The sequence below is a fragment of the Phragmites australis genome, chromosome 3 (genome assembly GCF_958298935.1).
Source record: "Phragmites australis chromosome 3, lpPhrAust1.1, whole genome shotgun sequence".
NCBI classification, from domain to species: Eukaryota; Viridiplantae; Streptophyta; class Magnoliopsida; order Poales; family Poaceae; genus Phragmites; species Phragmites australis.
The window spans coordinates 31221445-31293533 of record NC_084923.1 but is presented as its reverse complement, the minus strand read 5'-3'; the positions used below and the strand labels follow the sequence as shown (position 1 = coordinate 31293533).

General features: G+C 45.9%; 2 protein-coding genes and 1 long non-coding RNA gene across 3 annotated transcripts; 2 read left to right on the top strand and 1 right to left on the bottom strand.

Moving 5' to 3' along the window:
• The first annotated feature begins 25647 nt into the window (after positions 1-25647).
• Positions 25648-26706, top strand: LOC133910652 (uncharacterized). The gene has a single exon (XM_062352973.1). It carries the CDS (start codon positions 25648-25650, stop codon positions 26704-26706), a length of 1059 nt encoding a protein of 352 aa, XP_062208957.1.
• A 15312-nt stretch (positions 26707-42018) lies between these two features.
• Positions 42019-48334, top strand: LOC133912808 (potassium transporter 27-like). Its single transcript, XM_062355721.1, has 10 exons — positions 42019-42393; positions 42779-43001; positions 43582-43830; positions 43949-43999; positions 45875-46135; positions 46263-46315; positions 46434-46548; positions 46646-46900; positions 47020-47825; positions 47961-48334. Exons 1-10 carry the CDS (start codon positions 42247-42249, stop codon positions 48213-48215), a joined length of 2415 nt encoding a protein of 804 aa, XP_062211705.1. The 5' UTR covers positions 42019-42246; the 3' UTR covers positions 48216-48334.
• A 2541-nt stretch (positions 48335-50875) lies between these two features.
• Positions 50876-53765, bottom strand: LOC133912806 (uncharacterized). The gene is made up of 2 exons (XR_009908907.1): positions 53345-53765; positions 50876-51116 (listed from the first exon to the last, which is right to left on the bottom strand). It is a non-coding gene; the product is annotated as an uncharacterized LOC133912806 (long non-coding RNA).
• Positions 53766-72089: the final 18324 nt, after the last annotated feature.

The following is a 72089-nucleotide window of genomic DNA, read 5'->3' as shown; positions in this document are numbered from 1 at the left end:
TGAACAATACGTTGCCTGTGCAACACGTCTTTTACCTCGAATTCGTAGAACCACATGCTATAATGGACAAATCCATTTGACCATCCAGGAGTGAATTAATTGCTCCTTCAACTCTCAGCGGGACAACAAGAACAATTGACAGTATGTTCCAATTCTCTATCTAGTTTTTGGTTTGCAAGAGGCTAAACCCTAGATGAGAACAAGAGCAATTGCTATGAGTTGTTCTATAGAATAAATATGGTATAGCCTGAAAGGTTGTGTACATGAGTTTATATAGCCCCTAGGATAGTTAGGACCTACTTGAACTCGAATACGAAACAAAACAGAAAATCTAAGTTACAACCGATTTATTGTTGTGATAATTGTGACCAGCTCACAACGAATCTGACAAGGGAGCCAGATCCATTGGAAAGGTTATAAAATGATTAAGCTTTCCAACATGTTCTTATTGAGCCCAAACCGTCTCTATATGAGGGACCTATGCTAGTATTGTGCGTCGCTCAAGAAAGCTTAGGCTGTTTCCATCCAAATATGCATAACTCCTCATAAAATGATCCAAATCATGCATTGTTTGACTTGTTGGATACTGTATTGTTTACGAATATGTATCCTTTGTGTGTTGGAATCTTCTGTGTTGAAGCAAAATTCATGTAGAACTTGAAGGATAGAATTGCACCCATTATTCTGCTTGTGTGCTCTACCACCCTCACCTCACGCTGGGTCAAAAACATATATTTGCACATCCAAGCTTCTTTGCTTTCAAATCTGAGCATAATAGAAAAACAAATATTAGCCTTCCTCCTATTCTTATCAAGATAGTACCTTAAAGTACATAGGAAAAGAGTCACCTTATTCTAAAGTTTCCATGCACAAGCTCGTGTCATTAGTTCTTTATATGTATTGAAGATGCTTTCAACTTTTTCTGTGAGTTCATGTTGTTCAAATGTACTTGTAACATTCTTAATAATTGGCAGAACATCTAGCGTATGATTATTAGGTGATCCGCTTCCTCTCTACACTACTACAGAAACCCTTATATATGCTACCTCATCACTGCTAGTTCCTTATGAGCCGACAGTGATAGAGTATCATTGCTAGTTCGTATCAAGAACTGACATTAAAAGTCCATTCGAAAAGAATCGGTAGTGATACTTAACTATCACTACCGGTTCTAGCCACGAACAGGCAATAATACAATCACTTTCGGTCCTTCTTATGAACTTGCAGTAAAACTTAACTATCACTGCCAATTCTAGCCACGAACGGGTATTGATAATTTATCAAGTATTACTGCCAGTGATAATAGATGATAACTTATCTTAAAAAATTCATAATTTTTTCATACAAAGTCGGATGAGGACAAACTTTATATGAAAATTATAACTCTTGACGAGATCAACAACTTTGTAGTTGAAAACTTTTTAATTTAAGATCATTTAAATGCACAAATAAATATAACAACACTTCTTGTAATTCTGTTGTAACTGTTTGCTCCTCATTTCCTTGACTGGATGGCCTGCTTTCTTCATTAGCTCCAGTTGAAGGGTTTTCTCAGCTCCCTTCATTATCTCCCATAGAAGAAATGTTTCCTTGAGGTGCTCCTATTTGTTGTTGTAAAAAAAATACTCCACTCTACTATATAGTATTGCCGTCAGTATATCTGAAAACAAAAGAAAGTAGCTTTAAGGCATCTTACAAGAATAAAATTTCAAATCATTCCATACATGGGATTGCAAAAGTTAAACACAAAAATCATTCTATTAACTATTTAACATATTTACAATTGATGATAGTTTTATTTCTTGGTGTTGTGCTACTGGAAATATTTGAATCACTAAAAGTTATTATACTTTTTCATACAAAGTCGGATGGGGACAAACTTTATATTAAAATTATAGCTCTTGACGAGATCTATAACTTTGTAGTTAAAAACTTTTTAATTTGACGTCACTTAAATGCCCAAATAATTATTGTTGGGGGTTGTTATCAAGGACCTTCGACGATCCCTTGGTTTAATCAGCTCAGCCTCCCAAAGGCGCGGCCTCTCAAAGCCTCCGCCTTTCGAAGCCCCGGCCTCCTAGAGCTCAGCCTCCTGAAGGCTTGGTCTTCGGGGCCTTGGCCTCTCGATGCCCAGGCCGACTTCCCAGAGGTTACTGGGTGAGTCATTAGGTCTAAAGAAAGATCTGCCACAAGGGAAGAACCGATCGTACTTTACCTGCGAGGAGGTGATTGGCATTAAATGCCTAGGCTAGTGGATACCGCTCTGACACCCCGGCAAGATGGTACCTGCCCTGACGCCCCTGACAGTGCAGCGCCGGGCCACAGTTGACAACCAGCCCGCCCCCCTTTAGGGGCAGGCACCACGGTAATTACCATGGTGGATATTTATCTCCCCGATAGGACAGAAAGTAGTTATCCGGGATAAGCCCCAGTAATTTGGTCAGATCTCGGATGTTTGTACACTATGATAACTTGTACGCCAAGCTAGGCATGGACCTATAAATAGGAGGCCATGGTCCTCTGGGCGACAGACATAGAACACGCATCCCAACGAACGCTGTGATACTCCTCCCAGAGTGATATATTTTCCTATTATCAATATATTCGTGGTGTTCCTTCTTCCTCTGAAACTTCATCTTCAAGCTTGAGTCTCCTCCTTAGAAGAAACTCTCACCGTACTTGCTGGGGCAAGACAAACTCTTGCTCCAACAGCGCACCGTCCGTGGGGACTCGAACACAGAAGTGCTAAGAGAGGTAGGATGCCACCTAAGAAAAAGATCACCAAGGCTGTATCGGCAGTGGCCGATCCCCCAGTCACGCTTCGCGGCAGTCCAGCCAGCTATGCGTGACCGGCACCGACAACGGCCACCTAGCCGGGGGGAACGGGAACCTTACGGCCACAATCGACCCAGCCATAACTACAGCTACGGGTGACACCGAAGGGTTCTCTACCCCGGAAACCCAGCAGCAGCAGCAAGGCAAGGCCCCTGCTGCGCCCCTAGTGGCTGCGGCTGGCACTGCCGCCAGAAACACTGCTCCGCCTCAGCGGCAATCACGCTTGGTGGCACAACTAACGCAGATGGAGGAGCTACGGATGGCCCTACGGGTCGAGCAGGAAGCTGCCCACACCTTCGTCGTCGCTCCCAGGACGATCGGCGCATTTTCGACCCAAGCTCCACGAACAGGTGAGCCCCTCAGCGCAAGGACACGACCCGTTCGGTCCCCGGAGCCCTGCGGCTGGCGTCGTGAGGACCCCTTGCAGGACCACGACTCTCCCCTGTGGGCCGACCTGCAGGCCATGCCCTTCCCAGAGGGTTTCAAACCACAAATTTGCCCAAGTTTAAAGGCGATTTAGACCCCGACGAGTTCGCCCGATCCTACGCCCTAGCCATAGAGGCCAGCGGGGGCGGACTGGCCACTATGGCTAAATGCTTCCCCCTCGCCCTAGAAGGGGTGGCCATACGCTGGTTCTAGGCGCTGGACCTCGGCACCATTCACACCTGGTCCTAACTCCGAGACCTCTTCTGCAGCAACTTCTAAGGCACCTTCATCGAACCAATAACCTCCGACAGCCTGTTCACTATCAGGCAGGGGCCAGACAAAACCCTCCGGGACTACTTTTGAAGGTTCTCCCAGACCAAAGCCTAGTTTAGGAGCATATTGGGCTCTTCGGTCATCGATGCCGCAACCCAGGGGCTGGCCGAAGGCCCCTTGTATGATCGACTAAATTGGCACCCAATACGCACAGTAGAAGTCCTCATGAGCAAGTTTGAGGAATATGCGCAGGCAGAGGAGGAAAAACTCCGCCGGAGGTGCTCACAAGCTAGCAAGGCTTCCCGTGCTAATTCTGAAAGACCACACTTGCAGGCCGGGTCGTCACACACCCCTGCTCCCTCGACAAAAACGAGCTTCGAGGAGGCCCTTACTGCCGGGTCCCAAAGGGGGTGGCAACGACAACGCCGAAATGTCAACAATATCAGCCCAAGCCACAAGGCTCCGAACCAAGGCCACCCCAGGGGACATGGCCGAGGACGCTCCGGAGGCCTCCCGGAGTGAAGCACTGTGAGGAACCGTCCAAATAGTATTCTAATTAATCATCAGGAGGATCATTATTCATAATCACAACCTCGACGATTAACCAGAATACCATTCCGGTAGTCCCGGCACGTGTTTTGTGCCCAGGATCGGAACACATGCCTTCCAACTCAAATATCACAACACAGTTTAATAGAGAGCAAATAATTAAACTGGATTACCATTATTAAACATGCAACTGCTTCCACAATTTACAACAAAAGAGGAACAACAACAACTATGCAGCGGAAGAAAAACCTATACAACAAAAGAGTATGGAGCCGTATGCCCTTAGGCTCCATACCAAAAGCGCCGGAGTTCGGAGTAGAAGGTGCTACTCCTGCCCGCCACCCTGATCAGCAGGCACAAAGTAGCCGAACACCGCCTCTTCCTCGCCAACCTGCGGACCTGAAAACAACTTAAGGGTAGCACCCCTTAGTACGAAGGTACTAGCAAGACTTACACAGTATGAGTATATATATTCTCGACTCCAAGGATCATGCATTTAAAGCTGTAGCAAGGATTAAGACATGTTTAAGTTCATTAAGCGGTAAGCAACCTAGACTCTAAGTGCAAGCAACTGACTTAACCAACCACCGACTCAAACCCTGCCAACCAACTGATCAGAACAGATATATGAACAACAAGTGTATAAAAGCAAACCCTTCCCACCAAACCACCAACCACATACCGACCAAACCACCCCAAACCAACCATGCCACAACCCACATCGAAACTCTACGACCAAAACATGGTCGCTCGGTGGAGATAAGCGATAGCGATGCTCATGACCGAGAGCGTGGCAGTTCGAACTGATTATACACCCTGCAGGGGATACTCCTGGACCCACACGACACAGGGACCATACGGATTGTGCCACCCGCTAAGATGCGCACAAGGGGGTACCCGTGACAACCTTTCCCAACCAGGCCCAACCATGTGGATCAACCATAGCTCGGCACGGCGGTATTAGAACTACTCCCCGAGCAAACTAATACCGCTAAAAGCCCGGACTCAAACCGGACTCACACCGTCTATGACGAGGCCCACATGACCACGTCTGCGAAGGTAATCGGCTCGCCTACCATTATATCAGCATGTGGTGAGTAAGGTATGTGCTAAAGCCGACTACACCGACGATCGGTGCTTAACCGGTGCAAGCGGTCTACGGTGTCCGGGTTCCCTCCCCGAACTGCCTGAGGACTCCTCGTGAGCAGATGACACCCCTAACACCGCCCACACCTCGTCTCAACTCACCATTCACCAAACCGACTCATCATCAACACAACCACAAATGTGAACAGGTAATAAGTCCTAGGCTCGCGACAACGGTGGACGCCGTCGTCGACTTCTACCGGAAAGCCTAAGTACCACTAAGCATAGCAAACTAAAATTAGACCGCGACGACACCACTAGGCTCCTAGGAACAACACATGACACGTGACTGAAATGGGATAATGCATCGGCATAGGTTCTACCCAACTCGGTACCCGACACATGCAATGTATACATAAGTGTAGATAACATATTAAATTTTCAAGTAGACACGGTGCAATATGAACGATGCTTGCCTTGCTGCCCTGGATCAGAAAGGTGGGACGCCTCACGATCGCCCACGGCCTCCGGGATCGACGGATCGGCGTTCACTACAGAAAGCAACGCGTGCAATGTAATGAGCATGTATGAAATGCGACCATGTAAGAAAAATATGCTCCACAATACATGACAACATTATTCCAAGATCGTACTGTCCAAACCAGAATTTTCCAAGTGGTCCCAAAAAGTTTGGAGTCCCTACGAATTAACTACGAATTTTACAAGCTATCAGCTATCAGGAAAGCCTGATAAACCGTGCTCGGGGTGCACGGGATGAACAGTACTCGCGGGGTGCCCGGGATAAACAGCACCGGGGTGCTCGGGTGAACAGTACCGGGGGGTGAACAGTACCCGGGGTCCTCGGGATCGACCGTGCCCGGGTGCTCGGGTGAACAGTATTCCGGGTGCTCGGTGAACAGTACCAGGGTGCTCGGATGAACAGTACTCGGCGCTAAAGTAAAATCAGCCTCGCGCAGCTCCAGAACAGCAGCCATTATGAAGGGAAAAACTGGGCTAAACTAACCTGAGAGTCTCTCTAAATCAAAAGTAAAAATGCCTAGAAGGGTGTACAGGGTCTAGACTTTGCTCAACCGCCTAGCAACATGATTCCTAACTCAAATCCACATAAATCCTAATTTGTTCCCAGACTGCAGAACTTTAAGAACTTTGCAACCCTAGTTCCAGATTCAAGATCTATCCAACCAAAAATGAGCATACTTGCCATGGGAGCCTAGCAGACTCACCCAAGGTCCTTTGCTGAGGTTGGTGACCGCCAGTTGAAGGAGGAAACGACGGAAAATGGCTTGGAGAAGAGAGGAAAAACTGCTGCTTCCTTGCTTCTCCCAAAGAACACCAAACAAGTTCAGAACCAGCTCGAATTCTTTCGGGGAAACTGAAAATGAATTGGATGGATGAGTAGTCCTTGAGCTGGTGGTCACGTGAGTACCACATACGTACCTTGATCTTGCTCCCAGAGGTAGGGATCCAAAAGGGGAAAAAGGGAGCCTAAGAGAGAGAGTGAGAGACAGCCAACTCCAACTTGCTTCCTCAAAAAGCCTTATCTGGTGGAGTGGGTGAGTAGTACGTATGGGCAAGCTTTTTAGGGGGAGAGAGAGTGTTGTTGCCCACCTATAGAGAGATATTTTCCACCCAAGTGGGCCCCATTTACCTAGAGGAAAGTCCAGACTTGCTTCTAGCTCTTTTATTTCTCTTAGTTTTTCCTTCTCCCACCTCATTGATTCAAAGTGAGGTGCTCCAGTGACCCAAACTGGAACATGAAGCTGAAATTGCATGTTTTTAGGATTAAAACACACAATTACGGATTTTAGGACGTGACAAGCACGGCCCAAACAAGCGTTTCAAAGAAGAGTCCTGGTGCACTCTACATAGCGCAAGACAAGGGCATAATATAATTGCCAAACCCTCTCCACCTTCCGAGAGGAGTACCTCGGGAGGCAGGCGGCTTTCGCCTCCAACGGTGGGGCCCCCAAGGGGCAGTCCGAAGATCGCAGGCCATCGGCCAACTGACGGGTCGACCACCTGGTCCTACAGAATCCTCCGCAGCTGGCCCTACCTTCACCCCCCCAGTCATCCCTAGAATGGTACAGTGACAAAGGAGCACAGGGCAAACACATCGTCCTCGCCATTACCGGCAGAGGGAGCTACAGTGCCACTTCGAAACAATAGCGGCGAGACTACACCCGCGGGGTACACCACACTGGAGCAACTAGCATCCATTGATAGGCCCCCGGCTGGGCCGACGCCTCTGTAACATTCACCATCGACAACTCCATAGGGGTAAAATTTCCCCACTCCGATGCCCTGGTCATCTCAGCCAATATTGCAGAAGTTGAGGTCCGAAGAATACTGGTCGATGGAGGCAACTCGGCGGACCTAATTCATGCATGCCTTCGACTAGCTCCGAATTCCGTGAAGCCGGCTCTCACCGAGCAGCAGACCCCTACAAAGATTCAATGGGCCCCCCTCAACGCCCTAGGACAGATAGAACTCCCAGTCATCTTTGGCGAGGGCTCTGAATCACGGTCCGAGGTTATCACCTTCGACGTCGTGGACGAACCGTACGCCTACAACGCCATCCTGGGACAGGGGACGCTGAACAGATTCGGAGTTGTACCCCATCACAATTACCTCTGCCTGAAAATAGCTAGACCCAGGGGCTAATAACCATCCACGCCGACCAAGACCTGGCTAGACGCATCGAGGATGGGCACCCTGCTCCACTCCCTAGTCGCCATATCCACACTATGACACAGGAGGACTCGAAAGATCCTTCGTCAACGGACGCCAGGCTCCGAGGCCACAGTTAGAAGGGGACATAAAGTTGGTCCCCATACACCAAGACCAACCCAACCGGACCTTCCGAATAGGGGAGGACCTCACCTCCGGGTAAGAAGCCCAACTTCTGGCTGTCTTACGGAGTAACCTCGACATCTTCGCATGGTCCCCGCAGGACCTCCCAGGAGTCGACCATAGCATCATCGAGCACTCGCTCCAGGTCGACCCGAAGGCAAGGCCTGTACGCCAGGGGCTTCGCAAGCTCTCTCTGGAGCGGGCAGAAGCTGCAAAAGAAGAAGTCCAAAAGCTGCTAAAAGCCGATGTTTATCCGAGAGGTCATCCACTCCGATTGGCTCTCCAACACCATACTAGTCAAGAAACATAGCAGAAAATGGCGTATGTGCATCGATTTCATGTCATTAAACAAAGTATGCCACCAGGATCCGTACCCTCTCCCCCGCATCGACCAGCTGGTGGATTCCACAGCCAGCTGCGAAATGCTAAGCTTCCTCGATGCCTAGTTCGGATACCTATAGGTGTGGATGGCAACAAAGGATTAGAACAAGACCAGCTTCATTATCCCCTTCGGAGTATACTGATACGTCCGGATGCCCTTTGGTCTTCGAAACGCCAGGGCCACCTTACACAAGGTGCTGCAATAGCAGTTGAACCACAACATCGAGGCCTATGTAGACGATATTGTGGTGAAAAAATAACTAGAAGTCACCCACGTTGCCGACCTACAAGAAACATTCAATAGCCTCTGACCCACTGGCGTACGGCTGAACCCAGAAAAATGCGTATTTGGCGCTAGAGGTGGAAAAATGCTAGGATATCTGGTCTCCTGAAGAGGCATCGAGGCCAACCCTGGCAAGATTCGTGCTATCACAGAAATGTCGCCTCCCACCAATCCTAAAGAAGTACAACACCTAGCCAGCCGCCTCGCGGCCCTCACATGCTTCCTTGCAAAATCCGCTGAGCACAACCTCCTTTTCTTTAAAACACTAAGGGGCTCCGAGCCATTTAGCTGGACACCGGACTACCAGGTAGCATTCGAGGCCCTAAAGGCACACCTTTCCCACCTCAAAACACTCGCGATGCCCCTCCCCGGTGAAGGACTACTGATGTACCTATCTGTCTCCGCATCGGTCATCAGCACCGCCCTGGTATGAGAGGAAAAAAGTAACTGTCGCCCCACTCAAAGGGTTGTATACTACGTCTCGGAGGCCATAGCTAGGGCCAAGACACACTACACTGAGCTCGAAAAAATAGCCTATGCCCTACTGATGGCCTCGCGCAAGCTCCGGCACTACTTCCTTGCCTACGACATCACTGTCCCAACTTCGTATCCGCTTGGTGACAGGTTTCGCAACCGGAAGGTGATGGGACGCATTGGCAAGTGGGCGGTAGAGTTATCCCCATTCGTGATAAGGTTTGTAGCCCGCACCATCGTAAACTCCCAAATCTTGGCATACTTCATCGCTGAATGGACCCCGGCACCCACCGAACCCACCACTACACCCACCCAAGACATCTGGACCATCTACACTGACAGAGCATACTGCTCCACGGGCGCTAAAGCTAGCGCGGTCCTCATCTCCCCCACAGGCCAGCAGGTTCAGTACGCTGCTCGCATAGGTCTCAAGACGACCAACAACATAACCGAATACGAGGTCATCCTCTTAGGCCTTCGAAAGACCCGGGCCTGAGGAGTAGCCAGACTCATCATCCAAACCGACTCTCAAATCATCGCCGGTCACGTCAACAAGGACTTCCAAGTCCGGCATCCAGACATGATAACATACCTCGAGGCCATTTGCAAGGGCGAGGGACACTTCTGCAGCATATCAATACGAAGCATACCGCGGGTGGACAACAATCAGGCACAAGCCTTAGAAAGGCTGCAGCCACGGGTAAAGACCCACTAATAGGCACCTTCCTCAAGACCCTGCACCAGCCGACCGCTAGAGCTCTTGACGAGACAACCGTCGCCATACTCCCCATCCAAAATGCGGACTGGAGGGCCCCCTCCTATCCTTCGTAAGAGGAACAGCAGAACCGAACGACCCAATTGCACTACGCCGCATCCAGCATCGTGCCAGGGGCTACCATCTCATAAATGACGCCTTTACAATACAGGTGTCTGCGCTCCCCTCCTTCCATGCATTACTAAACAAGAAGGAGACAACCTCCTCAGGGAAATACACAAAGGCCTTTGCGGCAATCATCTGGCGCCTCGTGCTCTAGCCAGTAAGGCGCTTCACCAGGGGCTCCATTGGCCTACGATCATGTCTGATGTAGAAGAACTCGTCCGCACCTACCAAGGATGCCAATGGATGGGATGTCAAAGCCACCGACCACCAACTCCTTTGCAACCAATCGCCCCTGTCTGGCCCCTGGCTCGTTGGGGTATGGACCTCATCAGTCCATTTCCCTGCGCCAAAGGAAACCTCCAGTACGTAGTGGCAGCATTGGAATATTTCTCCAAATGGGTCGAGGCCGAACCCCTCACTACAATCACATAAAAAAATATCCAGAAATTCTTCTGGAAAAAACATAATCTGCCACTTCGGCATCCAGCGACAGCTCACGGTGGACAACGGCACACAATTCGACTCCGAGCCTTTCAGACAGTTCAACGACGACCTCGGCATTGAATTATGCTTCGCAGCAATTCAACACCCTCAGTCCAATGGAGCCGTCGAACGGGTCAACGGCAACATCCTCTATGGCCTAAATCGCCGTCTCGTCGGCTTAGCTCAAGGCCTATGGGTCGACAAACTACCCAAGGTTTTATGGTCCCTCCGCACCACTATCACACGGACCACCAGGTTCACACCCTTCCACCTCCTATACAGAGACAAAGCCATGACCCCCACTGAGGTCAAGGCCTGCTCACTCAGGGTACAACTTTCGTAAACTGACGGAGAAAGGGAGCTCTCCCTTGATCTTACCGAAGGCACGTGGCTCCACGCCATTCAGAACCCAGATCACTACATTAAGAAAACTAAGGCCTGGTACGATCCAAGGGTTGCGCCACGAAACTTCAAACCCGGTGAACTAGTGCTTCAATGCACCTTAGCTCCAGGAAAGCTACGCAACAAATGGGAAGGCTCATACCTGGTCCTCAAGTCTAAAAGACCCGGCTCCTACCAACTAGCCAATACAGAGGGGACCCCCCTCGAACACAGTTGGAACATGGAAACACTCTGCAAGTACTATGTATAGAGAACCCCAGGCTCAGTACTCTCCAAAGATACCGAAAAAACCCAACATCTTGAAGGCATAAGCCTCCATGCTGGACAGGAATTCCGTCCACCATCTTTAAGGTCTCGCCAACCTACGTGGTAGATAGACAAAGACTGCTCCATCATCTTGAAGGCATATGCCTCTGTGCTAGATAGGCATTCTGTCCGCCATCTTTAAGGTCTCGCTAACCTACGTGGCGGATAGGCAAAGACCACTCTAGCATCTTGAAGGCATAAGTCTCTGTGATGGACAGGAATTCCGTCAGCCATCTTTAAGGTCTAGCTAACCTACGTGGTGGATAGGCAAAGACCGCTCCAGCATCTTGAAGACAAAAATCTCCGTGTTGGACAGACATTCCGTTCATCATCATTTGGGCCTATCAAACCTAAAATGGCGGATAGGCAAAGATCGCTCCGGCATCTTGAATGTAGTTGTTGGAGCAAGAGTTCGTCTTGCCCCAGTAAGTACGGCAAGAGTTTCTTCTAAGGAGGAGACTCAAGCATGGATATAAAGTTTGAGAGGAAGGAACACCATTAATATATTGATGATAGAAAAATGTATCACTCTGGGAGGAGTATCACAGCGTTCGCTGTGATATGTGTTCTGTGTCTGTCCCCTGCCCAGAGGACCATGGCCTCCTATTTATAGGACCATGCGTAGCTTGGCGTACAAGTTATCATAATGTATAAATATCCGGCATCCATCCAAATTACTGATCCTTATCCCGGATAACTATCTTCTATCCTGTCGGGAGATAAATATCCACCGTGGTAATTATCATGGTGCCTGCCCCATAAAGGGGGTGAGCGGGTCGCCAATTGCGGCCCGGCGCCGCACTGTTAGGGGTGTCAAGATAGCCCTCATCATGCCGAGGTGTCAGAGTGGCGTCTATTCAGCCTAGGCTTTTAGTGTCGGTCACTTCCTTGCAAGCAAAGCACAATCGGCGCTCCCCTCTCGGCAGATCTTCCTAGGGCCTGCTGATTCACCCTACTGCCTTCGAGAAGGCGGCCTGATCATCCTGAGGAGGGGGCCTCGGGAGGCATAGAACAGGGAGGTGAAGGCTTTGGGAAGCAGGACCCCGAAGGGCCGGGGCTTCAGGAGGCCGAAACTTTGGAGGACTGAGGTTTCGGGAAACCGTGTTTTGGAAGTGTTCGAAAGGTTGAACCGGTGGTGCCAAGGGAGGGCTTCGTATGTGCGAAGGAGTACCATGAAAGGATCTGATGATATCAGAGATAGAGCTTTTACCAAAGGGTTCGGTGATCAAGGCTCAGGAGGGACCTGGATGGCGATCTTCGACCGTTATCCTCAGGCTGGTTTATTTTCCCCCCAACAGTAGTGCCTTCATATCGGACAGGCATAACACCCCCCCCCCCTCGGTCATTTCTAAGGCCAGGCCGGCCTAAACATGGCAAAGGGATAAAAACCCCAACACCGCACGACTGAAAGTCCATTACCTGACCCTTTCATTGCCCCTCGAAGTCTCGTATCCCATGGCTGTAGAGGCGAAGGGGCTGGGACAAGGGGCACAGGCACAAGATGCGAAGGGGCTGGGACAAGGGGCACAGGCGAAATGTTGCCGCGATCAATCATAAAAAAGGGAGAGGAAAAGAAACAAAAACAACAAGCTAACACAATGAAACTTTTACACACATGACATATAAAAAGTCTTTTTATACAGTTAACCGCTCTACATCGAATCTATGCCCAGCAAACTGGCTAGCCTACAATGCCCCCTGTACCACTATGGGAAGATGAGGGTGCCCGACCACCATTCCTCCCGAACACACCGCGGGACCTGGAGAGTCGTCCACGACAACTGCGCACGGGAGGTCGACACGAGCCGCCTCCGCAAGAAGGGTTGCTACCCAAAACAGAGACTCAGCCCCGGGAAGACGAAGGATCCAAAGGGAAGGGATACGAGTCGAAGGCAAAGAAGTCCATCTCTTCCTCCTCCTACCCCGCTGGCGAGGCCTCCGTGGCCCGTGCCTCCTCCACCTTCACCTCACCCAAGATAGACTCGAGGATTTCCGAGGGCACCCTTCCATCAGAACCCCGAGGAAAAATGAAGCGTCGTAAGAAGCGTGAGCTGGCAACTTCCTGGGCCGTTCAGGCCGCACACCAGCCATCTCTTATGATAAAACATACATCCGGAATAGACACCGGGGATCCTCTGGCTCGACCTTAAACAAAATGTCGGTGGCCACCTACGGGTCAACACGCCCCTCAGAATCGTGGGGCATAATGACATGACTCCGCTGACGAACGAACGGAGTAGCACCTGACACACCAGACGCACTTGATCCCTCCCAGAGGCACTATCCAAGGTACGGACGAGGCCTCCTCCGGCCTCGGGCCGCCATACCTATACACGTAGAGCAGATTCTGGTTAAAACTCAAAGGCAAAAACATTCCAAAAACAACACAAGTAAAACATAGGAAGACAAGCGCGATTTCCATCAAATAAAGGAAAGATTATATACATGAAGCAAAAGGAGGCGGTCAACATACTAGAACTCGACCCCCCTCTCCGGGAAAGAAAAGTAAACAAAGACAGCCGCAGTAGATCTACACCTCCAGGGCATCCAAGCTTGGCTGCGATAGGGCAACAACGCCAGACAAAGCTCCCCCAGAGGGCCGCGAAGCGCCTGTAGACTCCAGGTGAAGCACTGAACCCCCCAATGAAAAACTCAGGCGAAGGCCCCCCAAGGCACCCAGAGGCCTTTGACTGGCCATGAAGTGCAATGTCACGCTCCAGCCATACTTTGCCCATACACCATGATGGAAGCTCACCAAGGTTGTGCAAATCTCCACCGAAGGTGCCTCTAACTGGAAGGCCTCAACCATGGAATCCGGCACCTGCTGCTCCAATGCTTCAAAGGGATAAACCCCCTCCTGGTGCAGCAGGGTCAGCTAAAGTGCAGCGGCCACATGAGCGCAGGACCTCGCATAGACCTCCGCAGCCTAATCATAACCTTCGTGGTGGACCGAAGCCAAAAGAGCGGCATGACCGACGCCTCCAAGTCAGAGGGCAGTGGCGAACACCGAGCCCCTAGGCCACTCAAGGCATGAGAGGTAATCCGGGCCACCTCCGATGCTAGCACAGTTAACTGCTGGCACTCCGAACGCAGTGCCCCCTCCGATGCCCGAACCTCCTCTAGCTCTTGCCGCATATTTACCACCACCGCCCGAAGGGTGTCAATGTTACTCTTGGCGGACACGCGGGCTACGTTGGCCGCATCGGCAACCTCCTTCGTCTCCCAGAGGTCTTCGGTAGCCTTCCGCGCCTCAGCCTCCGCACGCTCACGAAGCACCATCTCATGAAGACGACCCTCCGCGGACTCCACCCGTTTTCGGGCCTCTTCCAAAGCTTGGCGTCCGCCACCTCCCAGTGCCCTCGTCAAAATTACTTGCTACAAGGCACCACAAAAGATGGAAAAAAGACAAGATGAGCTACTCAGGACCCAACACCGGACCCGGTAATCATAACTAATACTACTGACCTAAAGGGCCACAGCTGCCAGCCGCACCTCCAGCTCCTCCAGAGGACGCTGGGCCAACGATCGCTCGACCTCTCCACTCCGGAGTAGAGAGGAGGCCGCAGCAAAGGCCCTTAACGCCTCCGGGCGCAGCACAAAGTCGTCCAAGGTTAGGACCCCAAGACCAGGGCCCCGCTCAACCTCTCCGAAGGGATTCTCACGGAGGGCACGGTGCCTCGGGCACCAGCCACTGCGGGTGGGCCACCAGCTGACTCAGGGCCCCACCGGAACAAAGCCACACCCCCCAAGAAGACCCTCGGAGACCCCTTCGGAGGAGTCCCCGATCTCCGCTGGGCCTCCAGGGCCTCGAGGGGTGGAGTCAAGGATGTATCCACCTTGAAGGTCGCTACAAAAAAGAAACAAAAATTAAGATCTCAATGCACGACCAAAAAAAGGATATGACTAACGAAGCAAACCACACCTAGTTCCCCCAAACCTCTTACAGGAGGACCCGTAGCATCCTCAGCATCTGAGTCAACAATACCGAAATCAAAGTCCACAGAGGCCATGTCTCTTCGTTGGCTCTGGCCATTACCTGCAATATCTGGGGAGGTCCGGTCCTTCCCCCAGTCATCGCCGCCACCTTGGCCCTCGCTTCCGGACTGATCACTCACGCTCCCGGCGCAGTGGTTTGCCGGTAGTGGCTTTTGCTGGCACACCGGAGCTCCACTCCTGGCGACGGCCCCATCAGCAGCATGAAAGCCGGTGCCACCTGAGGGTCTCCCGCCGCGCCCACTCCGACCATCTCCCCCGCTGCCAGAGTTTCTGCTTCACTCGGGGTACTCAAGTCAGTCATATGAACCACAAGAGGATGGCGAAAGGCGCTGGATTATGAGAGAGAGGAGTAGGGATCAAAGGACAACTTGCACAAAGCAAAAGGCACCGAAGACAAAGGCAGATGAGAATGAGGAGTCGGCGAAAGGGTTGCTATGGGCAAATCCCCCTCCTACTACAAATAGGGAGCAACTTGCCCCCTCCAGGCAGCGGGCGCATGCGCCGTCCTTTCGCTTGCTAGGCCAAAATCATGGGGGAGCAAAACTGACTCCCTTGGCCCCCAACGACAAGACGACACGCGTCCCACGCCCCACTTGACAGGGCAGGACTACACTTCTCCCCAGGGCGTATTCAATGCCCCTTGTCGCCAACATCATCCAACATGCCATTCCGTCACCCGAGTCAAACCGTCCCGAACAAGCCAAGCAATTCTCGAACCACGAGCCATTAACCACAAGCCAGGGACCCCGAGAGCCCTACTCCAAAGGAACTGCAAGCCGACCGCTCTGCTAGCCACCCTCGCGAGGGGCTACTGTTGGGGGTCATTATCAAGGACCCTGACGACCCCTTGGCTTAATCAGCTCAGCCTCCCAAAGGCATGGTCTTTCAAAGCCTCCACCTTCCGAAGCCCCGACCTCCTAGAGCTCAGCCTCCCGAAGGCTCGGTCTTCGGGGCCTCGACCTCCCGCTACCTGGGCCGGCTTCCCGGAGGTTACTGGGTGAGTCATCAGGCCTCGAGAAAAATCTACCAAAAGGGAAGAACCGGCTATTTTTTGCCTGCGAGTAGGTGACCGGCATTAAATGCCTAGGCTTTTGGACGCCGCTCTAATACCTTGGCATGATGGTACTTGCCCTGACACCCCTAATAGTGCAGCGTCGGGCCGCAGTTGGCAACCAGCCCGCTCCCCTTCAGGGCGGGTACTACGGTAATTACCACGGTGGATATTTATCTACCCGATAGGATAGAAGATAGTTATCCAGGATAAGGCCGAGTAATTTGGTCAGATCCTGGATATTTGTACACTGATAACTTGTACGCCAAGCTATGCATGACCCTATAAATAGGAGGCTATGGTCCTCTGGGCGACAGACACAGAACATGCATCGCAGCGAACGGTGTGATACTCCTCCCGAAGTGATACATTTTCTTATCATCAATATATTCGTTATGTTCCTTCCTCTCAAACTTCGTCTCCAAGCTTAAGTCTCCTTCTTAGAAGAAACTCTTGCCTTACTTGCTGGGGTAAGACGAACTCTTGCTCCAACAATTATAACAAAATTTTATGAAACAAAGACCAAAAGAAAAGCATATCATATTATCATCACTAGTACCTTTGTGGTGGGATGGTAAAGACGGATCGCTCGAGCTAAGAGGTCCCAGGTTTGAGTGCCATGAATTGCACGTGCACGTATTTTGCGTGAAAAATCACATGACTTGTGACTAGCAATGGCGCGGTCGCAGTCTAATCACACTCAGCTTAGTGAATAGTGATGGTTGTCTATAAAGATAAGAACTAGTACACACCCGTCATTTGACAAAGTCCAAGATCATAGCATATACTGTTTACAACATAATTTCATCACAAGATATAATGCGAAGACTTTAACTTATACTAGATACATTGTTCACGATTACAGTTTCTACTTACTATCAGAGTTTTCATACGCAGTGGAAAGATAATAATAAAACAAAAATGCTAGTGGCGCCATTGCCCATAAGGCACCAATGAGATTAGCTCAGACATTCCTCCTCTACTCCTGCGCATCACTAGCATCGGTAGGATAAAAATATCTGTACACAAGTTCGATGTTACCTGCATCAACTTAAGGGCAACATCCTGAATATGGAGGTACGCGCAAAACTTACACAATATGGGTATATACTATCCCGACTCCAAGGATAATGCATTTAGTTGAATTGCAAGGAATAGCCACAAAGTTAAGTCGATTCAGCGAAAAGCATTTTAACCAATATAATGACATGAACAAGCATTGATCATCAATGATCATAATCTCCAGAAAATATAAACTTACTCAACTCCATTAAGCATCAGCAGATACTTCTCCTGAAATCCCACATACTTTCCATTATCCCCACTGAACATAACTCTATGATTGATGTCCAATGGACATTAAGCGTTCTTATTATTGAGAACACAACAATTCGAATTGAGCCTACACCTTGTAGGGGAGTATTTTTTTTTACCCACATGACATGAGATCATTTGACTTGTACAACTAGTCTTGTTGCACAAGGGGTACCCGTGACAACCTTTCCCAAATAAATCTCAACCGTTTGGAGCATACGTCTCTCGGTGCGGACATCTACAAGCCCACTAGCTCATAACACCGTAGATGTTCAGGTCAAAGGATTACAGCAACATAAGGTATGCGGCTCATCTTTACCATATTCAGATGTGGTTAGTGCAGAAAAGTGCTTAAACCAATTACACCAATGATCAGTGCTTAATTGATACAAGCGGTCTATGGCAACCAAATCTTCTCTCCCAAACTGCCCCTAAAACCACCCATGTCTCGTCTCAATTTTACCAACTCATAAGCGATCCATGGCACCCGAGTCTCCTCTCCCGAACTGCCCCTAATATCGCCCACATCTTGTCTCAATCTCACCAACAACTCATCATCACTACTTTTCGTTCTTTGAATAGTAATTGAAAATCATGTAACTCGCGGACGATGGTGACATCCCTTGCTCGAATTCTACCGAGGACCTTTCCAAATGCTAAGCAATTACCGCATCACTTCTAAATTAGACCATAATACATTTATACCCAGACTACAAGGATCAGAATTAACAACTTTATCAAGGTAGGTACTATGCAACAAATATGATCTACCCATATTTTCCGACATCGACTAGCTAAAACATGTGTCTAGGACTTATAATAATATCTAGCACTTGTACCATCAATTCACCAAAATATAAAAAAGATATCATATATGCATTCCTAGTGCTTCCTCCACTTCTCTTACGAACTCCTCTGGTTCATTCTCGGGTTCAAACACGTGACTCATCGAAGCGTTGTTTTTTAAATGAAGGAACAATACATCGCAATAAATATGGATGAAATGCATTGAAATATGCTCTAAAATTCATGACAAACAGTGGAGACGTTATGTCTTGAGTCTATAGCATTGATGAGTTCTTAAATTGAATTATTGTTAATTGTTTAGCATTTTTCAAGATTAATTAAGCTTAAGCCCAAGCTTTACCCTAATCAGAAATTTAGTTAAATACAAGTCCGGTCCATATTTTTACTATCAATATATTTGTTGTGTTCATTCCTTTTGAACTTTGTCTCCAAGCTTGAGTCTCCTCCTTATAAGAAACTATCGCCATACTTGCTGGGGCAAGACGATCTCTTACTCCAACAAGATGTATTACTCGATTGAAGTTGCTCCTTCCCAAGCCTTGGATGATCAGGTTCCTTGCCTTGCTGTTCGCCTCGACATGAGACATGTTCTGTACTGTCACTTCATTATTCTTAAGGACCACATATGGCTTGTAGACCTTTTCCCAAATTGTAAATCCCTATGCTTGAATGTAGGCCTCTATCTTTGCCTTCATGAACTAAAAATTAACTCCATCAAAAACACAAGATTTTGTGGAATACCTATCTGAAGGCATGTTTCTAATTATCGATTAAGATCTATTAGAAAGGATTAAGGCTCTGATACCAATTGTAGAATGGAATATGTACAAAATACCCAATCAGAGGGGGTGAATGATTGTAGAAACCAAATTCAAAGATTAACACACCCAAATTAAAACTCGATTTAAACTCGATATTCCACTCGAAACATATTGCACAAGATCTAGTAAAAACAATGTCGAGAAAGATCTGCCGGTCGGATTACTCGCAATTTTGGTCAACAGAAAACCCAATAAGAATCGAGTAAATCGAATATGTTGATCAAAATTTATTCCTAGTCGAATCTGACTGTATCAACCAGAATCGACTAGATCAAAACATAGTTGAGTTAACAAAAAGTTACTCGAGATCAAACCAAATCCACTTGAAAGTTTCTTAAACAAACATTAGATATTCTAGCAAGGTTTTGGATGGATTAAACCAACATGAAATTAATTGAAAACTAAAACTGAGCATGCAGAATCAAACAACATTCAAGTACGAGCACGTTCGCCTTCGAGCAACACCTGCACATGAATCAAACAACAATCAAGTACGTGCACAAGTCCTTCTTGATTTGACTCAAGATTAGTTCACGCAGCACCACGTAAACTCCAAGCAAAACCAACACGCTAACATAAGCATACCCAACTAATGATAGCGCATCAAACCAACTATACTATCAAAGCATATCTTAGCAACTTATGAACATCAACTAAATATCATTATTCTAAATCTCTTTACTCTGCCAATTTCATCAATCAAACCAATTTTTCATCACATGATCTCACATATACCTTTGATAAATATACATAATTCATGAGATATATAATATATATTAATTATATGTTCCACTCGATAATTAAAGGAGCTTATAGAACCAAGAGAAAGAAATATAACAAAGCTACCCCTATGGTTAGTTTGATAATGTATATGTGAGAGAGAATGTAGTAAATGAGTGCAAAGAAGGTAAAACCTGTCACTGGCAAACCAAAAAAAGAGTAAAATATATTTAAAGTTGGATAAAGGGAGGGAGTTGAAAGAAAGAATTATTTATATCTCAAAAGAAGACTAAGAAAACCATATGCCTCGAAAAAAAGAAAGGAAGTAAGTTTATATAACACCAATGTGTACCCAAGTTACCATTAAGTATTATGTATTTTGTAGGCGGCTTCCAACACTACGTGAAAAATAGATAAAGGATGCACTACATAAGTGACGGGTTGTCAAGATCCGTCACTTAAAAACCTTTCGTCATGGTATGTAGCTTTGGGTTGGGATCTGATCATGACCCATCACTTATGATAGGTCATCAGTGACAGGACATAAAGTTCCTCGTCACTAATGACCAACTCATCATTAACTGGTCGTCTTAGACCAGTCATAAATAACGGGTCATGTTACGACCCATCACTTACGACTTATCATCGGTTACGGGCCTCACGGGCCAATCATAAGTGACTTATCATCAGTTGTCATCCCTTACAACAAACTTGAGTAGAAATATATAATAGTTTCTATTCTAGTGCTGCTGATGTGAGAAAAAATAAGAAAAAAATAAAAAATATTTGAATCTTTAGGTATGATCTTTTCTTGAAATGATCATACATGAATATGTCTATATGGATGTAAAAAATATTTTTTGATTTCACTGTATTGTATAGAAGAATGGAAAAATATTTATTTTACATGAATAATAAGTTTATATGTAAATTTGGCAAAACTATTATTAGTGACATGTCAAGATTACGACCCATCACTAATGACCTTCAGCAATGAAAGTTAAAAGAATAAAATATCCAGCTTCCTTCGGAATACACGCGAGGGTGAGATGGTAAAGGGCTACACGTGCACAGAGAGGCAGCGGTTTCGATGCCCATGGAACACTGACTATAAAAACAATATGAAAAATAGCAAGTGACCTGTATAATCTTTTTTTCCGTAGTGCAAATTTAGTTTCCAATTGGTCCATAAACAACCTTGGACTAGCCGGCCCATATTTAGCGATTTTAAGATCTAGGAGGTGCTCCCATAAGCTTCTCTTTTTGCGAGGACCCCCATATGCTATAACTTTGCTAATTGCACACATTATAACTAGAAGCTAAATTTTCCTTCTAGATGTTCAACTTTCTCTACAAGTACGTCACTATTTTGCATTTCCAACTGAACGAAAAAGCATATATTAAGCACTTCTAAACCTGATGTGTACAGGTGTGAATATTCAGTGGACTTGACCGGTTTACTCAGTCGACATCATCTTTCAATGGACTGATTGTGCACTGTTCTCTCGCTTTTGACCATATGGTTTTGAAAATTAAGCCTGCACAACAACGGTAGATTTGTCTGCTCTAGGCTGCATACTTGTCCATGCCTCCATTAACGAACTAGGTGACGTATCAAATTGCAACCTCTCGAAGATGAGACATGTATACTAACTACTAGTAAGACAGGACTCGAGCACAACAAAAAATTTACTGAGCAAATAGAAGCTGTCAACATTTCTTCAACGGATCGAAATTTCACCTACTCACTACTTTTCGGTTGAAATGAGAAACTACTGGAATAAAATATCCATACATAAATATAAGAGGAAGTAAGAACTGCCGTGAAATAGGACGACCACGAAACATTAACTACCAGATCAACTCCCGTATGGTTTGTACTACCTAAAACTTTGGTAGGTGACGTCCCATAAGTGGAATGATCGAATAATTTAGAGAGGTATTTGAAACAATAATTACGTTCATTAGAATGGACGTGGCTAACGCACGTGCATGCGTTAGTTGATCCGTCCGCACACCCTTAATTAGAAAATTTTCTAATTCGTTAGTTTCCTAATCAAGCAAACTAATCCAGATTGCTTTTCCCCACACGTGGACAGTAGTGCATCACACATATGAACATGATATGATCACAAATTCTTAGAAAATGTTAGTTTTCACAGCACATAAATTTGGGCACATGTTCAGAAGGCTGCTTAAATATTTTAACCATATATCTAATTCACATACCTAAAATCTGTTGCACATATCACTATCATTTGAACTACATGCGAAAGCAGATGCACAGATCACATAGAGTTCGTACTACAAAAGGTAAACATAAACAGACAGGATCAGAAAAGATCACATCCATATCACTGAAAATCTGCACAGCTTGCTTGATCGCAAATAAGTAGATTCTTCTTCTCTTACAAAATGCATATACAACAAGCATTACAGTAACTATTTGAGTACGTGCTTCGCAAACAGAGAAAAAAGAAGGGTGTATGAGTAATTAACTTTGCAATCTATCTATTTATTTACTTTCTACTACACATTTGGCATAAATGTTTATTAGTTCAAAAAATATGCTTCTTTGAACCACTTAAGTAGTCTAACAGTGAATACAAGTAGCAGTAGTACATTTTACTTCCTCTAGGGCATATACTAGGCAATAGAAATTTTGCTTCATGTTCATTGTATATATACTTATGTAACTCATTAAAATGCTTGCACGCCGAATTAAATAAAATTAAAATTCAACAACAGTAAAACTGAGAGATTGTAACTTGTACCTATTCTATTTTAACCTTCAGCTTCCAATTTTCTTTGAATAAAAACTGCATGATGATTATGAAAGAATTGCTTCCAGATTTCATAGAACTTCCTTTCATATTATTAGAAAAAAGCACCCTGAACATTGTGATCGTAACTACTTTTACTAGCTTCATCCCTATTGCTCACCAAAAAAAAAGAATATAGCAGCTACCAATCACCTGGCCTACGTTTTGGATAACAAACATGCACAAATGAGTGATCAGAAGTAGAAGAAAAAGGTGCTCTATCTCCATTGCATCTCTACTGCATATGCACAAATGCACGAGGCATGCACAGATTTTCTTAGATAGTTAGATGGGTTAGTGATGCTATATTTTGAGTAACATGTATTATGGAAGAAAATTAGCTAATAGGTTCTGGTTTATGTTGAAAATTTCTATGAAAGATTTCGTTAGTTCTAAAACGATCAATATGGCTGCATATGGGATACTCAAATGAACAATCAAACAACAAAGGAGGATAAAACCCTAGCAAGTACTAATTTACTGATCATAAGATACATATGGGACAGTAGTTGTTTATTTACACTCTGTTATACATATTAGCTAGGTTTTACGTCTTGTTTATGAATTTTTTTCTTCTTAAAATAGTTAAGCAGCTTGATTGAATAACTAGATTTGCCTCAAAACGAGTACACAAATGACTTGAACACTAGAATTACCTTTTTATTGGTTGTTCCTTACATGAAACACTAGCATGGTCTTAAAAAAAGGAAATACGCATACATCATTTTGGATATTTGTAGCATATCATTTTATAGAAAATGCATAGTATGTAAGTATATGAATGTTGTACATGTGTCATTTTAGCTCCACTCTGGATTTCACATAAACATAGGATTCACAAAAACATGATAGTTTAGATTTGCCTACATAGTACCATAAAATTTCCAATGCAGTAAAATCATATCAGTACCCATGTGGTTTTAGCTGTTCATTATCACGAGTGTAAATATGAATCACACATTGCACAAAAACCGTTCATCACCATGGAAAAAGGAGCAGTTTATGGTTCAATTAACACGCTATTGACGTCCATCTACAACTGAAACAAAAAGAACTAAACCATAACTACGAAACCTATATGAAAAATCACTATTTCACATCATTTGTTAAAAAGACGCTATGATAATAGAAGAATTCGCCAAAAGGTGTAAAAAAAATCATAGTGAATCTAAAGGCAAATTAGGTCAATGTGAAAAGCAATTGCTTTTATGCACTCACTACATTGCAAAACCACTTAAATACATTATACTTCATCAGTTGCTTCTGCTGCCAAGGTGCAATTACAATACCAAGCAAAAACAATATGATAAACACTGCTTACTTGAACACCTTCTCCACAAACCACAAATCATAAACCGAATCACGTGAATCCATCAAAAATTGCTTCAAAGAAGGGCTCTACTCTGAACCATCCCAAGATCAAAACTTGCACCAGAGTTGACAACTTAAGAGAACCATGAGAACCAGCAACATGTACTTTATGATCACCTGGGGTTCTATTTTGATGGCATACATGACATTAATCCATTTGAAATGGAGGTTCCAAACACCTAAGATGAAAACTTGGGCAAGTATAAAGACTTCACAGAGCACAAAAGTACCAAATAACATGAGCCAAAAATAAAAATAAAAAACAAGGCATGAATCAATCGATTTAGAGCACAGTTAAATGAATGCACTACTATGTGTTTTATCAGATAAGAGGATAAGTGGCAAAAGCAGCTAAGTAAACAAATCAATCGCGGCATGAACCTGTTTGGCGACCAGCATAAGTAGCTAAGATCAGTAGGAGGATAAGTGGCAAAATAATAAAAGCATAAGCAGTAGCTCTGTATTTCATACAAACCCTATGAGCAGCAACAGTGGAGGCGGTATTGAAGTAACCAGACTGAGTAACTATAGCTCATTTACCTATCCAATCAGGCAAATTTGCAAAGGAAACATCATGTAAAGAAAGATCTTACTTATGAAATCAGCGAAGAGGTTAATTTAACTCAGCCTAACTAAATCTAATAGAACCCCGGAGAAATTTGAAAATGAAAAGGAAAAAAATAAGAGACATGGGAAGGATTTCCATTTAGGATAGCCAATCCTTGGATCCCTATTTCATTTCAGTACTGTACCATCTGCCCACAAATGAGAGAGAGACAGAGAGAGAGAGAGAGAGAGAGAGAGAGAGAGAGAGAGAGAGATGCGATGTACCAGGTTGGGTTCGAGGCAGGCACAGCCTAGCAGGAGCGACGGCTGACGAATCAGCAATAGGATGAAGCACGCTGTCGCGGCGATAGCCACACACCAGCAAGCTGCGGTCGCGTTTCAGACACAGCGGGCCCTAGGCTGCATGCGCACCGGCCAGGGTGGCTCCTCGGCGTTCCCACCTTCAGATCCAGCACCACACCACCCAAAGTGAGCTCCTCCCATCTCAAATTGAGTCCCAAGCAGCCATCCCACTCGAAATTGTCCGCCATGGTGGAGGCCACGAGTGGCAGATCTGGCTCCATGTCCTCAAGCTCGAGGCAGTCCCAGGAGATGGAGGTGATCTTTGTAGTCACCCGCATCCTCGGTGAACCCGAGGTGCTCGATCATGGGCATGAAGAGGGATATCTGTTAGACTACTATATTTAGCAGGTTTCCTCCCTTGCTTAGCGTACGCGTTTAGTGCATGCCGTGCATGCCGCGTCCCTCTATCAGCGACCTCCTTCCTATTCTGTGGATAGTTGTTTCCATAAGTCCGCAAGATATGGAATAGAGGTAGCTGTATATATGTACGTTTGATCTCTGATTATTTATGAATACAAGTTCTTTCGTCTATCATGGTATCAAGGAGGTTCGATCCTACCCTCCGCTTCCGCTTCCTCTAAACACCCATGGCCGACGACGCCGCGCGCCTCACGCTAGAGCGCCGTGTCGCCGCGTTCACTCCGGAGGATCGTCAAGAGGCAGCTCGCCAAGAGGCTGCGCGCCTGGAGGCCGCGCGTCTCGAGGCCGAGCGCCAAGAGGCCGAGCGCCTGGAGGCCGAACGCCGCGACGCCGATGCCCACGCCCTGGTGCTCGCCGGCGAGGTAGCAGCAGCCACTGCCGCTCTCCATGCCCAGGCAGCGGCCATCCTCAACATCAAGTCCCTCGTGCCGGTCATCCTCGACCTCACCTCGCCCCACTTCAACCGGTGGCGTGGCCTCTTCCTCAACACGCTCGAGCGCTACGCACTCGCGGACCACGTTCTCTCCAATGATGATCGCTCCGACGACGTCACTTGGAAGCGCATGGACCGCGTCGTCCTCTCGTGGCTCTACGGGACGATCACCGCCGAGCTTCTCGAGGTGGTGATGAACCGTGAGGAAGGGCCGCCAACGGCTCGCATCGTCTGGTTGGGACTGGAGCAGCAATTCATCGACAACAAGGAGACTCGTGCGCTCCTCCTCGACGCCGAGTTTCGCACCTTCGTCCAGGGCGATCTCTCCATCGACGACTACTGCCATCAACTCAAGGCGATGGCCGACCAGCTTGCCGATCTTGGCGAGCCCGTTCGGGACCGCACACTCGTCCTCAACGTCCTTCGCGGCCTCAACGACCGCTTCGCTCATTTGGCGGCCTTGATCCAGTGCCAACGGCCGTTACCGATGTTCATCGAGGTGCGCTCTGACCTCCGCCTCGCCGAGATCACCATGAAGGCCAAGCAAGGGTCTCCGGCGCAGGCCCTAGCAGCCTCCACTCCTCGTGCCCCACCTCCGACATTCTACAACCCCGTCGCCGGCAGCAACTTCGGCAAGAAGCCAACACGTCGCGGTGGTGGCAGCGGCAAGAAGTCTGGTGCTGCTGGCGCTGGTCCAGCCTTCCCAGGCGCTCCGTGGGCTACCCAGGCGCAGTGGCCCACTCCGCCTCCACCTGGCTGGCAGCCCGCCTACGACACCTTTCAGGCCTACTAGGCCGGCCCACCAGGCACCCCGCCGCGCGCACCGGGCCAGCCGCCTCAGGCCTTCTACGCGGGCCAGCCTCCCCTGCCGCCTGGGCCTCCTCGGCTCGCCCCACTGCCTGGGACACCGCCTCCATTGGCTCCCTTGCCAGGGCCGTTGCATCACCAGTTGCCCGCACCAGGCTTTGCTGGCCCATCCGCGCCCCCTGGCTGGATCAGCCACCCACCCAGCTTTGCGTGGGATCCGAACGCCCTGGCGTCATCCTTCAACACGATGACACTTTAGCCACCACCGTCGACTGAATGGTATATTGATACTGGTGCTGAGACTCACATGACATCAAACTCCAGTAACCTTTGTGTTTCTCAACCTCCTTCATTTTCCACACCATCCAATATCATTGTCGGTGATGGCTCCCTCCTACCCGTCACTAGCACCGGCTCCGTTAATTTTCCTACTGCTCAGGGCTTCCTTCGTTTAAATCATGTTTTAGTTTCTCCCCAATTAATTAAAAATCTCATTTCCGTTCATCAGTTCACCATTGAAAATAATTGCTCTGTTGAATTTGACCCATACGGTTTCTCTGTGAAGGACCTCACAACTCGGAGCGTGATCGCCAGGTGCAATAGTTCTGGGCCACTCTACCCGCTCTTGTCATCGGTGTTTCGGCCCCTCGCCCTCACAGCCGGCCCTAGCTCCACCCTTTGGCATCGGCATCTTGGTCATCTTGGCTCCGATGCCCTCTCCCGTTTAGTGTCATCTTCTGCCATTTCATATAATAAAGCTGAGTCCGAACATTTGTGTCATGCTTGTCAGTTGGGTCACCACGTGCGTCTCCCTTTTTATACCTCTAGTTCGCGAGCCGCTCATAATTTTGATTTAATACATTGTGACCTTTGGACTTCTCCCGTGGTTAGCATCTCTGGTTACAAATATTATTTAGTCATTCTTGATGATTGCTCGCACTATCTTTGGACTTTTCCTTTACGCCTCAAGTCTGACACATTCACCACTCTCACTCATTTTTTTGCTTATGTTTCCACTCAGTTCGGCGTCTCCATTAAGAATGTTCAGTGCGACAATGGCCGTGAGTTTGATAACTCCAGCGCCCGCACGTTCTTTCTCGCCCGGGGTGCCACCCTCCGTATGTCTTGCCCATACACTTCGCCCCAAAATGGTAGAGCCGAGCGCATTATTCGCACCACCAATAATATTATTCGCTCTCTCCTTTTTCAGGCCAGCATGCCAGCCTCTTATTGGGTTGAGGCACTTCACACAACCACTTATCTCCTCAACCGCCACCCCACCAAGACCCTCTCCCTTACCACCCCTTTTGCCGCACTCCATGGAACCCAGCCATCTTATACCCACCTTCACGTCTTTGGGTGCCTCTGTTACCCAAACCTCTCTGCGACTGCTGATCATAAGTTGGCTCCCCGCTCCACCGCCTGCGTTTTTCTTGGGTATCCCTCTGATCACAAGGGGTACCGCTGTCTTAATCTCTCCACCAATAGAATCATCATCTCACGCCATGTGACTTTTGATGAAACCTCTTTTCCCTTCTCCGAGGTCTCATCCCCGCCTTCATCCGACTTTGACTTTTTATCGGAGTTTGATGTTGCACCTGTTATCCCTATTGGCTTGTCTCGTGTTTCAGGTACCCATGCGGCTCCGGATGCTGCACCTCGTCCCTCGCACGACCCACACAACACCGCTGCCCCTGCTGGCGTTCTGCCCCAGGTTGCTGCCAGCGGTGTCGACGGGTTGCTGCAGCGCGACGCAGCGTCCCCTGGGTGCGGCGTGTCCTCCAGCACAGCCACAGCGGCCCCTGTGGCCCCCCACGCGCCTGGGCCTGGTGCGTCCAGCGAGGCCCGTGTGCCTCCGCCTCAGCCTGGTGCGGCCTGCGCGGCGCACGCGTCTCAACCTGGTGCGGCCAGCGCGACTGTGCCTGATGCGGTCCGAACGTCCTCCACTGCCGACGCCCATCAACGTCCGCCTCCACCAAATGCTGTGCTTATCCCACCAGTGGAAAACGAGCATAGTATGATGACGCGAGGGAAGCACGGCTTTCGACAACCGAAGACTCCTTTCGATCTTCATGCTGCCACCTTGTCTCCGGTGCCAAGTTCGTATCGCAGTGCATTGGCAGATCCGAACTGGAGAGAGGCAATGACCAAGGAGTACTCAGCGTTGATCGCCAATAATACGTGGGAGTTGGTTCCTCATCCCTCTGGCGCTAACATTGTGACCGGCAAGTGGGTTTATCGTCATAAGCATCGTGCCGACGGTTCCCTTGAGCGATACAAGGCTCGTTGGGTTCTTCGAGGTTTCACTCAACGTCCTGGAGTTGATTTTGATGAGACCTTCAGTCCAGTGGTCAAGCCTGCTACCATTCGTACAGTGCTCACCGTTGCTCTCTCTCTCATGATTGTCCTGTTCATCAGCTTGATGTCAAGAATGCTTTCTTACACGGCACCCTCGACGAGACGATTTATTGTGTGCAGCCTGCTGATTTTGTTGACAGCTCTCGCCCGGATTTTGTTTGTCGTCTGAACAAGTCTCTCTATGGCCTGAAGCAAGCTCCCCGTGCCTGGTACAGTCGCTTTGCCACCCACATTCTCTCTTTGGGTTTTGTGAGTGCCAAGACCGACACATCATTATTTATCTATCAACACAGCGGTGATACAGTCTACTTGCTTCTCTATGTTGATGATATTATTTTGACGGCCTCCTCAGCGCCTCTTCTCCGCCAGGTTATTGCAGCACTCCAGCAGGAATTCTCTATGAAGGATCTTGGTCCTCTGCACTATTTCCTGGGCCTTACAGTCACTCGTCAGGATGGTGGTTTCTTTCTTTCACAGCGTCAGTACATCCTGGAGATTCTTGAGCGTGCAGGCATGCGCCACTGCAAGCCGTGTTCCACACCAGTTGATACATCAGCAAAGGTCTCTGGCACGGAGGGGTCCCCAGTTGCTAATCCAACTCACTATCGGGGTCTGGCTGGTGCATTACAATACCTCACCTTCACTCGCCCAGACATTTCTTATGCTGTCCAGCAGGTCTGCCTTCATATGCATGATCCACGAGAGCCGCACTACGCTTTGATTAAGCGCATTCTCCGTTATCTGCATGGGACATTGGATCACGGTTTACAACTTCGGCGCACCACTACATCGACTCTAGTTGCTTATTCTGATGCGGATTGGGCCGGTTGTCCTGACACTTGCCGCTCGACCTCTGGGTACGCGGTCTTTCTTGGTGATAGCCTTGTCTCTTGGTCGTCGAAGCGGCAACCTACTGTTTCTCGTTCTAGTGCTGAGGCAGAGTACCGTGCAGTTGCCAATGCTGTTGCTGAAATGACTTGGCTCCGTCAGCTACTTCATGAGTTGCATACTCCTCTTCAGCGTGCGACAATCGTTTATTGTGATAATATCAGTGCAGTGTATCTCTCGATGAACCCGGTGCAACATCAGCGCACCAAACACATCGAGATTGATCTTCACTTTGTCCGTGAGCAGGTTGCCACTGGCGCTGTTCGAGTGATGCATGTTCCTACGACCTCACAGTATGCGGACATCTTCACCAAGGGTCTACCATCTTCGGTCTTCATCGAGTTCCGATCCAGTCTGAACGTTCTTCCTTGTGGCTAGCTACGCTCAGACTGCGGGGGGGTGTTAGACTACTATATTTAGCAAGTTTCCTTCCTTGCTTAGCGTACGCGTTTAGTGCATGCCGTGCATGCCGCGTCCCTCTATCAGCGACCTCCTTCCTATTCTGTGGATAGTTGTTTCCATAAGTCCACAGGATACGGAATAGAGGTAGCTGTATATATGTACGTTTGATCTCTGATTATTTATGAATACAAGTTCTTTCGTCTATCAATATCCATAGAGCGGAATAGGCTGCGGACACGGTCAACTGCAGCGGCCAACACTGAAGCCGAAGTGAAGGAGGCCGAGGGAGCCAAGTGGGCGAGCTGGGGATCCGGTGAGCCGCCAATCCGGTCGAAACCCTAATCTCCTCTCCTCTCTCCCGTCTTCTCGCGTGCGGGGAGGGATGGGGTAACTCAAGTGGGAGTAGCGGGTAATTACTCTCTTGTCTTCTCACGTGCAAGGAGGGGCGGGGTAACTCAATGGGAGTAGCGGGTAACTAAATTATGGATTCAGTTCGTAGGAGCCTGCTCGGGCCGCTGGAAATAGCGTGCGGGCCGGAGTGACAGCGCCTGCACAATCGAAAAGAAGTCTTTACCCATTAGAAAAGCTTCAAATTCTGACCCGAGTTGGCAACTTATGCAATATGGAGATTGTTCACTCCTTGTCCGAGTATGAAACCGACGACTAGAAGAAGCAAAGCGACAAACGATTTGGTAATCTTACTCGTCACGATCAACTGATGTAACTGCCGACGTGAACTGGGTAGGTCTCAACTAAGTTTTACGTTTCCGGCGACTTTGTTTGCGCGCACGCTGACAAGCGATTTTTAAAGCGCCTACTGCGACAGTACATCTTTGGACTGCCACATGAACTGAACTACACGAGCGATGAGGGCATCTATACTAAAAACGAACTAACGATGATGTATTCTGTGGCGAATGAAAAGGTTTAGCTCCAACGATTTGTCAAAGATGCACCAATTGCAAGCACGTGGAGCGGCAACGAAACCGCGCACCGCCGTTGCTGTATCTCTTGAGGAGATTATAAAAGGGAGCTGAGGCTCTCATGAGCTCGTCAAGAGCACACAAGCATAGGAAGTGCAACTATACTAGCTAATAGCCTTGCGTAGAAGCTCCTGTTCTTGCTCGTTGCTTAGCAGAGATCTAACAGGTATGGCTCAAGCAGTAGATGACAGAGGAAGCAGGGAAGAGATCGTCGTCATCGACCTAGAGAGCGAGATCGACGTGCCGGTGATGCAGCGGCAGGACTCGCTGTACGTGGACGCCACTAGAGCTGCCGTCGCCAATCACCACGGACAGGTTCATTACACTTTCTTTTCTTTTCTTTTTTTTTTTGAGCGGGAGAAACAGCAGGGTAGGGTCCTACTGTCGCATTTTATTAATAAAACAAAAGCCCCAAGGCAAGACAATAGGAAAAAAAGAACCAAAACAAGAAAGAGGGGCCAAAGCTCGGGGAGAGGAGATTATACAAAAGAGTTACACCACGAAGATGAAGAAAGGCTAAGGGAAGGAGACATTATGTTTAAATGAAGGAGAACATTATTTACAAAGCAACTTTTGCAAGCACTAAAAGAGATGGCTGCAATCTGAAGATTTCATTACACTTTGTTGATAGTATATCATGATGTTAATACACACGCCAAGTCACGTACTGAACTAGTGTGCATGACACCCGTTGATTGCGATTCAGGACAGCTGGGCGAAGACGCTGCGGCTCGCGTTCCAGTGCGTCGGGATCCTGTACGGCGACATTGGGACTTAGCCGCTGTTCGTGTACTCGAGCACGTTCAGTGACGGTGTCGGCCACCCGGACGACCTGCTCGGGGCGCTCACTAATGACCTTCAGCAACAAAGATTAAAAAGATAAAATATTTAATTTTATTCGGAATGCACGCGAGGATGAAGTGGTAAGGAGCTATACGCGCATAGAGAGGTAGCGGTTTTGATTCCCATGGAACACTGACTATAAAAATAATGTGAAAAATAGCAAGTGACCTATAGCGAGTAGTGATGGCTCCTGCGTTGGGAAGGCTCGTGTGAAAAAAATTGACCTTTTTTATCTGAAAAATGTGAAAAAGTTCATCAGTTATGAGTGACGGGTCAATATTATGACCCATCACTTATGACATGATGTCATAAGTAATGGGTTGACCCGTCACTGATGACCTCATCGGTAACGTGTCGGAACCAAGGTTAAGGTTACCGACCGGAACTCGGTAACCGAGCTCCGGCGATAACCAAAAATTCGCGATAACCGTAGTTATCGGTCAAAAATTCAAAAAATTCTGAGAAAATTCATTTGGAAAATTTTGAAATTTGGGAAAAAAAATTTAGATTTTAACCGTTCGGTAACCAGTCGGTTTGGACCGATTACCGAACGGTTTTTGTGATTTATCGAGCGATTTTCTCAATTTTTCCGTATTATCGGTAACCGCTCGGTTTTCTCGGTAATCGCTCGGTTTTCTCGATTTATCGAGCGGTTTTCTCGATTTTCAGTGAAGTTCAACAAAAAATATAAAAATTATCTCAATCTTGTAAAATCAATAACTAATTCATCTGAGCTTCAAATCAAGTGAAACAAATTTTGTTGGTTTCCTTGTAACATGATCTACATGATAAAAGTATTTATACTCATAAAAAAGTTCAAAATTTTCTGTGAGAAAATGTATTTTTAAACCAAGTTAAATGCATAGTTTACTGTTTGCTAATCCAAAAATCGTGAAACTAATTTTGTTAGTCTTCTTAAATGATCCTATATCTTTTAAAAATACATTAACTCATGAATTAGTTATTGTAACATGCATGATTGTGTAAATGTGTTGCGACTAGATTAATTCATAACTGATCCATCACACCTCAAATATTAGTGAAACCACTTTCATTAGCTTATTTATACTATCATTTATGTAGGAAAAATAATAGTAGACATGAAAAAGTTAATTATAGTATTGTTTCTTCACATATTCACTTTATGCTTGTGAACTTTGTAAAAATCATAGAGAAATTAATAAAACTCTAAATAAAGTGAAATCAATTTTTAAGATTCTCTTAAAATACGTTTTAAAAAAAAATATGTGTTTGCATGTTAAACTTTTCCTTAACATAAGTTAATAACTGAGCCACACGTTTCAATTTTTTTTATTTTTTCAAACTTCCTACCTATAGAATATGATGCAAACGACATTATTTTTGAAACTTTTTTCACAGAAGGTCTTAGAATTGTGTCTAGTTTTTTTAAGATTTTCTTGAATTTATTTATTTATTTATTTTCGAATTTTTTAAATTCAAATTCGGTTACCGCTCGGTTTCTGAAACCGGACAGGATCGAGAAGGTCGGTTATCGCGGTTTTTGAGCGGTTACTGTTGGTTTTTTAACCGTGGTCAGAATCTATCACCAATAATTAGTCATTAGTGACGCATTCGGATAACGGTACGAGACCCGTCACCTCTAATGATTATCACATCACATCTATGATTTTTTTTCCGTAGTGCAAATTTAGTTTCCAATTGGTCCATAAACAGCCTTGGACTAGCCGGCCCATATTTAGCGATTTTAAGATCTAGGGAGGTGCTCCCATAAGCTTCTCTTTTTGCGAGGACCCCCATATGCTATAACTTTGCTAATTGCACACACATTATAACTAGAAGCTAAATGTTCCTTTTAGATGTTCAACTATCTCTTCAAGTACGTCACTATTTTGCATTTCCAACTGAACGAAAAAGCATATATTAAGCACTTCTAAACCTGATGTGTACAGGTGTGAATATTCAGTGGACTTGACCGGTTTACTCAGTCGACATCATCTTTCAATGGACTGATTGTGCACTGTTCTCTCGCTTTTGACCATATGGCTTTGAAAATTAAGCCTGCACAACAACGGTAGATTTGTCTGCCCTAGGCTGCATACTTGTCCATGCCTCCATTAACGAACTAGGTGACGTATCAAATTGCAACCTCTCGAAGATGAGACATGTATACTAACTACTAGTAAGACAGGACTCGAACACAACAAAAAATTTACTGAGCAAATAGAAGCTGTCAACATTTCTTCAACGGATCGAAATTTCACCTACTCACTACTTTTCGGTTGAAATGAGAAACTACTGGAATAAAATATCCATACATAAATATAAGAGGAAGTAAGAACTGCCGTGAAATAGGACGACCACGAAACATTAACTACCAGATCAACTCCCGTATGGTTTGTACTACCTAAAACTTTGGTAGGTGACGTCCCATAAGTGGAATGATCGAATAATTTAGAGAGGTATTTGAAACAATAATTACGTTCATTAGAATGGACGTGGCTAACGCACGGAATTGTGTCTAGTTTTTTTACGATTTTCTTGAATTTATTTATTTATTTATTTATTTTCGAATTTTTTAAATTCAAATTCGGTTACCGCTCGGTTTCTGAAACCGGACCGGACCGAGAAGGTCGGTTATCACGGTTTTTGAGCGGTTACTGTTGGTTTTTTAACCGTAGTCGGAACCTATTACCAATAATTAGTCATTAGTGACGCATTCGGATAACGGTACGAGACCCGTCACCTCTAATGATTATCACATCACATCTATGATTTTTTTTCCGTAGTGCAAATTTAGTTTCCAATTGGTCCATAAACAGCCTTCGACTAGCCGGCCCATATTTAGCGATTTTAAGATCTAGGGAGGTGCTCCCATAAGCTTCTCTTTTTGCGAGGACCCCCATATGCTATAACTTTGCTAATTGCACACACATTATAACTAGAAGCTAAATTTTCCTTCTAGATGTTCAACTTTCTCTACAAGTACGTCACTATTTTGCATTTCCAACTGAACGAAAAAGCATATATTAAGCACTTCTAAACCTGATGTGTACAGGTGTGAATATTCAGTGGACTTGACCGGTTTACTCAGTCGACATCATCTTTCAATGGACTGATTGTGCACTGTTCTCTCGCTTTTGACCATATGGTTTTGAAAATTAAGCCTGCACAACAACGGTAGATTTGTCTGCTCTAGGCTGCATACTTGTCCATGCCTCCATTAACGAACTAGGTGACGTATCAAATTGCAACCTCTCGAAGATGAGACATGTATACTAACTACTAGTAAGACAGGACTCGAGCACAACAAAAAATTTACTGAGCAAATAGAAGCTGTCAACATTTCTTCAACGGATCGAAATTTCACCTACTCACTACTTTTCGGTTGAAATGAGAAACTACTGGAATAAAATATCCATACATAAATATAAGAGGAAGTAAGAACTGCCGTGAAATAGGACGACCACGAAACATTAACTACCAGATCAACTCCCGTATGGTTTGTACTACCTAAAACTTTGGTAGGTGACGTCCCATAAGTGGAATGATCGAATAATTTAGAGAGGTATTTGAAACAATAATTACGTTCATTAGAATGGACGTGGCTAACGCACGTGCATGCGTTAGTTGATCCGTCCGCACACCCTTAATTAGAAAATTTTCTAATTCGTTAGTTTCCTAATCAAGCAAACTAATCCAGATTGCTTTTCCCCACACGTGGACAGTAGTGCATCACACATATGAACATGATATGATCACAAATTCTTAGAAAATGTTAGTTTTCACAGCACATAAATTTGGGCACATGTTCAGAAGGCTGCTTAAATATTTTAACCATATATCTAATTCACATACCTAAAATCTGTTGCACATATCACTATCATTTGAACTACATGCGAAAGCAGATGCACAGATCACATAGAGTTCGTACTACAAAAGGTAAACATAAACAGACAGGATCAGAAAAGATCACATCCATATCACTGAAAATCTGCACAGCTTGCTTGATCGCAAATAAGTAGATTCTTCTTCTCTTACAAAATGCATATACAACAAGCATTACAGTAACCATTTGAGTACGTGCTTCGCAAACAGAGAAAAAAGAAGGGTGTATGAGCAATTAACTTTGCAATCTATCTATTTATTTACTTTCTACTACACATTTGGCAGAAATGTTTATTAGTTCAAAAAATATGCTTCTTTGAACCACTTAAGTAGTCTAACAGTGAATACAAGTAGCAGTAGTACATTTTACTTCCTCTAGGGCATATACTAGGCAATAGAAATTTTGCTTCATGTTCATTGTATATATACTTATGTAACTCATTAAAATGCTTGCACGCCGAATTAAATAAAATTAAAATTCAACAACAGTAAAACTGAGAGATTGTAACTTGTACCTATTCTATTTTAACCTTCAGCTTCCAATTTTCTTTGAATAAAAACTGCATGATGATTATGAAAGAATTGCTTCCAGATTTCATAGAACTTCCTTTCATATTATTAGAAAAAAGCACCCTGAACATTGTGATCGTAACTACTTTTACTAGCTTCATCCCTATTGCTCACAAAAAAAAAAGAATATAGCAGCTACCAATCACCTGGCCTACGTTTTGGATAACAAACATGCACAAATGAGTGATCAGAAGTAGAAGAAAAAGGTGCTCTATCTCCATTGCATCTCTACTGTATATGCACAAATGCACGAGGCATGCACAGATTTTCTTAGATAGTTAGATGGGTTAGTGATGCTATATTTTGAGTAACATGTATTATGGAAGAAAATTAGCTAATAGGTTCTGGTTTATGTTGAAAATTTCTATGAAAGATTTCGTTAGTTCTAAAACGATCAATATGGCGGCATATGGGATACTCAAATGAACAACAAACAACAAAGGAGGATAAAACCCTAGCAAGTACTAATTTACTGATCATAAGATATATATGGGACAGTAGTTGTTTATTTACACTCTGTTATACATATTAGCTAGGTTTTACGTCTTGTTTATGAATTTTTTTCTTCTTAAAATAGTTAAGCAGCTTGATTGAATAACTAGATTTGCCTCAAAACGAGTACACAAATGACTTGAACACTAGAATTACCTTTTTATTGGTTGTTCCTTACATGAAACACTAGCATGGTCTAAAAAAAGGAAATACGCATACATCATTTTGGATATTTGTAGCATATCATTTTATAGAAATGCATAGTATGTAAGTATATGAATGTTGTACATATGTCATTTTAGCTTCACTCTGGATTTCACATAAACATAGGATTCACAAAACCATGATAGTTTAGATTTGCCTACATAGTACCATAAAATTTCCAATGCAGTAAAATCATATCAGTACCCATGTGGTTTTAGCTGTTCATTATCACGAGTGTAAATATGAATCACACATTGCACAAAAACCGTTCATCACCATGGAAAAAGGAGCAGTTTATGGTTCAATTAACACGCTATTGACGTCCATCTACAACTGAAACAAAAATAACTAAACCATAACTAAGAAACCTATATGAAAAATCACTATTGCGCGTCATTTGTTAAAAAGATGTTATGACAATAGGAGAATTCGCCAAAAGGTGTAAAAAAATCATAGTGAATCTAAAGGCAAATTAGGTCAATGTGAAAAGCAATTGCTTTTATGCACTCACTACATTGCAAAACCACTTAAATACATTATACTTCATCAGTTGCTTCTGCTGCCAAGGTGCAATTACAATACCAAGCAAAAACAATATGATAAACACTGCTTACTTGAACACCTTCTCCACAAACCACAAATCATAAACCGAATCACGTGAATCCATCAAAAATTGCTTCAAAGAAGGGCTCTACTCTGAACCATCCCAAGATCAAAACTTGCACCAGAGTTGACAACTTAAGAGAACCATGAGAACCAGCAACATGTACTTTATGATCACCTGGGGTTCTATTTTGATGGCATACATGACATTAATCCATTTGAAATGGAGGTTCCAAACACCTAAGATGAAAACTTGGGCAAGTATAAAGACTTCACAGAGCACAAAAGTACCAAATAACATGAGCCAAAAATAAAAATAAAAAACAAGGCATGAATCAATCGATTTAAAGCACAGTTAAATGAATGCACTACTATGTGTTTTATCAGATAAGAGGATAAGTGGCAAAAGCAGCTAAGTAAACAAATCAATCGCGGCATGAACCTGTTTGGCGACCAGCATAAGTAGCTAAGATCAGTAGGAGGATAAGTGGCAAAATAATAAAAGCATAAGCAGTAGCTCTGTATTTCATACAAACCCTATGAGCAGCAACAGTGGAGGCGGTATTGAAGTAACCAGACTGAGTAACTATAGCTCATTTACCTATCCAATCAGGCAAATTTGCAAAGGAAACATCATGTAAAGAAAGATCTTACTTATGAAATCAGCGAAGAGGTTAATTTAACTCAGCCTAACTAAATCTAATAGAACCCTGGAGAAATTTGAAAATGAAAAGGAAAAAAATAAGAGACATGGGAAGGATTTCCATTTAGGATAGCCAATCCTTGGATCCCTATTTCATTTCAGTACTGTACCATCTGCCCACAAATGAGAGAGAGAGAGAGAGAGAGAGAGAGAGAGAGAGAGAGATGCGATGTACCAGGTTGGGTTCGAGGCAGGCACAGCCTAGCGGGCGCGACGGCTAACGAATCGGCAATAGGATGAAGCACGCTGTCGCGGCGATAGCCACACGCCAACAAGCTGCGGTCGCGTTTCAGACACAGCGGGCCCTAGGCTGCATGTGCACCAGCCAGGGTGGCTCCTCGGCCTTCCCACCTTCAGATCCAGCACCACACCACCCAAAGTGAGCTCCTCCCGTCTCGAATTGAGTCCCAAGCAGCCATCCCACTCAAAATTGTCCGCCATGGTGGAGGCCACGAGTGGCAGATCTGGCTCCACGTCCTCAAGCTCGAGGGAGTCCCAGGAGATGGAGGTGATCTTCGTCGTCACCCGCATCCTCGGTGAACCCGAGGTGCTCGATCATGGGAATGAAGAGGGATATCCATAGAGCGGAATAGGCTGCGGACACGATCAACTGCAGTGGCCAACACTGAAGCCGAAGTGAAGGAGGCCGAGGGAGCCAGGTGGGCGAGCTAGGGATCCGGTGAGCCGCCAATCCGGTCGAAACCCTAATCTCCTCTCCTCTCTCCCATCTTCTCGCGTGCGGGGAGGGATGGGGTAACTCAAGTGGGAGTAGCGGGTAATTACTCTCCTGTCTTCTCGCGTGCGAGGAGGGACGGGGTAACTCAATGGGAGTAGTGGGTAACTAAATTATGGATTCAGTTCGTAGGAGCCTGCTCGGGCCGCTGGAAGCAGCGTGCGGGCCGGAGTGACAGCGCCTGCACAACCGAAAAGAAGTCTTTACCCATTAGAAAAGCTTCAAATTCTGACTCGAGTTGGCAACTTATGCAATATGGAGATTGTTTTGTAACACCCTACTTTACAACTAAGCATAACCATTTGAAAATAGGAAATTTTGGCAGCATTTCCTCTATAAGGGCGGTATAACTAATCACAAAAAAGATCACAGGCAGACAATATATGATATAACTAACATATATATAGCGTCTTACCACAATATATACAAAACAAACGACAGACCACCAAAAACACAACTTCTAAACACCGGTTGAGTTATCGACATCGTGATGAGGTAGTGCGTGCAACTACCAAGATCCATCCTCAAAATGCACGTCAACATTTTAAACATACCTGTAAAAGATTTAACAGAGGGTGAGATGAGCTCAGTAAGTAACAGCTATGAATATAAACACATCTCACTCAGTTCAAAAGTATTAGGGAATAAAACATTCTTCTCACAACATAAAAAAACACATGGTTTTAACGAGAATATCTTTTCAGAAGTATTTGTCGAGAAAGTAACGACAGACTCCAACCCGGTCTTCCCCAAAAAATGGCATTTAACTCCAAAAATTCTGGATTCTTCATATATCATTAAAAAAATATATGAATGCTATGATGCAACTCCATTTGAGAGCTGGACGATGCCAACTTCTCATGCAACTCCATGTACCGGTATGAATCACGCACGATGGTAGTGATCGACCTTTATCACCATATGAAGTGCATAAATGCATATGTATGCATGTGAATTGACGTCAATTCTTAATTTCCTTTTGAATGACTCGTGATAAAAAAAAACACCAAACTGGTTCATGATGACAATGGTACCATCCATATCAATAAGAAAAGCATGGATTTAAATAATCAAATGCAACATCATCCATGATTTGAATGAATTAGAAAAAAATACCATATACTTCAATTTTATTTGCAAAAGAAGTAAGACATGAATATAAATATAGCACTGAATCACACCCCCACGTTACTTGCCTTTTACCAAAAATGACGAAGAAATTCGATTAAGAACGTCTGGAAGTGGTACCACCTGTACAGGTATATTATTAACACTAAAACACATTTAAAACACATAAAATATGAAGCGTCAACCCTACGTCTGAAAATGTCGCATATACGCCTATATTTCGGAAAACCGAACAGAAAACTGTATCACATGAAATGATACACTATTTCCAATTCAGAGTCGAATCAAAGTTTGCACTAATGAGACTTTGTTACGTTGAAGGAAATGAATATTTCGACTCAGATGTCGTATCTTCGAATCAATAACGATTATCGAAACGAATCAGACTATTGATCACATGAAATGATACGACAGGAATTGATTCATTTGATTTAATCCAACCACAAACGTCTAGGAATTACCGAGGAATCACCTTCGAAGGATTGACGACGAATCCGACAAAATTACGAAATTTTCAACTTTTCCCTTTTTCTTCTTTTTTTTTCTTCCCCTTTTTTTTCCTTTTCTCTTTTTCTTTTTCTTCTCTTTTCTTTTCTCCTTTTCTTTTCTCTTTCCTGGCTTCTTCTTCCTGGCTCTTCTTCGGCCGTCTCTTTCCTTTCTCGGTTAGGACACAGAGAGGGAGAGAGAAACCACGGCGGCGGTGCAGACGCCACGACGGCGGTGGCTCGGCTCGTCGGCGGTGGCCCGGCGCACGCAGCAGCGCAGCGGCGCACGGCGGCGAGTGGCAACGGCGCACAGGCGGTGGTGACGGCGGGCCGGCAGCGGAGGCGTGGCACAGAGACGGCAGGGAGATGGTTCGACCGACGACGGCGGCCGGCGACACGCTGCAGCGGCGCGACACGAAGGCAGCGGGGGGGGGGGGGAACTCGGCGCGCGACAGAGAGAGAGAGAGAAAGAAAACGCGGGCGCACGCGAGAAGAGTCTGGATGGATCGAGTTGAGGGCCGATCCATCTGGTACTTATCTTTTTTTTAAACAACGAACGGTCTAAGTTTATTGGACTTGCTACGGGTCACAAAGTGCTCGGAACGGACATATGAATAGCAAAATGGGTTCGTCTCGACGAGATGAACGTAACCACGGTCTCCGATCGTCCATACGAGAACGGATCAAAAAGTCAAATTCTGGTCAAAACTCTCTTTTTTTTCCTCTCTCAAAAAATCCGGTATTACATGTTCACTCCTTGTCCGAGTATGAAACCGACGACTAGAAGAAGCAAAGCGACAAACGATTTGGTAATCTTACTCGTCACGATCAACTGATGTAACTGCCGACGCGAACTGGGTAGGTCTCAACTAAGTTTTACGTTTCCGGCGACTTTGCTGGCGCGCACGCTGACAAGCGATTTTTAAAGCGCCTACTGCGACAGTACATCTTTGGACTGCCACATGAACTGAACTACACGAGCGATTAGGGCATCTATACTAAAAACGAATAACGATGATGTATTCTGTGGCGAATGAAAAGGTTTAGCTCCAACGATTTGTCAAAGATGCACCAATTGCAAGCACGTGGAGCGGCAACGAAACCGCGCACCGCCGTTGCTGCATCTCTTGAGGAGATTATAAAAGGGAGCTGAGGCTCTCATGAGCTCGTCAAGAGCACACAAGCATAGGAAGTGCAACTATACTAGCTAATAGCCTTGCGTAGAAGCTCCTGTTCTTGCTCGTTGCTTAGCAGAGATCTAACAGGTATGGCTCAAGCAGTAGATGATAGAGGAAGCAGGGAAGAGATCGTCGTCATCGACCTAGAGAGCGAGATCGACGTGCCGGTGATGCAGCGGCAGGACTCGCTGTACGTGGACGCCACTAGAGCTGCCGTCGCCAATCACCACGGACAGGTTCATTACACTTTCTTTTCTTCTTTTTTTGAGCGGGAGAAACAGCAGGGTAGGGTCCTACTGTCGCATTTTATTAATAAAACAAAAGCCCCAAGGCAAGACAATAGGAAAAAAAGAACCAAAACAAGAAAGAGGGGCCAAAGCTCGGGGAGAGGAGATTATACAAGAGAGTTACACCACGAAGATGAAGAAAGGCTAAGGGAAGGAGACATTATGTTTAAATGAAGGAGAACATTATTTACAAAGCAACTTTTGCAAGCACTAAAAGAGATGGCTGCAATCTGAAGATTTCATTACACTTTGTTGATAGTATATCATAATGTTAATACACACGCCAAGTCACGTACTGAACTAGTGCGCATGACACCCGTTGATTGCGATTCAGGACAGCTGGGCGAAGACGCTGCGGCTCGCGTTCCAGTGCGTCGGGATCCTGTACGGCGACATTGGGACTTCGCCGCTGTTCGTGTACTCGAGCACGTTCAGGGACGGCGTCGGCCACCCGGACGACCTGCTCGGGGCGCTCTCCCTCATCATCTACAGCTTCGTGCTCTTCAGCGTCATTAAGTACGTCTACATCGCCCTCCGCGCCAACGACGACGGTGATGGTGAGCAACTTGCTTCCCTAGAAATCTCGAATGCTAGCATGCGGTTAATTAAAACCGTATTAATTTTAGTCACACAGTATTTTTTTTGGAAATGTAGTTTAGATATACCAACATGATAGGAGTAATGATTTCATAAAAAGTACATTCACATAATAATTCATTTTTCTAACATTTTCTAAGTAAACCATCATAATATTTATTGTCGTAAGTACATCATAAGCGGCGAAATTCTTGAAAAAAAAAACTACCTGTCGCAGTAGGACGGTCCAATGTTGAGACTAGCCAGATATGCACTGGACCATATTATGTGTCCAGTCACGTCAAAGATACTACGTTTTAACTGAGATGCGTGCTGATATTTGAGAAGATTGTTTGGACTTCTTCAACCGACTTATGAGGCTGTGAGCTGCCCCATGTAACTTTTCAGCTTTTTTCCTTCCATGTGACCCTGCCACAGCCAAGATCTCAGCTGTAAGATGTGACTGTAAAAAGGCGATAAGATCCGTCGGTAGAGGGCCGATATTTTATCATCTAAAAGTAAATTAAGAAAAGCAAAGCATAACCCCGTAATCCTTTTCAGGAGGAACTTTCGCACTCTACACCCTGATTTCGCGGCACGCAAAGGTCAGCCTGATCCCAAATGAGCAGGCTGAAGACGAGCTTGTCTCCAAGTACAACCGCGGTAAGCCACCGGCGACGTTGAGGAGAGCACAGTGGATGAAGGAGCTTCTCGAGACGAACAAGACTGTAAAGATTTCGCTCTTTCTTCTCACCATGCTCGCCACTGCCATGGTGATCAGCGACGCTGTATTAACTCCTGCAATTTCAGGTAAAACCTTGAAGAAAGTCTTGTCTTTTATCTAAAACTGAAAGCGAACATTCATTGCAATTTACACAATTTTAATTAACGTGTTTTTCTCCTTTTTGTTTTTCTGAAATTGTTTCAGTTCTCTCAGCTGTTGGCGGGCTAAAAGAAAAGGCACCTTTTCTGACAACAGGTACGAGGAAAAGAACACAAAAGGCAGTCTAGATTCACTTTAATAAATGACAAAAGATTGTTGAAGTAACTACGGACTTAAAATTATCACAGCATCAGAAAGTAGCAACTGCGTTCCTATACACACTTCTACTTTTTATGATTTTGATTTCTCCAACAACTCATGATCATGATCACACTACTGCAAAAAGATGATAACTGCTGTTTACTCAGTACTGAAAGTGAATAGCTATCACTACCGGTTTTAGAACCGGCAGTGATAGCCTGATAGGTGTTCTGTGAGCCAAAAGAATAGATCGAGTCGGCTCGGATCCTGCACCCGTCGTCGCTCCCATCGGGCATCGCTCCCGCCGCCACCGAGCTCCTGCACAACAATATAGCGCGGTGGCTTGAAGGCCGCCGCTACAGCACATGCCCGGCCGCCACCGGCACTGTTGATCCCGCCACCGTAATGGATCCCGCACCCGCCACCTGTGCTGGAGGTGAGCAACACCGACTACGACTCCTGCTCTAGCTCCAGCCCCCTCGCCACCTTCAACACCAGCGGCAATGTCATCCCGCTCCCCGCCGCCAGTGTCACCCGCTACTTCATTTGCGGTGTGCCTGCCGATAGCGTAGCCGGGCGCAAGGGCCCCCGCGGCCAACGGCCAGGCGGTGCCTCCGACGAGCTCGATGGTTGGAGAAAAGAGGGAGTTGAGTCATACTGAGATGAGGTAGAAGAGCTCGGCGGCCGGAGAGAAGAAATCAGTGGCCGACGCTGGATCTATCGGGTGGGTGGTAGGAGAGATGGGGGAGGGATTGTGAGCACGCACGTGAAGCTATGGAAGTCATACTGAGCGTGTGAGAATAAGGATCAAGCCGAGCAGAAGGACATGAGAGGTGCAAGTCAAAACGCTATTCGAGCTAGACTTCAATGCTGGTTTGTATTAAAAACTGACACTGATACTATCAGTATCGGTTTTTGTTACAAACCGGCACTAATAGTCCGTATCAGTGTCGGTTCTTAGCAGTTTTACCATAGTTCGAGCGTAGGAGGGTAAGAATCGGCGGTGATATATTTTCACTATCGACTTTTGCATAACCGATAATGATGAGACGCTACTTATAGCTAGTTCTGTAATAGTGTCAACTAAAGACTCGGAGACTGCCATTATTAGCAATTAATAGTCCAGCCAACGTATGTGGCTGTAGCGCCAGTACCACATATTTTTCTTGATCTTGTTTGAAAAAAAAAATGAGTCAATTTTAAACACAAATTTATTGGCAGATTGAATATATCCCGAACAAATTTTCCACATTGATTTTGATATCTGCCGACCGCGAAAGAGTGGAAGACTTGGAGTGAACGGTCGCAGTTAGCATTTAGTATGTGGTCCAGGCGTCCAGCTAGCCTAAGAAGTTTGTATGTGGTTGTGGCGCCAGCAGCATCCATTTTCTCGAGACCATGTTCCCTGTACTGTATGTTCTTGCCGTCATCTAATCCAATGAAATGCACAAGATTAATTGGCTGTTTGAACTGCACACAAACAACTTCTTATCGGTATGAATGTACACACCACAGTAACATCTGTACACGCAACGGACTCTGACACCACTTCTTGTATATTTGAAAAAGATAGGTCACTAAGGATTACTTTCATATATGTCCTCCAAACATTTTGATTGGGTGTTTGGAACGACAATGAACAGGCTAGGCAACTTTTCTGATCTTGTCGCTTTCAGAAGACTTGTGGACCTCTATTAGCCCAGTGGTTGAAGTTTGCCATGTACTAGAAATCCTGACTAACGAACTTGCTTCGAAGAAAAGTTGAGATTGTTGATTTCAAAGTAGATACGAATAAACGTGCATGATAACCACTTATGACACTTTCCACAGATGAGATTGTCTGGATCACCGTAGTCATTTTGGTGGTGTTGTTTGCGATCCAGAGGTTTGGGACCAACAAAGTTGGATACTTGTTCGCGCCGATCATCCTCCTGTGGCTCCTCCTCATCGGGGGTGTTGGGGTCTACAACCTGATAAAGTACGATACCGGTGTCCTGAGGGCATTCAACCTGAAATACATCATTGACTACTTCCGAAGGAACAAGAAGAAAGGATGGGTCTCCCTTGGTGGCATACTCCTTTGCTTCACAGGTAGGACTCCATCGTTTGTCAAGAAGTACTGTACTATACAAGAATAGTGGCATATTGCTCGAGAGTCGATAGTCTGCACAGCACGATATACACTGTATACTGAGAAAATATTGTGCACATCTTGCAGGCACAGAAGCCCTTTTTGCTGATCTAGGATACTTCAGCATAAGATCAATTCAGGTACGTAAATGCTTTGACATGTGGTAAACTAAAGAGTGAAAAAGCATATCTAAGAAGCATAGAAGTCGGAACAAATATCATAAACTATCAGGCTAACATTTTCTTTCTTCTGCTTCAGCTAAGCTTTGGCTTTGGTTTAGTCCCGTCAGTGCTACTCGCTTACATTGGGCAAGCAGCGTACCTGAGAGTACACCCAGATCATGTAGCTAACACTTTCTACAGATCAACTCCAAGTACGTACGAAATGCACACGATGTCTCCCTGATACATAAATATACATCTGAATTCTTGGTCAGAAGTTAATTTAAATCCACTTGGATGCAATTTCAGACTCGCTGTTCTGGCCAACATTCATCCTCGCAATAGCGGCATCGATCATTGGAAGCCAAGCCATGATATCCTGTGCCTTCGCAACCATTTCTCATTCACAAACTCTCGGTTGCTTTCCAAGAGTTAAGATACTGCACACCTCAAGGCAATACTCAGGCCAATTATACATCCCGGAAGTAAACTACTTGCTCTGCTTGGGGGCTTGCCTTGTCACAGTCGGCTTCAAGACAACCGTAATCATTGGGGAAGCTCATGGTAAGATCCTAGGACTGTCTTGAATCTAGTTGCATTTTTTGTTTCACTTGATCTGCCCAAATATGTCCATCTGCACATCTAAAGAAATGTGACTATGTCTCTACCTTTCTTCCATGTAGGGATATGTGTCGTTCTTGTGATGATAATCACAACAATCTTGTTGACAATAGTGATGCTCCTAGTATGGAAGACCAGTATCTGGTTCATTGCTGTGTTCTTCATCGTTTTCATGTCATCGGAATCAATCTACCTATCTGCTATCCTATATCGGTTTGCACATGGGGCATATGTGCCGGTGGCAATGTCAGCAGTCCTAATGGTGGTGATGGTCGTCTGGCATTATGTGCATGTGAAGAAGTACAACTTTGAGCTCGAGCACTCTATGCCCCGTGACAAAGTGAAAGAACTCCTAGGGCGTCGTGACATACAGAGAATCCCTGGGGTAGGCCTCTTCTACACTGAGCTTGTTCAAGGCATACCACCGGTGTTCCCTCACCTCATCGAGAAAATCCCTTCCATCCATTCGGTGCTAATTTTTGTCTCAATCAAGCACTTGCCAGTTCCGTCCGTCGACATGTCGGAGCGCTTTCTCTTCAGACAGGTTGACAGAGAGGAGTATAAGGTGTTCCAATGTGTGGCGCGATATGGGTACCGAGACCCGTTCGAGGAAGCCAAAGATTTTGTTGATGCGCTTGTAGAGCGTCTCCAGTACTACATCCGAGATGTCAACCTCTATAGTCTGGGTTGCGAGACAATGATGATAAAGTCGTCCAGCTACCGTAGTTCTTGCGCTGACAGCTTTGGCAGCCATGAGAAACCCTCGGTAAGGGCAGTCTATGCTGAAGAGATGCTCACACCAGCCGAGTCTTTCTCAGAGCACACAAGGCAAGCTAGTGGCAAGAGCAAGCTTTTTACGCAATTTCAGGTGACTAATTTCTTGCACCATTCTTATCTAAACATAAAGATACCTACGTTCTGTAATGAGTTTATTTAGTTTATCTGTATCCATTTAGATTTTTGGTCGAATGGTGGCACTAATGCTCGTTTAATTTTGTTTCAGGGAGAGAAGATGAACATAGTAGAAATGATGAAGATTCAGCAAGAGCAACAGGTTATCCTTGGAGAGGTGAACAAAGGTGTGGTGTACATATTTGGAGAGAGTGAGGTGGTGGCAAGACCTCACTCCTCCCTCCTCAAGAAGATTGTCGTCAACTACATCTACTCTTTTCTTAGAAAGAACTTCAGAAATGGTGAGAAGATGCTGTCGATTCCCCGTAGCCAGATCCTAAAGGTTGGAATCTCTTATGAAATCTAGGCATCTGAAAGAAGAGCTGGACATCTGATCGCTGATATAATTGTACATAATTTTGATACCAGAAATCCTTTGTATCTATTTTTTCAATAACAATGGAAGCTTTATTAACTTTTTTAGTATACTTTCGGTCTCTGCGTAATTAAGATACACACAGCTAAAAATAAAATAAAATAAGGAAAAAAAAAGACCAAACATACGAAACTAAAAGATGGAACACTACAAAGCGGGTCTAAAAGGTTTAAACAGTTATACGTAGTCAGACAGCCACCCAAACTAGGTAAAGAGTTCTCTGACCACTCACTTCAAGTGCGCACACGTTATAGCCACCGAAAGCCGTCACTCCTGATGCTGCAAATAGACCAAGTATGGAGCTAGTGTGTACAAGAAAAGATAACATACAAAGGAGAGGAACACAATTTTTGGTGAAATACAATGTCATTTCTGCATAGCCATATAAACCAACAAAAGTCGGCAACAACCGCCATTATATCGGCTTTTCATTGTTTACTTAGACCACGAAGCCAAATACCAAACATATTACTTGTACTATGTGGTGGGTAAATATTGGAAGCCAATTGGATTTGAATCATGCTTATGAGCAAAACGGCAGTAAAAAAAGATATGTTTGATCGTCTCCTTCGGATGACAAAAACAACATTTTTTCTACCTTGCCAATATATTTTTGAAAGGTTATGTTTAGTTAGGAGAACTCCTTTGTTTAGATACCAAAGAAAGAGTTTAATTTTTAAGAAGACTTTCAATTTCCAAAGCTATTTGTATCTATTTATTTATTTCGTGAAAACTGATGTGCTTGATTCAGTCTAGCGATCAATGGACAGTATAGGCACCAATTGATGCAATACTTTGCAAGTTTGAATTAGTGCCTTCTTTTATTCGGGTAAGTATTGTAGTTTGCAGAATCATGGATGTTGATCAAGAAGGGGAGTTGTGACATGTGAGCCTATTTTTCTCACCAAAGGATTCAAAAATCGTTACTAACAAGCTAGATGCCTAGATCAACTAGGACAAAATGGAGCGAAACAATAGTACTAACAGACCTTAGGACATACCGTACAAGGATGAGGGACCATCCTAAAAAAACCTGGCAGAACACAATGAGACCTTAGAAGTAGAGATCACAAGCATCACTAATTAATTAATCAGACAAAAACTCTCCTTAAACCATGAAATCTCTCACAAGTACATCTCTACCCTATACCGAAACAAGATCAACCATCAGCTTAACTCTTGTAATAAGCTGAAGCACAAAGACCTCTTCTCACTAAATCCCCAGAAGAAATCACCTGTGGTGTGGACTGTAGTCAAATGCCATAATCTCTCATCTTATCATATCCCAAATAGATCTTGTTGACACTTTTTTAGAACAGGTGGATACAGGACCAGTGGTGCAGGGTTTAGGGAAATGACACCACGACACACACCGAAAGCAGTTCCTTTGAACATGTTACGTCGTCATTGACACGCGGGGCTCACTGAGAATTAGCCTATATGTCAGTAGGTACTCTTTTCGTTTTTCAATACTTGTCATTTTTGACAACTTTGTTTGTTTTCAAATACTTATCACTTCACGTTTTTTAAGATGTGGTTTTCAATTTTATCCTTATAAAATCGTATCTCTGACCACCCATTTACAGTAGATTCTAGAATATTTGGGTTAGTTTCTAAGAATATTTTTTTTATTTTTCATTTAAAATTGATACTACCTTAATATATGTGTTTGATCAAAAATAACAAGTATTAAAAAATGGAAGAAGTGCGTGAGGAAACTTCATTGACAGAGCATCAATGGAGCCATGCCACATCAGGATATTCAAACCGTCGCTCAATGCTTACTACATGTCTCCTCCTATATCGAGTAAGGAGACTATAAATAAACAAACTTAGAATTATACTAGGATAAAAAATGGGAACAGTTTAAAGTTCTGCTCTAATATTCCAAGGTCATATTCAACATCGAAAAAATTAAGATTAGGACTACTTAGGATTTGAATGTAGAGCAAATATACAAAAGTTGAAAGTAGGATTAGGAGGATCAAATAACAATAAAATGAATTAAAATATCTAGAAAACAAATTTAGCGTAAATAACTAACTTTTATGGCATTACAACACTTTGTGTGAAATCCAAATGGAGAAACTCCCATACTTTCAAAGAAAAAGCGCTCACGTGGATGGAGAACTATTCTAATGATTCCGATTTTGTTATAGACATATATATTCTAGAAAAATTTAAAAGAAGACTATGTGTAGTGTGGCTCTAGCAGTTGATTTCTACACAAACATAAATTTATATTAAAGTTATCAGGATTAAAAAATCCAAAAAATGTGATACATTGTTCTAACAAAATACTTTAAAACGAATATAAACTTTTAGTGTAAAATATTATAAAAATATTTCAGAAAAAGGAGTCAATATCAATGCGTGCATGTATAAAGATATGTACTTACATTAACAAGGAAGACTATAGAACTTGAGAGGAAGTCTGATATGACTTAAAAATCAATTAAAAAAATGCTGACTCCCTTCCAAGTTTAATTGTTTCACGAGAGAAACGAGCCATCGACAGCATTTCGATTAAGATACTATATATCACCAGCATGCCAATATAGTCACAGTATACAAAGTAATGAGACAAAATGTAAAGGAAAATATTGATCTTTATTCATTCATTTGAATTCATAATGTACAAGTTTTCCAATTACAACACGTATGTGGCATACGCACACATATGACACACGCATCTAACATGGCGATCATGTCTTCTGGTTCCCAAGGCTTCGCAAAGCGCTCTGGTTAATTACGTCTATCTTCACATACTACCTCCGATTAAGTTGTACCTATGATGGTCGCTTCACAGATAGTCTCCTGAACCCTATATAGCTGTAACGCGAGACAAAAGATAGCAAATATAATAAAAGGGGTTAGAGTAGAAAAGCTGGTCTCAGTGTTAACATCATCAACCAGATCCCAAGGCAATAGGCATCCTGAAGCTTCATCGGTCTAGTCGACCTCAGCATATATGTGTGCAGTCGCTCACCATCAATGGCGGCCTTAGGCGACAGAATGAAAGGAGGGAGAGAGAATCTAAGCGCATGGCAGTTCGCACAGCTACAACCTAAAGGGAGCCTGGTGAACTGCACAACGTCACTAGACTCCTATCTTCGACCTCCTGACCTCAGCCCACACATCACAGATCAAGGCAACAAAGGCAACTCCCACATCCCTCTCGGCCTCATTCTATCATTGGCCAATTCCCAAGGCAACAGGCAGCACAAATCCGTAATCAACCCTTTAAGAGGAGATTGATATCACATACTCTCTCTGGTTGCAAATATAGGTCGTTTTAGCCTCCTCAACTATTCTCTAAATATAAGTCATTCTCGAACTTCTATACATTTTTTTCTCTTTTATTCCCGTCTTGCCCTTGTTTAATAAATGCTACCACTCTCACAAATGAATGAGTTATCTTTTTCAATACAGAATAAATAAAAGGTAACAAGATCATTTGATCTACTTTCTTAATCCTCGTGCACAAGTCTAAAACAACCTAAATTTGCAATCGGAGGGAGTATTCATCATCACAGGCAACAAGATTACAAGGCCTCATATATTCATCTCAGGGAAAGGCAACAAAGAGGGTCAACATCACAGCCCTTAACCACCAGGCAATTGCCAACAGCCAGGAGCAGCAGCCTCATCCTCGTACTGCCAGCAGCGGCTACCAGGACAGAGCTAATAAGAGGCGGAGAGTAATAGGACACCCGGCCGGCAACAAGTGAACAAGAACAGAGCTCCAAGGGCCGGCAACAGAGCGTCAGGAACATCCCTCAGACAGCCAGCAGCAGGTATACAGGCAACCAGACGGGAAGGATTAAGCAAGCATTATTCAACATTATCAGGCATTGCCAACAACAGAAGGCAGGCCTGAACCCAAAGCACAGCCGCAACAGCGCCATCTGACAACAACCCAACCCTTACCAGGTTGACCAACTGATGAGAATACAGAATAGGCAACAAATCACCCCTCAGGCCGCTGAGCGACCACCAACTGATAGGCAACATAACCAACCGGCTGATCAACATAAGTTCGCCCACGGCACACATGCACGCAACTCTGGCAGCACGCACGCACATATCAACCCCGATCTCACACACGCAGGCGATGAGACTGCAGACGGACAGAAGTACACACGGTGATGATATGCCAAACACGACATCATCCCACAGCAACATACGCCAAACGCACGGCGGCGAGATCAACCAGTTTAGCAACGCACACGCGCGCCGGAGAAGAGCACGGCCAACATAAGCCAAACACACACACATGCACGGCACCAGAGAGCACACACGCACCGGAACACGGGCCTGTCTCCACGGCGGCGGGGACACACGCCGGAGCAAGGACAAACTTCCACGGCGGTGGGAACACATGCATGCCGGAGCACCACAGCAATTCAACGGCAGCGGGGGACATTCGAGCGCCGGAGCACACATACATACTTCAACAGCGGCGAACGGACCAGCTCAGAGAGCAGCGAGGCAAGAAGGACACACGCGACTGGGTACAGATAAGCAGCGCCGCCACGCCGGCGACACAGCGACCACCCGACACCAACGCGCCGAATTAGACTCAAACGCACTCGGCGGAAACCAAACCAGGCACGGCAACACCACGGCCGGGAATACATCACAAAAGCTCGACGCCGGCACGGCAGCTTAAAGCCAAACACCCACGGCGGAGTCAAACCGATATCAGCGCGTGCGCACGGTAATGGGGGCACGCACGGCCGGAGACAAAACAATCTCGATGTGCTCGCGCGGCACGGCGGCACGCACGGCCGGAGACAAAAACGATCTCGACGCGCTCGCGCGGCACGGAGGCACGCACGGCCAGAGATAACTAAAACAAAACTCGGCGGCGAAAGTCACCGGCGCACAGACACCCTTCAACGGTGGCCGGAGCACACACCAACGGCCATAGGACGCAAACCAGTCGGAGCTACCTCAACGGCCATGGCAACGAAGCCGGCCGGAGCTAAACTCACCGGGCGTAAGAGAACCAAAGAGAGACCGGGAGAACGAAATAGCAAATCCGATTCAATACTCACCTTCGCGGGCGGAGAAGCCGGCAAGACCTACGGGCATCGGCATCGGCATCATCACCGGCGAAATGGGCGGACGGCGACGACGAGGCGGCGGCGGCACACCGATGGCGGAGAACACGAGCGTAGGGCTTCGGCCGAAGAGGAAATAGACCGATCCCCCAGCTGGCTGGCCTCCTCGGGTTTATATAGGCCGCGGTGGCGGTGGCGGTGGCAGCGGCGGATAGGGCTCGTCGAGATAGAATCGAATCCCCCCAAATCCACGAAATCCAGCCGAAGCTCCAACAAATCGGAGTCGGGGATAACTCAATATAGAATAGATAGAGATAGAGCAGGAGGAGAGAGCAGCGCTGGCGCCTGGTCCACAGGGCAGAGGGGGGCGCAAAGAGGAGGCGGCTCGGCGCTGGTCTCTGGCGGCTGGAGCACGGGGGAGAGGAGAGAGGTATGGGCCGGCACGGGAGAAGGGGAGGGGGAAAAAGGAAGGAGAGGGTGGAGGTGGCCCGGCCTGGGCCGCTGTGACCCAGAGAAGATAAAGAGGGAGGCTCGCCTGCTATCTGGGCCAGAAGAGATGTGTGGGCCGAGGGAGGGTCTGCTCGGCTGACAGAGAGGAGGGAAGAGAGAGTCCAAGCTAGGCCTGTTCGGCCGACGGACAGCACAGGCCCAGGTGACCTTTCTCTCTTTATTCTCTTATTATTTTTTATTTGTTTGTTTATTTAATGCAAATTTTAAACAAATTACGGTGTAGAAATTTACGATCATCTATTATATTATTTAAGAAAACTACAGTGTAGAAGTTTACGATCACCTATTACAATTGTACATAACTGAAGTCAAATAACTGATATAAGTATTGATTTTTTTTAATCTAAAAGATGATTAGATGGTTTTAAAATATGTAAAGGAGAAAAATAAATGGTATAATATTCATGAGCAAAAATAATAGCCCAACTAATCTCTCATTCTAAACCTACACTATTTGATGCATTTAACAAATTCTCGTACAACTTCAAGCATATTGTCTTTATATTTATTCGCATTGTATTTTAGTAGATCAACCAAGAACTACTGTCTTATTTCGTACCATCTTATAAGTGCATTATATATCATTTTAATTGTCAAAAAAATTGCATAATCAGATGACCAATTGCTTAATATAAACCATAATTCTATTGAGAACACTTACAGTGCAAATCGATAGTTGTAGTTGTTAACCGTTCCACACATGTATGAAGTTAATAAACCAAAAAAACCCAACATGAACCTGCAGAAGAACAAATTGTTATATCTACGTGGATAATCTAATAGATTGAACCGATGTTCTAAGAAATTTACTAATCTTTTGTTTTTAAAACACAAATTGGTACTATACGATGCCAATCACATATAACGTCAATCTATAGGGGATTTACTACTTCGAGAGTTAGATTCAGTTTATTGAAAATTTTAAGAGTTTTCATCATATAGTGCACTATGGATTCATTTTCTTTAAACCAATCTGGTATAGGCAGTGAGTCCAATACCGATACACTTCTAACCGTCATGTCGAATGCAAATAGCATGAAATGCCCGAAGGAACATATCGACAATAAAATCTGGAAAACAACAGTCGCTAGTGTTAGAGAAAACTAAACCACGGTACAAATGAACAATGAAACAAAACATGCCAACTTACACAACTTGCATTGTGAAATGTGATACTCATCTCAGACCACATATCAAACATTTTTTGCAAACATCAAGCTTCCTTCTACGAGATATCTTTCATCCGAAGTCACACACCAACTGTGATAATAAAAGTGCTCGTAAGATTATGTACAAACAGAGTGATTGCATGAATATATTATATCGTACCTAAAAATAAAGGTCCATGTAGTGATATTGGATGTCCCTTAATAGGTTGAGATCATCTCATGTGTACATCTGCATGCTCATATTGAAGGCCACGGGCTTTTGCACATCCAGTGTTTCCTAGACTTTTTTTATGCTTAAGCTAATCGGGTGAGGCTTAGAGCTCCAAATCCATTCTTACGTATAAAATAATGTATTACATTAAGTGCAACAATAAATAAGAATAATCTATATAAACAATATAAATTATATAGAATTAGATAGACGTAAAGTCTCGGTATGGTCTATAGACATGATAAATTTGCAAAGCTCGTCTACTAATTTAGATGCATTTGTTGGCATGATGGTACTGGGAAAAACACACATGGTCTATCTGGTTTGCTGCATCCGAGCCTACATATACGAGAAACTTGCATCCACTCATGCATTCCTGTACAGAAGTCTGTTTAGTTTCATGCATAGCGAATGCAGTCTGCATGAGTCATCCTGACTATACGATACACCCAAATCGAGCTTCACTTGTATCCTGAGCTCCAATATCAGTAGAACCCACTTGTCAGTCTCAGGTCACAGGGTCGTTGTATCCATTCATATAGGCAACTAAATACCTTCACAGGTTCACTGCATCCACTATTGCATCCACTTACACAGCCAGCCAACCACTGTCCTCAAGAGGGATACGGCTCCCCTAGCCTACTTCCACTCAGCCAGGCTATACGATGCAACCCCTCTTTTGCAACCAAACAGACCCACAGTAATGATTGATTTCAGTTTGATGTGATGACTTTGATAATTTGCCATACTTGGCAGAACTATCTACAATCACAACATGTTTGAAATTTTTTCTTCTCCGCTAAAAAAACACATTGTGAAAAAAACCATATTTATACGACTGGAATGGTACCCTTATAGTTTGCTCTGAACTCTGAGGTACACGGCCTTGGGCAATGAGGAAAGGGAGTATGGTCAACATGAAAGCCTCATAAGTGAAAGTTGCAGATCCAGATAATAAAGTGTCCTTTTCCTTGAACTTCTCGGTCAGGCCCTGCAAAAGTAGTTCAAAGAGATGAACACAGATGTGATAAAAAAATGCATATCTGAGATAAGATACATAAAAGTTTGCTGAGACTGTTTGTGTTTGAGCTTGCGCAGTTGGTGGAGGCATTACCTTAACAGTAAGGCAACACCTGCAGAGGTAAAAAAGAAAACATAGTTAGAATTGTGGTACATGACAAACTGAAAGCAAATAGAACATATTCGGTTTTTATCAGTATTAACCATCACAATAGTCTTGCATCAGCAAACATGGCTGAAACTTAGGAGGCCAGTTGATGAACAAACCAGTTTCTAGTTCGATCTTTCACAAGTCAAGACAAGTTTTTGTTTCAAAATATAGAACAACTTGTTTCACCAATTACGGTCAATGACATAGGCAGATATCAACGAGTTGAATTGTTAAAAAATGAGGACAAGTGCTTCGCCAAATATTGTGTAGAAATTCTAAGAAACTACAGCCATTTGATCTAAATAAGATTCTTAAGGTTGAACACGGTATAATACATGTAAATTCATTGAGGAATAATGAGCCTACTTAAATTGAAGGAAGGTTCTTACTAAATGAAGTTATCATATTCAATCGCTCTGTTCTTGCTCCCATTCTTGTCAAATTTAGATACAAGCAGATCTAGCACGGTTGGAGAAACATAATATCCCAGACTGAGAACTGCTTCCATTAATCAAATTGAAAATTCAGCATTTTGAATGTGGAAAATTACATCACTATCTGAAACAAGGAGCCCATCCATACCATGATCACGTCATACACTAAATAACCATAAATGAACTTAACAGCAGCATGGCCTTCCAATTATATGCATAGTCGCCGAGTGATATCCGTGCTAAAGAAAAAATATATATCAATCAGTGCAGGTTTTGAGAAAAAAGTTGACCATATGCAAGGGAACATAAATAACTACGACTGGATTCATTTCTTCAAATGAAATAAAATACTGAGAATAGCTCTGTGACCAATTTTACAAACTGAAAATCAATGCTGAGAGCAATGCAGATAACTGGAAATTTTCATTGGGGAATAATAACTGCAGTAACAACGATGTCTAGGATTGGATATACACATCGTAGTTCAGAGAAAAAATAACTTACAGAGACTACATATGTAGTGTTTAAATATATGTCAAGACCAAGTTTAGCAATACTACACTTCCTTTCCTCTTCACAATCTTTGTCATGGGCCTCTGCGGCTCTGCTGGCTTGAAATAGATGGTTAACTACAAAATAGCTTCGGTCCAATTGGTTAAAAAAAACATGAGCAAACCGATGCACCTGAAAAGTTCAGGAATGTAAAATTGGTGACCTATTAGTGCAAAATTAGATCAAGAGCACAATGAAAATTTTGAATACACTGAAAGACGTCTTTTTCGGTTGCTTGACTCATTCTCCCTGTCACAATTAAGCAGTAAGGCCAAAATAATTCTTATTGTTAATTCCAAGCTTGTAAATAGTTTTCATAGCGTAACATATCCAAGATTCCTATTTTATAGGAGTGTAAAAGTCTCCAGAGTCCGGACTCCAAGTTCTAAACTATATATATATTCGCCTAACCAGACATTATTCCACTAAATCTTAATCTCTTACTCAATTAATTAACACGGACAAAGGGAATTGAGAAAGAGGGCAATACCTTGCAGGTTCAGGTGCCGGGGCCTTCAGGTCTTCAGGAGAAACGTTGGAACAAAAGAATCAGGCTTCAATTGGGCTTATTGCTTAGTGCCGGCTGCTTCAAAATACTAATCATTAGTGCAAATCAAAATGCTAACCCTTCCAGGTAAAAAACATTTGCGCAAGAAGATACCGAAACTGCCACAATCACTCACTCAGTCACTCAATCCGGGGGAAAGAAGCGAATAAACAGAGTTCCGAGCGCATGCCACCCAACAGACCCGTGCACTCAAACCCAAAAAAAAAAACCCTCCGCATCTCCTACAAGCAAATCACTCGAGAACAGCACACCGGGCTCGTATGAAGTAACGAGGGTAGTTGTCCTCTGATGTTCACATATGGATCCTATTAGGGTTCACATGTCAGCGACAACTGTCTTCTGATGTTCACGTTATAGGAATCGGTTTCAAAAAACGAGAAAGAAATATGAAAATATATGATTGGAGAGAATTTTTGATAGTGGATTGTTTGATCGTGTAAAATATATAATAAAGATTGATTGATTTTATTATAATTTATGTATTTTATAGGAGTATAAATATAGATAAATTTCTATCATTTAAAGTAAAAGTTAGTTCATATATCACTCTCATCTCTCATTCCCCACTGTACCTAATAAAAACCAAAAAACCTAGAAAACCACATTGTCCTCTTTCTCTATTTCCTATTTGAATTCTGCTAATATAGTGCTTCCTTCCCGCCCCTCTCCTCGCTCCCTTTCTCTCAAGTCCCACGGCAATAGGTGGGCCAGCAAGATTGCCACGCTCCCGGTCTCCATGCACCTCTGCTCAGATCCACCCCCAAGCCTTTGCTCCCCGTGCACCACCACCATCGATTGCCCTCGCCGATTCGCCGTCCTCTCGAAGGCTGTTCCCCGTCAAATACCCCTCTGCCTACCACCACTTTGCCACCGCCTCCGCCTTATCCCCCAGCCCGTACCCCCACCCTGCCCCACCTCCATCCCTCCATACCCCATCTGCCGCCTCCACCACTAACGGAGGGTTCCCCAACCCTATTTACCCCTCCCTCCCCGCCGCCGCATGCAACCCTCCACCGATCGCCGCCGTGGAGGCGGGCCGGCCTCGGCCCTATCCTCCCGCCCCGTGTGACGCCCCCGCTCCCGGCCTTGGAAACAATGCGAACAACAATCACCCAAATCGCGGAAACAACGCAAACAACAACCGTCTGTTTAGCAGTTGCAATAGTTATTAGTTATCAGTTATCACACATATAAGATCATTTGTTGCAATGATGTTTGACGCAGATCCACATTGGTTTTTGCATAATTGCTGCCATTTCTCCACCAATTGTATTTCATGGGAAATCATTAACGTAAGTTGCCACCTTTGTTGAGATGAACGATTGTGTACATGATAATGTGGTTCATGGCATTTAGATTAGGTACATAAGAGATGTAGGGTTATTGGAACCCAACAGTAATTTTCCAAAATTGAAGTACATAGGGCCAAATCCAAGCCCAAAACTCCAGCTCAGGCCACATCTTCAGCCCAACCGCTCCCCCCTTCCTTCACCTTTTGGCTATGGTTCCGCCTACACTTGCTGATCAACCGCCGCACAAAGCCAGACCAATGTTAGTCCTGCATTTGCTGAATCTATTAGGGTAATATATGTATGTACCACTGTTGGAGGGAAAATAAATCAGTCTGAAGATAATAGTTGAAAAATTATCATCCAAGTCCCTCCGGAGCCTTGATCTCCGGACCCTCAGTTAAAGGCTCGATCTCCGAAGTCATCAAATCCCTTCACGGTACCCCTTCGCACCTGCGAAGCCTTCCCTTGGCTTAGTCGGCTCGGTCTCCCGAAGCCTCCTAAAAACCCGACCTCCTAAAGTCTCGGTCCCCCAAAGCTTCGGCCTCCTGAAGCTCCAGCTTTCCAGAGTCCTGCTTCCCAAAGCTTTCTCCTCCCGGTTCCATGCCTCCCGAGGCCCCTGCCTCGGGCTGTTCGAGTTGTCTTCCCGAAGGCAGCAAGGTGAGTCAGCAGGCCTTAGAAAAGATCTGCCGGAAGGGGAGCACCGATCGTGCTTTGCCTGCAAGGAAGTAATCGGCATTAAAGGCCTAGGCTAGTGGATACCGCTCTGACACCCCGGTGTGATGGAGGCTATCCTGACACCCCTGATAGTGCGGCACAGGGCCATAATCGGCGACCGGCTCGCTACACTCCAAGGGGCAGGTACCACAATAGTTACCACGGTGGATATTTGTCTCCACCGATCGAGTAGAAAGTAGTTATCTGGGAGAAGGCCTAGTAATACGGTCAGATCCCAGATATTTGTACATTATAATAACTTGTATGCCAAGCTACGTATGACCCTATAAATAGAAGGCCATGGTCCTCTGGGTAGGGGACGGGAAAGACAGGAAAAAAGACACAAAGGTGAAAACACACTAAGTCACTTTGTGGTACTCCTCCTAGAGCGATCCATTTTTTCTACCATCAATACATTCGTGGTGTTCCTTCCTCTTAAACTTTGTCTCCAAGCTTGAGCCTCCTCCTTAGAAGAAACTTTCGCTGTACTTGCTGGGGCAAGATGAACTTTTGCTCCAACAGCGCGTCGTCCGTGGGAACTCGAACACAGAAGTGCTAAGAGAGCTAGGAATCCACCGGGAAATCCACCAAAGGGTTAGCTAAAACCGCCATACCCACCGTTGCAAGCATGCAACCATATGCATGGCTGCCTCAACCATACGCATCGTATGCATGCTCCAGCCCTGCTGCCGTGTGGGACGGCGTTCCTCCGACCTTGGCCAACTCAGATTTCTAGGTCGGTACAGGAACTCCAGACGGCACGGAGGCCTTCCAGCTTCTGCACGACGAAGACCTCACTGCCTCAGGAGAGGACGTGATCGAAGCCACGGCCAAGCAGGCTGCCTTCCAATGGTTCTGGGAGGTCCAACCCAAGAGTGCTCCCACCTGGACTTGGTCTCGAGGTATCCCCTTCGACCACACCTAGGATACCCTAAGCGAGCCAACATCTTCAGAAAATCTGTCCACCTAGCACCCTCCTTGGCCCCCTCAGGCGAGAGAGGGTTCCAAGGAGACGGAGATTCCGGGGTGCGTGGACTCCACCAACGCCTCCAACGCCGACCTCACAACGCCAACCGCGTACAGGGAACCCTAAGCCCACCTCGTCCATGGAGGCATAGCCACAACCACTTGGGCCCCAAAAGCCAGTGCACCGGGCATCCTCGATGGTCTCCCAAAGGGGAAGAAGACCTAGGGGAAACCATAGGCTCCGGGACACACCGCCTTCGGCAGCGACCCCAACGACAACTCCAAGCTCCAATGCGCCAGGAGGCACATGGGTGCATCCTGTACGGACCAGAGTGTGGCCACAACACCAACGACTGCCGCACCCTCATGACCTTCCAAGAGGAATACCTCGGAAGGCAAGTAGAATACTTGGCCATAGAAGGAGCGGGCGAAGGACGACGTAGGGTCCAGAGGCATAGGGCCAACTCCCGGGCAAATCCCTGGCCTCTCAACCTTGCACCATCGCTACCGAACCTACCAACGGTACCACGACTAGCAACGAGAACTGAGTCGTGGACACGCCATCGCCAGGCTTCGGACGGAGTACCTCCGGAGCCGGGCAGTGGCTAAGGGCTGAGGCGGTCGAGGACCGTCTCTCCCAACTAACCTTCGACTACACCTCCAACATGCTATCGCTAGGCTCCGGACAGATTACCTCCAGACCGGGCAACGGCTAAAGGCTGAGGGGGTCAAGCACCGCCTCTCCCAGCCTAGCCATAGGCTTCGGGGCCACCAAACCTCGCAATAGAGGCCATATTCCTACAAAAGTACGCCTGCTATTAGCCACCAAGTAGTTTACCTAGTGATCCGTCTTTCATACGGCCAGGTTAGAGTCTATTGGAGGCCTCCAACCTTACTGCTAGAAGTCTTTTTTAAGAGATAGCCACTAGGTAGAAGCAGTAGAACTTAAGTTACATTCTCATTTAGCATGAATAGTTATATAACCTAGCTATATTCTACGCTACTGCTAGCTTCTTATTGCCAACAATAGACTGCAAAACTTAGCTAGTATAACCATACAAAATCCCTACACTCCCGCAGATGCATCGTGCCTAGGTCGCCTGGTGGGCGGGTCTGCCCAGATTTCCTAAAAGGCATTGTGCGGCCTCGGAAGTGTAGTTGCCACGTATCAAGGGATTTCCTTGATAGACCGTGTTGCGGCGCCACCCGTAGGACATCTTCAGGTGGCATGACAAACCCACGTACCGCGGACATAGCATGCCTAAGTCACTGGAAGGCAAAACTGCCTAGATTTCTTGGAAGGCATTGCGTAGTCTTGGTAGACAGTGAGGCCCACACACCACGGACGCCGCTTATGCCTAGGTCACCTGCAAAGCAGATTATGCCCAGGGTGCCCTGGAAAGCATTTGCATAGCCTCAGGTGTTGAAGCCATGCCTCGAGGGATGTCCTTGGTGGCGGAGTTGCGGTGCTCTGAGGAATGCTATCGCAAGGAATCCTCATTGCACGACATACCTACACACCACAAGCGTAGCATGCCTAGGTCACCTGAAAGGCAAGACTGCCTAGCTTTCTTGGAAGGTATTGTGGAGCCTTGATAGTGTGTAGATGTCGGTTATCAAGGGACTTCCTTGGTAATGTAGTTGCGGCGCCCCCGGGGGATTTCTCCGGAGGCGTGACAAGCCCACGCATCAGTAAGTATTGCTTGCCTAAACCCAAGGTCACCTGAAAAAGTTTCCCAGAGGGTTGGCTTTGCCCTGGTAGGAACTGGAGCCCACACACCATGGGCGTAGCATGCCTAGGTCACCTGGAAGGTAAAACTGCATTGGTTTCCTGGAAGGTATTGTGTAGCCTCGATAGTGTGTGGATGCCGCATATCATGGGACTACCCTGATGTGAGTATGCGGTGCTCTGTGGAATGTTGTCACAAGGAATCCTCTCTGCACGACATGCTTATATACCGCGAGCGCCGCTTGTGCCTAGGTCACCTGCAAGACAGATTATGCCCAGGGTGCCCTGGAAGGCATTGCATAGCTTCGGTCGTATAAATGCCACGCGCCAGGGCACATCCTTGGTGGACAGTGTTGTGGTGCGCCCCGGGTGTTTCCTCAGGAGCACGACAAACCTACACACCGGAGGCATAGCATACCTAGGTCACCTGGAAGGCAAGACTTCTTAGGTTTCCTAGAAGGTATTGCGTAGATCCGATAGTGTGTAGGATCTTCGGCATTAATACATGCCAAGGAGTCTTACAAAAACCTCTGGCAACAACAGAGAGTCTTACAAACCTCTGACAAAAATAGAGAGTCTTACAAAAACCTTCGACAAAAATGAAGAACTTTACAAAACCTCCGACAAAAACGGAGAGTCTTACAAACCTCCGACAAAAACGGAGAGTTTTACAAACCTCTGATAAAAACGGAGAACTTTACAAAACCTCCGAAAAAAAATAGAGAGTCTTACAAAAACCTCCGACAAAAATGCAGAGTCTTACAAACCTCCGGCAAAGACGAAAAATTTTACAAAACCTCCGACAAAAATGGAGAGTTTTACAAAACCTCCAACAAAAATGGAGAGTCTTACAAAAACCTCCAACAAAAACGCAAAGTCTTACAAACGTCTGGCAAAAATAGAGAACTTTACAAAACCTCTGAAAAAATGGAGAGTCTTACAAAACCTCTGACAAAAACGGAGAGTCTTACAAAACCTCTGCACAACGGAGAGCTTCACCAAACCTTTGGTAAAAACGGAGAGCTTCACCAAACCTTTGGTAAAAACGGAGAGCTTTACCAAACCCTTGGTAAAAACAGAGAGCTTTACAAAATCTCCGCACAATGGAGAGCTTTACCAAACCTCCACAAAACAGAGAGCCTCATAAAATCTTTGGCAAAATGGAGAGACTTCCAAAAACCCCCGCGATGGGGATGTTTTTTGAAAACTCTGCCTGGTGAAAAGGTTCTAAAAGGACCTAACGGGAAGAGTACCTCGGCATCTTGAAGGCTAATGCCTCCGTGCCGAATGGATACGAAACCCGCTGGCCTCCAAAGAGCACATCACACATATCAAAGGGGTATAAAAATCCCTCTCTCTATAGGGAAAGATATGACCTGCATGACTAAAAAATGTATGGTAAAAAAATAAAATCATTACCCTACCATCTCCCTTAAAGACACTTTTCATACGTCATTTTATGAGTATTATACTAACATTTAATAAAAGCCCGCGCTTCGTGGCACGTGAATCATAGTGGAATCCTCGACTGCCCATTGCAGAGACCGCAATTCATAGCAGAGGCTAAGGGCCGAGGGGGTCGCGGACCACCTCTCCCACCTAGCCTTCGGCTTCGCTTCTGACGCGCCATCGCCAAGCTCCGGACGGAGTACCTCCGGAGTCGGGTAGCGGCTAAGGGCTGAGGGGGTTGCTCATGATAATTTGTTTTCCGAAGATGGGTGCGACCTTTTTTTTTATGATTCGAAGACCACTTCTCCCGCCTAGCCTTCAACTTCACCTCCGACGCGCCGTCGCCAGGCTCTGGATGGAGTACCTCCAGAGCCGGGCAGCGGCTAAGGGCTGAAGGGGTCGCGGACCACCTCTCCCGCCTAGCCTTCGGCTTCGCCTCCGACGCGCCGTTGCCAAGTTTTGAACGGAGTACCTCCGGAGCTGGGAAGCGGCTAAGGGTTGAGGGGGCCGTGGACCACTTCTCCAGTTTAGCCTTCGGCTTCACCTCCGACGCGCTGTTGCCAGGCTCCAAACGGAGTACCTTTGGAGCTGGGCAGCAGCTAAGGGCTGAGGGTTTCGTGGACCACTTCTCCCGCCTAGCCTTCGGCTTCGCCTCCAACGTGCTATCGCCAGGCTCCGAATGGAGTACCTCCGGAGCCGGGCAGTGGCTAAGGGCCAAGGGGGTCGCGGACCACCTCTCCCGCCTAGCCTTTGGCTTCGCCTCCGACGCGCTGTCGCTAGGCTCCGGACAGAGTACCTCCGAAGCTGAGCAGTAGCTAAGGGCCGAGGGGGGTCGCGGACCACCTCTCCTTCCCAGCCTTCGGTCGTGCCTCTAACATGCCATCGCCAGGCTTCGGACGGAGTACCTCCGGAGCCGGGCAGGGGCTAAGGGCTGAGGGAGGTCACGGACCACCTCTCCTGCCTAGCCTTCGGCCGCGCCTCCAACACATCATTGCCTTCAACCCGGGCAGTCGCTAAGGAACCCAAAGGGTCAAGGACCACCTCCTGAGCTCGTCTCCAAAGGTTCCAGATGGACTTCGCTAAGTCAGAAATCTGGAACAAATTGGGAAGGAGGTCCTACCAGTGCCAGGCCCGAGGAGTACGCAATAACCAGGGACGATGAGGTCGCCACTGCTCCACCTGGTTCTCCTCAGTTACCCTACGTATCTATCACCACCAGATTCCCGAGGCCACCTCTCTCCCAGAAGGAACAAAATCAACAATGATCTATGCAAAGGCTCAGTGCCTCGATCATCAGAAAAACTAGCAATACCCTTCAAAGGGGACGAAGAAGCATGGTTTGGAGGCACGAAGGCACGCGCGCATGCGGTCACCCGTTCGAAAGATCCCCTCGCACTCTAATATGGAAGGAGAAACGACCATTCCCGAAGGTCCATGTTATATTATTAAACAATAAATACATCCAGGGGACATATACTGGAGCAACAATGCAGAAATTGCCACGAAGAAGATAGATCCCTACAGAGCAAACTGGGCGAGAAAGAGTACAAGGTGACTAAGTTCAGCCATGAGCCCACAACAAGGCCATGATCAACCATGACACGTAGATATATCACGACGTCACCAAGTATACCATCCCGGTGACCGCCTTCACCTCCTACGGGTCCTGGTAGGGGCCATGCATGGGACGGCGTATGCACCTCATCTGCGGCCTGCTGCTGCAGAAGTCAATACAGTAGCCACTCCCAAGCTGTCGGAGGACGATGAAGAGTCCAAGGAGGTCACCGGCGGGGCCTTCTCTCTCGCCTTCCCGGCCTCCTCCTTCGCCGCCGGCTCCACAGACGCCTGCTCACTCTTCCCCCGCAGGAGATCCCAGTCGATCTCCTCATCGTCAACAGAGATATCGATGATCTCGACAGGCATGGCCTCCCCAGCCAAAGGTCGGGCCAGAGCGGCAGGCAACCACCTCCCCTGCAGAGATGGAAGCAGCGTAGTCACCGGCGCCTCTGCCGACGACCGAAATGGTCCAGCTCCCGAAGAAGCCGTCGAGATCATCGACATCTCCGAAGATGATAAGGAGGAAGACGATGCCATACTCAAGTCAAGGTTAACTGCTCGCTCGTGGAGCTGTGGAGACCCCAGCCTGGTAGCCCCAGCTTTATACCCGGGCCAAGCAGCCACCGCATCTACATGTCCCCCCATTGAATACTTGGGGGGGCATATCCGGGTTTCCTCCAATACGTGGCAGTGCTCCACGATGAATGCCTCGTTTTCCTGCACGAACGTCCCATCACATTAATAACCCAAACCCCTTTCAGCGCGTGACAGGGGCGTGGGCACAAGACCCTAAATGACCCCCCGCATTGTCCAGTTAGAACATGGCAGTGGCACGTCTTATCCTGCCAAGCAAACGTGTGGGATCCTCCAATACCACACGTAACCTCTACTCTAGCAACCTCAACGGGCAAGAAGAACCATACCGAAGGAAATTGGATAACCTATATCGGTCTCAACACGGACCTCGGAAGTACACCACATCCATCGATGTCCCTCCAACACGGGGTCCCTACGCCGCGCATGATAGCTCCAACAAGCTCCACGGCAGATTTCCACCACCAGTACGCCATCAGCCTTGGGCTCGCCATCGACATCCAAGGTATCTAAAACAAAAAAAACTTCTTAAAGGACAGAGAATTGCCATTAGGCATCCTTGATGCTATACTAGGCTGGGGTTCATTTTTCCTCTGCATCCTCTCCCCCCCTCCGAAACATCGAGGCCCGAGAATGAGGGGATACTGTTGGGGGGAAAATAAACCAGCCTACGGATAATGGTTGAAGATTACTGTCCAGGTCCCTCCAGAGCCTTGATCTCCCTTACCCTCAGTTAAAGGCTCGATCTCCGAAGTCATCAGATCCCTTCACGGTACCCCTTCATACCTGCGAAGCCTTCCCTTGGCTCAGCTGGCTCGGTCTCCGAAAGCCTCCAAAAAACCCGACCTCCCGAAGCCTCGGTCCCCTGAAGCTTCGGCCTCCTGAAGCCTCGGTCCCCCGAAGCTTCGGCCTCCTGAAGCCCCGGCCTTCCGGAGTCTTGCTTCCCAAAGCTTTCACCTCCCAGTTCCATGCCTCCCGAGGCCCCCGCCTCGGGCTGCCTTCCCGAAGGCAGCTGTCACACCCGGTTTTAACGAATAAAACCAGGTACGGCTTATGTGTGCCCAGAAAGTTTAACACATATAAGGACATTATAGGTGAAGTAACAAAAGCAATACTTTAACTTATAAGCGTTCACTTCTTACAATGAAGACTTCATCTAAACATCTTCAAAAAAAACTAAATGACAACATCTAAACGATGGCAGCGGGATGAAAGCATTGACAACCAAGCACTCCACAGGCACCGGCAGGAAGACACGCTCCTAGAACACCAGGTCGTCATCTTGGAAATCTTCAAAGTCTTCCATTGAGCAGCATATGATTTGTAGGAGATAGCAAAGGTGAGTACATAGAGTACTTAGCAACTGTGGGAAAGTAATGGTATGCAGGCTTATATCAAGAATAGGCTAACACAAGGTATATTTGCATAAACGCGAGTAATAAAAAACATATTTGGACTCAAAAGCATTAAACAATTATTACGTGAATGTAACCCATATAGTCCAACACCCATCATACAAGGTTCCCCACCTTGCATACCATATCCGTTTAGTACTCACTGTACTATAACCAACCACAACCTTCTAGTACTCCTTGTACCAGAACCATAACCACAACCAAACCCATAACCACAACCCACTAATCATGTGAGGATTCAAGTCTCTCATATTTGTGAGCACGGCTGTTATAACAGTTTTACACTCTGCAGAGGTTGTCCAGCTTTCCCCACGAGTCAGTGAATTCCATGTTGTCGTGTTGCGCAAACACTTAACACATGCCAGTGGTGTGCCACCAAGAATCACTGCATGACATTTGCCACCAACCAGAGACTAATCCAGTATCTGTCTGCCCACTAGGTTTCACCGCCAGGCTTTACGCAAGCTAAACTCCTACCCAGAAGCCCTCTTTTACGCTGACACAACACACACTGGATAGACTCTAATCAGTATGTCACACATTACCCATATCAGCCTCGTGGTTGGTACGTTACTTCTTGGGTTGTCGCTCTACGAACCCGGTCCTTACTTAGGTTACTTAAGCAAACACTAAACCAACATCATAACCATGACAACCATCAAAACCACTTTGCTCAAGGCCTAAGGTTCCATATTGCTAGACCATTAACACATTAATGATCATGTTGCATATGTTCATTAGTCAAGATTATGACACTTCTCAACATCCCAAAAGCATGGCTAAGCAATCTACCCATAAAAGACATCTAACCATAAACCATCCAGGTTCCAAGGGATGATAAGTAAAAATCTAAGGAACAACCCTAACATAGGTGGCTACCCATCATATTGACAGACACGACATGCAATTTATAAAACAAAACATTTGAAAACATAGGTTTAAGATGATCAAGGACACTTCCCTTCTCTTTGCTGCTACTCAGTGTATTCTTGCTCCTGGTCTTGATGTTCCTCAAATTGATCTGGGGTGTTGTTGACTAATCGCATAATAACCAGAAAACACACAAACAAGATACATTAAGAACAGAGCACAAAATAGAAGAACAACAAGATAAAACCTATCTAGAAAGAAAAATCACTGAAAAACGAATCTATAGGCTCAAGAATCGTTTAAAACGGAGCTACGACGAAAAAGATATGCTAAAAACAAGTTTAGGGTTTATTTTAATTAAGAAAAGGACATAATTGTAATTAATAGAAAGTTTTAGGGACCTTTTTGTAAAAATAGAAGGACCTATACAATTTTTGAAAAGTCGAGGGACCTAAGTGTAAAAAGATAGGGCTCCTTTGCAATTATAGAAAAGATCAGGGGCTAGACTGCAAAGTTACCAATTAAAGGGATTATCTGGAATTAATTTTAGATTGAAAAACCTCTTTTAATATGTGGCTGCTGACTGGCTTGACACATATGCAAAAAGATTGAGGTGGCAGCTGAGGTGGCAAGGTGGCATGGCAAAAGCGGCTGACTGGGTTCAAGCATAAGACACGTGGCGCTGTTCGATTGGGTGCTGAAGTGGTATGGTAAGGTCGTGCAAAACAGATCCAACAACACAGAGAGGATCGGGCTATCGGGGAAAAAGATCACGGTGGTGCCGAGGGGACTGCGGCAGCACACGGCTGGAAAGCTCGCCGGTATCAGTTCCGGCTCGCCAGCGGTGACGACAAGAGGCGTAACAGAACCAGGAGAGCGCGGAGAATTTGTTTTGAAGCTTACCGAGGGCTCAGCTGCACGGGAAGGTGGCCGTCGACGATGGAGGCGGCAGTGCAGCACGAGTTCTCGTCGGCGACAAGCTCCGGTGGTCAATTAGCGACGACGAGGTTGGGGAAAGCTTCTGGGTGGCACGTGGCTTCGAAAGTGGGCTTCGGACAGCGTTGGACGGCTCTGGAGCGGCAAAGCGGCAAGGACAGATGAGTGGCAGCGCTAATGGCAGCTGGGAGCTTGGGTTTCGCGGAGAAGCGATGAAATTCGGCGAGATGGCTTGTGGGAAAAGCTGAGGAGGGTTAGGGCTACTTATATAGGCGGCTCGGGTCTTCTTAGGGGCGGCCGCGTACTCGATTCGGTCTCTAGGGCGGCGGCGCAGCGCGTTCAAGTCGGATTCGACCGAGAGTCCGCGAGGAAGACGATAGGGACGCAGGCCCACATGTCAGTGGCACGCGGCGAAGGTGGCAGAAGCAAAGGCGCGTTCGGCTGGCGGTAGGGCGAGCTGGGCTGAGGTGGTGCAGAGCTGGGCCAGAAGCATGGGCGCAGAACTGGGCCGAGAGAGAAAGAAAAATGGCTGAGCAGGCTGGAAAAAGTATAAACGGGTCGGAGGAAAAATGAAAAAGGCCCAGGATAGATTAATCCTTTTTCCTATTTCCTTTTTCTTTCTAACCTTTTCTAATTCTATTTCTATGCAAAACAACTTCAAACAAAATCCATCAAAAGCCAAATAAAAACCCTACTTACCTAATTCAACATGAATGCGTAATAATCAAATATATCCTATGTCAAATTGTTTATTTTTTTTATTAAAAATAGGTTTTTACCTTTTCAATTGTTTAAATTCAATTTAGACTCTAGCAAATTTTAAGAAATTTCCAAAAGTGGAAAAATTAGGGTGTTACAGCAGCAAGGTGAGTCAGCAGGCTTTAGGAAAGATCTGCCGGAAGAGGAGTACCGGTCGTGCTTTGCCTGCAAGGAAGTGACCGGCACTAAAGGGCTAGGTTAATGGATGCCGCTCTGACACCCCGGCGTGATGAGGGCTATCATGACACCCGTGACAGTGCGGCACCGGGCAGCAATCGGCGACCGACTTGTTGCACTCCAGGGAGGAGGCACCATGATAGTTACCACGGTGTGATCGGTTAGAAAGTAGTTATCCGAGATAAGACCCAGTAATTCGGTCAGATCCCAGATATTTGTACATTATGATAACTTGTACGCCAAGCTATGCACGACCCTATAAATAGGAGGCCATGGTCCTCTAGGCAGGGGACGGAAAAGACAGCAAAAAAAGACACAAATGTGAAAAAACACCAAGTCACGCTGTGGTACTCCTCCCAGAGCGATCCATTTTTTCTACCATCAATACATTCGTGGTGTTCCTTCCTCTTAAACTTCGGATAGCTTGTATCGGCCTTGGCACAGACCTCGAAGTGCACCACCTCCATCGATGCCCCTCTATCTCAGGGTCCCAACACCGCGAATGCCAGCTCCAATAGGCTCTGGAGCATATCGTCACCGCCAGTACACCATCAGCATTGGGCCTCGCCATCGATGCCCATGGTTCCCGACGAAAAAACTTCTTAAGGACAGGGAATGGCCATCGGGCATCCTTGATTCTATACCAGCCTGGAGTTGGTTTTCCTCTACATCCTCTCCCCCCTTCAAAACATCGGGGCCTGAGAATGAGGGGGTACTGTTGAGGCAAAATAAACTAGCCTGAGGATAATGGTTGAAGATTACTATCCAGGTCCCTCCGAAGCCTTGATCTCCGGACCCTCAGCTAAAGGCCTGACCTCTGAAGGCATTGGGCTCCTTCATGCCACCTCTTCGTACCTGCGAAGCCTTCCCATGACTCAGAACCATGCCTGGCCCCTTTGAAGCCTTTGGCCTCCAAACTCTCAGCAGCAGGCCTAACCCTCGGAGGTTGTGGACCCCTTCAGGCCACCCCATCAGCGCCCGGGCAGCTTTCCGAAGCCTAAGATACAGCAAACCTCTGAAGATAAGATCAGGGGGGAAAATGTCTCTCCCTGCCACCGACCCAATGTGAAGTGATGGGCGATCAATGCCGGTGCAAGTGGTACTATCCTGACACCCTAGTGCATTTAAGGCCGCCCTGACACCCCTGACAATACGGCGCCGAGCCGCAATTGGCGACCGGCTCGCCCCCTTCAGGGGGCAGGCACCGTGATAGTTACTACGGTGGATATTTATCTCCCAGGTAGGGTAAAAAGTAGTTATCCGGGATAAGGCCTAGTAATTCGGTCAGATCCCAGATATTTGTACATTGTGATAACTTGTACGCCAAGCTACGCACGGCCCTATAAATAGGGGCCATGGTCACCTGGGCTAGAGGGGGCTAGACGGCAAAAAGACACAGAGGTGAAAAAACACCAAGTTACACTGTGATACTCCCCCCAGATCGATCCATTTTTTCTACCATCAATACATTCGTGGTGTTCCTTCCTATTAAACTTTGTCTCCAAGATTGAGTCTCCTCCTTAGAAGAAACTCTCACCATACTTGCTGGGGCAAGACGAACTCTTGCTCCAACAACCACCATTTTAGTTGTCTTCAATCCCTATATCTACAATGTCTTGAAAGTGTTCTCCCGGCTTACTCGTGGAATATGAAACAAGAGATAACC

Excerpts from the sequence above, each read along its gene's own strand:
- LOC133912808 (XM_062355721.1), top strand. The coding sequence starts at position 42,247 with ATGGCTCAAGCAGTAGATGATAGAGGAAGCAGGGAAGAGATCGTCGTC. Across the intron at positions 43,831-43,948 it reads ATTAACTCCTGCAATTTCAG|TTCTCTCAGCTGTTGGCGGG; the intron begins GTAAAACCTTGA and ends AAATTGTTTCAG. Across the intron at positions 46,901-47,019 it reads AATCATTGGGGAAGCTCATG|GGATATGTGTCGTTCTTGTG; the intron begins GTAAGATCCTAG and ends TCTTCCATGTAG.
- LOC133910652 (XM_062352973.1), top strand. The coding sequence starts at position 25,648 with ATGGCCGACGACGCCGCGCGCCTCACGCTAGAGCGCCGTGTCGCCGCG.